Here is a 72,089-nt window from a genome sequence, read left to right on the forward strand (position 1 = left end):
CAATAAACAATTTTCCCATGTAACATGATGGAATGATCTATAGACACAGAGTTCTCTTGAATTTCCTGGTTTATATGTCATCATCATCACAGCAACGAAAACAATAACAATGGGAAGAAAATAGCTTCATCATTGTTCTATTATTGAAATGTGTTTGAATAACTCAAAGGCCAATTGTTGACTTGCCAAGAAGGAATAACAAGTCTTTAAACTGTTTGACAAAGTCTGACAGAGTCTGCTGAGCATGAGTGGCGCAGCAGACTAATGCTACTGTTAAAGGTAGTATTTAGCTTCCAGCTACCTGCAATTACTGCGAGTTCAATCCTCACCAGGCTCAAGGTTGACTCAGCCTTCCATCTTTTCTAAGGTAGGTAAAATGAGGACCCAGTTTGTGGGGGCAATAAGCTGACTTTGTATAAAATATACAAAAGTATGAAGGCTATTGCTTAACGCATTGTAAGCCGCCCTGAGTCTCCGGAGAAGGGCGGCATATAAATCAAAATAAATAAATAAATAAATAAATAAATAAATAAATAAATAAATAAATAATAATAATAATAATAATAATAATAATAATAATAATAATAATAATAATAATAAGTCTTCCTCAATTGCTATTGAGCTCTCACCATTGCTTTGAGGAATTGGAAGAAATGCTTTGCAGAATGGGGAGAGGGGTACAATGATGAAGAACACTTCTATACTATAGGAAAGCCATTATCTCCCAGAGCCTTTTCCCACTTGCATCCAACTTTATAGTAGGGGTACTTTTTTTTTTCCCTGCTGGGTGTCAGTTTTCAATTGCTTTCTTTTAACCCCAGACCATGAGTCAGACAGATTTAAATCATTATTAACTCTAAAACTGTTAATATAGCATTCCCCGCTTTTCCTGACACCACCTAGAACAGCCTTAAGAACTTTTACTCCTATTATATAGGAGAGAACTCAGGTAGCTGAGAACAGAAATGTAGGTAAGAAATCCATAATGGAAACAACAAATTTCATGTCAGCATTCTTTCCTACAGCTCAAGGATAGGTGTTGAATATTTCAACAGTATGAAAAGTGGGAGGAAGCTCTTACTGTTTGGGGGGGAGGGAGAGGGAGAGGAAGAGAGAGAGGGAGAGAGAGACTCTTTCTTCCCATTGTCTCTATGGTGCTCCAGAAACTACCACAGAAGAAGTAAACCTCATTAATATCTACAATGGCAAGGAATTTAACCAGAACTCTTGAGTTTAGTACTGCTGACCAGATGGATCTATATGATGATGTGCTAGCTGACAGCTCACAACCTTGTGAAAGTTGCACTAGCAGCTCTGAGCCACCAGTTGAAAGCTGCCAAGAACAGTCTCCTAAGTCAGGTTCGCCTGATACACCAGTTGCGTCCCTTTCTGGATCGGGACTCCTTATGCACGGTCACTCACACCCTCGTCACCTCTTGCCTGGACTATTGCAATGCTCTCTACATGGGACTCCCCTTGAGGAGCACCCGGAGGCTCCAGCTGGTCCAGAATGTGGCCGCGCGGGTAATTATGGGGGCAACCTGGCACTCCCATGTAACACCTCTCCTGCGCGAGCTGCACTGGCTCCTGGTGGTCTTCCGGGTGCGCTTCAAGGTATTGGTTCTCATCTTTAAAGAGCTCCATGGCTTAGGGCCCGGGTATTTACGAGACCACCTTCTGCCACCGATAACCTCCCACCAGCCAATCTGCTCCCACAGAGAGGGTCTCCTCAGGGTGCCGTCGGTCAAACAATGTTGACTGATGACCCCCAGGGGGAGACCCTTCTCTGTGGGGGCACCTGCCCTCTGGAACAAGCTACCCCCAGGAATACGACTGATCCCGGACCTCTGTACTTTCCGCCAAGCGTTGAAGACCTTCTTATTTCAGCAAGCCGGGCTGGTTTAAAATTTTAATGGGCTATTTTATGGGTAAGGGGGTTTAAAATTTGGAGAAGCCAAACTGATTTAATTCTGTTTTAATTTATTTTAATTTTTATACTGTATGTATTTTAATTTTGGCTGTTCACCGCCCTGAGTCCTTCGGGAGAAGGGCGGTATACAAATTTAATAAATAAAATAAAATAAATAAATAAGTCAATCAGCAAATTGACTGCTATTTTGTATAGCTATAATGGACCTTGCAATAAAAGGGCTGTGGTTTATATTGGCAGCTTTGTTTGGTTGATTCCTGGTCAGCAATTGACCAGAATATGTTCATGATGTTGTGGAGCTGAAATTTGCTGAGAATAGAGCCAGCAGCCAGTCTAAACGATAGGCAGAAATGGCTATTGCTTCTGCAAACTCAGTCTGTACATTTCCAGAGCTGCTACCAGGAAAGATTCTGAATGGGGATAAAAATTGTTATGTCCTTATAAGGACATCCGCCCTGATTGGCTGCCAGCCATCGGGCGGGAAATTTGAATCCCTGTCAAGGGGCGGTGCGTCTGCCGGGAGCAAATATAAGGAGAGCTCCGGCAGCGTGCCAGCAGTCTTGACTCGTTACTTTGTACTTAATAAAAGTTGCTAAATGTATCGAGCTGGTCCAGTCTTCCTTTCCTGCGCCTGATCTAACACTGGCGACGAAGGACTAGAGGAGAGAACCTGAACAAGACTCGTGGCACGATCGCCCACCGAACAGAATCACCACACCACAGCGACCTTCCAGAATGGCTACCCCGCAAGCCCCGATGACCGCGCTGAACCCGTTTGACCCATCCCGGGAGAAGTGGAGGTCATACATGGTCCGATTCCGGCAGTTCCTGCGAGGCAATGGATACCAGAACCTCGACGATGAGAGGAAAAGAGCCCTCTTCCTGGCTCATTGCGGATCGGACGTCCTGGAGATGGCGATTGACCTCGTGGCACCCAGGGACATCGAGGAGATGTCCTGGAACGACCTGCAGGAAGTCCTACAGGAGCACTATGCACCTACAGGCACCCCCATCGCAAACAGGTTCACCTTCCAGCAAAGAAACCAGCGGGAAGGTGAATCCATCAAGGAATTCGTGGCAGCGCTTCGCCAAATCGCTGCCAACTGTGAGTTCGACAATGTGGACAATGCCATCCGGGACCGCATTGTTTTTGGAATGCGAGATGTGGGGCTGCAAAAGAAATTCCTCAGCCGGAAGAGGATCCCGCTTAAAGACGTCCTCGACGAGGCAACAGCGGCTGAAACGTCTGAGCAAGCAGCCGCCGCAATGGTAAAAGCAAGAGGGATCCATAAGATCCACAAGTCGGGCCCGACCTCATCAGACGAGGCAACCACTCAATCCGAGTCTGATGAGGAAATGGCCGTCCACAAGGTGTCCCGCCCCCCCAGGCAGGAAAACCCACAGCATGGCGACCGGGGAGAGCGATGCGGCAGCTGCAGAGGCGACCACCCCAGGGCAAACTGCAGATGGAGGGACGCGACCTGCCGCCGATGCCTGAAGAGGGGCCACATCGCCGAGGCCTGCAGAGCCACAGACCCAGCCCCGGAACCGCCCAGACCACGATTCCGGGAAAATCGCAAAGATAACCAGAGGACATCCAAACGGTCCTCAAACCAGTCCCGGCGCGGGGAGGAGGAATATCCGCGAAACAGAACGGTGCACCAGACCACCACCATTGCTCACACAAGCGACGAGGGGACCACCAAGTTCCACGTGACGCTGCTAGCAGAGGGGTCTCCATGCAAGATGGAGGTAGACTCCGGATCCACCTACTCCATCATGGACTGGCAGCACCTACAACAGCTGAAACCGGCATACAAAAGGACCCAGCTGAAAACCCCGAAAGCGAGACTTGTGGACTTCAACGGAAACCCCATTGAAATCCTAGGCAGAGCCACCATCCACGTGAAGTACAACGACTTCGACGGAAAGCTACCCATCACCATCGTGCAGCACAGCCGACCGAACCTGTTGGGTGTGGAGTGGTTCAAGCCGCTAGGACTTTCACTTCCGGGCATCCACGAGATCCGCAGGGACGAACTCGACTCCATCATCGAAGAGTTCAAAGAAGTCTTCGATGGTAAGCTGGGGAAATTTGTGGGGAGGCCAATCTCCTTTAATCTGGACAAGGGAATCACCCCAATCAGGCTCAAGCCCCGCCGAGTTCCATTTGCCCTGCAGCCTAAAGTAGATGAACAGCTGGATAAGCTGATCGCCCAGGGCGTCCTGGAACCGATCGATCATGCCTCATGGGAGACCCCCATTGTGACCCCACTGAAGCATGATGGGTCTGTGCGCATCTGTGCTGACTACCGTTGTACCATCAACAAGGCGTTGGCACAGAGCGCATACCCAGTCCCAGTGGTGCAACATCTGCTGCATTCCCTGGGATCTGGATCAATTTTCGCGAAACTGGACCTGGCCCAGGCTTACCAGCAACTGCCAGTGGATGACAAAACGGCGGAGGCTCAAACAATTGTCACGCACAGAGGGGCATTTAAATGTAACCGCCTCCAATTTGGAGTCAGCGCTGCCCCTGGTATCTTCCAATCCATGATGGAACGCCTTCTCCAAGGCGTTCCAGGGGTGGTGCCTTACTTCGATGATGTGCTCATCTCCGGTGACTCAAGAGCCCAACTCCTTGAAAGGCTCAGGCTTGTCCTGCAGCGGTTCAAGGCCAAGGGTTTGAGGGTCAGGCGGGACAAGTGCATCATAGGAGTACAGGAAGTCGAGTTCCTGGGCTTCCTCATTGATAGCACAGGCATACACCCCACCAAATCAAAAGTGGAAGCAATCCATGAAGCTCCAAGCCCAAAAAACAAAACGGAGCTTCAGGCTTTCCTTGGGTTGCTCAACTTCTACGCCATTTTCTTAAAACAGAAAGCCACAGTTGCTGAGCCACTCCACCGCCTGCTGGGGAAATTGGCTTCCTGGAAGTGGGGCCAGGAAGAGGAAGCGGCATTCCGGGCCATCAAAGGATATTGACGTCCAAAAGCGTCCTCATCCAATACAGCGAGACGCTCCCCATCAGACTGACCTGCGACACGTCGCCTTATGGGGTGGGGGCAGTTCTCAGCCACGAACTGCCCAATGGCTCGGAAGCCCCAATCGCGTACTTCTCAAAGACTATGTCCGGCGCAGAACGGAACTATAGCCAGCTGGACAAAGAAGCCCTGGCCATCGTGGCTGGAGTGAAGCGCTTCCACGAATACCTCTACGGAAGACGCTTCACCATAGTCACAGACCACAAGCCTCTCCTGGGACTCCTCGCAGGCGACCAACCAACCCCGACCTTCATGTCCCCAAGAATGACGAGATGGGCCATCTTCCTAGCTGGCTACTCCTATAGGCTCGTGCACCAGCCAGGCACAGCCATAGGAAACACTGACGCTCTCAGCAGATGCCCGTCGAAGAAGCCGGTCGAAGACCCAGCCCCCACGCTCCACCTACTTCACATTGATGACGACGCCAGCTGCCCGGTGTCATCCGCAGATGTGGCCGTCCACACCCAAAAGGACCCCACACTCCGCCAAGTGAAGTCCTGGATCCTCAGAGGGTGGCCAGCGGAAAAGCCAGAGGAAAGGTTCAGCCCGTTCGCCAGGAAACAGGAGGAGCTGTCCACCATAAAAGGCTGTCTGCTATGGGGAGACAGGGTGCTGATTCCAAGCACTCTGCAACGGCGGACGTTAGAGACCCTGCACAAGGGGCATCCGGGCATCGTCCGCATGAAGGCCCTGGCACGGAGTTATGTCTGGTGGCCCTCCATGGACAGAGACATTGAACAATGGGTCTCCAGATGTGACCCGTGCCAAGAAGTTCGCCCAGCGCCGCCGCAATCCGAAGTCGCGAAGTGGGAGACCCCCAGCAACCCCTGGTCGAGGATCCACATTGACTTCGCGGGTCCGATGCAAGGGTGACACCTCCTCATCGTGGTAGATGCCTTCTCCAAATGGCTCGAGGTGGTGCCCATGGCATCTACCACAACAGACGCAACGATCCGAGCCCTGCGCCGCCTCTTTGCCACACATGGTCTACCGGATGTGCTGGTCTCAGACAACGGCCCCCAGCTCACATCCCTGGCCATGGAGTCCTTCCTGGCAGGACTGGGCATCCGTCACGCCCTGTCCGCCCCTTACAGGCCGGCCGGAAACGGACAAGCCGAACGCATGGTCCGACTGACCAAAGAGGCCCTCACCAAGATGGGCCCGGGGGACTGGCAAGAGCGCATAGACAATTTCCTCCTCACCCAGCACATCACGCCACACGCCACCACCCACAAGAGCCCGGCCGAACTGTTGATGGGCAGAAGGTTGAGGTCACCCTTGGACCGGCTGCACCCCCAATACAGCCCGGAAGTGACCGCAACCGCCAGCCGCCCGCTTCGCGCCTTCAGCAACGGAGATTCAATTTTCGCGCTGAATTTCAGCGGCTCTCCTAAGTGGCTGAAGGGGAAAATTGCCAGCACAACCGGCCCCAAATCCTACATCGTCGAGTTGGAAGATGGACAGTTCACGAGACGCCACATCGACCAACTCCGAAAAAGGTGGGGGGGAGCACATGAAAACCAGCCTGACGAGGGAGGCCTACAACACCCCGACGAGGTAGGCCTCCAACACCCCGGCGAGGTAGACCTACCACACCCAGACCAGGTAGGCCTACAACACCCCGGCGAGGTAGGCCTGCGACACCCCGACGAGGTAGGCCTACCACACCCCTGCGAGGCAGAGCAGCACCACCCCGACAAGGTCGGCCCAGCCCACTACCAGATGCTGTCATGTCGGCAGCCCAGCGAGGTAGACCGGGGCCAACCGCACGGGGGATGGCAACACCAACCCAGCCAGGTGGGCACCGGGCACGGCAAGGCCAGGGACCACCAACCCAGCCCGCAGGTAGACCGGGACCTGCCCAGAGGAGGAGCAGCGCACCCCACCAGTTACAGCAGCCTATGCCAGCCCAGCCAGGGAGACTGCAGTTCCAGGCGAGTAGACCGGGACCCAGCCAAGACGGGCACCCCACGACCCACGGGCGAGGGTGGCACACGACTCACCGACGTGGGGGACCCCCGCCCATCACAGAAGACAGCCAAGAAACGACACCCCGACCCGGATGGCCCCAGGCACCAACCAACGGTAGACCAGGGACTAGGGGGAAGGGGAAGCCGACAACAACCCGGCCAGGGAGACCTGCACCACCCCGGCAGGGGAGACCTCCGCCGCCCCGCAGAGGTAGCGCCGCAACAACACCCCGACCAGGTCGACCACCGCCGACCAGACGAGGTAGACCAACGCCAGCCCAACCGAGGGGACCAACGCCACCCCTGCGAGGTCGGACGGCACAACGACAACAACGTAAGCCAGCACCACCCGAACCGAGCGGAACCACCAACCGAGCGACAGCAAGCCGGACCGAGACCGAACCACAGCGCCCGGGAGACCAGGGAGGAGCAAGAAATGGACTTACCAAGACTCAGACGCTCTTCCCGGGTCGGAACCGAGCAACCGAGACGAGGCGAGAGATCCACAGGCCAGGAGGAAGACCACCAGGACCAGCCATCCAAGGTCTGCGGTCCGGCCGGAGGCGCTGGGGGTGGCCCCGCTCACTCGACAGCCGAACCGAGCCCGGTTCCGGAGAGGGAACCAGGAGACGAAAGAGCCCCGTCCTTCCAGGTCGGAGACGGAGGAGAAGTGAGACTGTGCAGGTCAGCTAGGGTGCCGAGGCGTCCGGCGTACCTGCGCGATTACGTGACTTTTGTGAACGAGATTGACAGTTCGGACTAAGGGGGGAGGAGTGTTATGTCCTTATAAGGACATCCGCCCTGATTGGCTGCCAGCCATCGGGCGGGAAATTTGAATCCCTGTCAAGGGGCGGTGCGTCTGCCGGGAGCGAATATAAGGAGAGCTCCGGCAGCGCGCCAGCAGTCTTGACTCGTTACTTTGTACTTAATAAAAGTTGCTAAATGTATCGAGCTGGTCCAGTCTTCCTTTCCTGCGCCTGATCTAACAAAAATGAATTTGGCTAACCATCAAAGTTGGGCTTTGCTGAGCAAAGTTTGAAGCACAGGTCCAAAAACAATTATCCCCAAGAGCTCTCTCAAGGCGTTCTTCATACCCCATACCTCTTCATACCACTAGCCCACCACTACCCATTGAGAAACCTGTTTTATCTATCTTCAACCTCCTCCCCTGTAGTTCCTCTCATGGGGCTGCCTCCTCCAACCATAACACCTCTTCTACCATTCATGTCTTCTCCCCGTCCCCGTCCCCAGCTATGCCATCTCCAAGGGCAGTGCCACTGTCCTGCATTTCAATTCAGCTTTCTTTCCACTCCCAAATGTAGGCATGGGTCTTGACCTGATGCCTGCAGCAAGACGTCTGCTTCATTTAATCACAACAGGTGAGAGTTGGGTCCATTACCTCCTCCTGTTGCTGAAGCAGAATTTGATATCCTGATCAAGCAATTTCCACTAATGCCATATCCAAGGCTATATCTGAAATTACAGTGATGCTGTTGAGACCCTGCTTATAGACACTGTTGTGCTTATTCAGTCGCATGCAGCAAATGATAAACAGTATTGGGCCTTTATTTCTTCATTTAAAGATTGCCTTCATGGCATTGAAGGCATGGGCACTGGCAGCAGCAGCAGATCTTCCAGAAAAAGATATAGCTCACATGGTAGGTCATCAAATCAGTCATTTGAGAGCAGTAGGAGGCACTGAAATGTTCTTCATAATGAAGATTGACATAAGGACTATTTCCAGGAAAGAATCCAGGAGCATGACAAGCACAGAGACAAGGTCAGAGAAAGAGATTGGCACACTTGAAAAAAAAAAAAGATGGTGGAAGTATTCAGAGTTCTTATGGACTTATAACCTCTCCCAACTCAAGACATAGTACGGAGAAACCCTCAGTCTCAGCCTTGATTTCTTAAATAAATATTGGGTAAAATACAGAAATATCATTTAAAATTTACTGAAATATATTTAAAATTGGACAGGATGTAAACATCATTTAAAATATGATAATATCTAGCTCCCATTAATAGACCAGAATACAAATGTTATGTAAATTCTTCTCATACTGTATACCTGTCACAAATCATTATCTTAATCCTGTAGTTGAGACAAAAATATTGTAAATGCAAATATTAATAACATACATAAGAAAGTATCTAAACAATATTAGATAAAACATATTCATTAAAATGTGTGTGGGGGGGAGGCAGGTTAAAAAAACCACCTTTTTATATGGAAAAGGCCTGTGGGAAGAGAAGTTCTTCACACTTGTCAGGAAGATAGTATAGTAGGTACCTCCCAAATTTTAGGGAAAAGAACATTCCAGAGTGTTGGTATCACTGTAGAGAAGATCTGTCCACATGTAGCCTTCAGGTGGCAATTTGGTGGCTCTTGGTATGTGGAGAACTATCCATGACACACTAGAGCTCTAAACATGCCAGAATGCCAAAAGCATTCTGACAGATATCCTGGTCCTGAATTGTTTAAACCCTTGTGTATCGTAACCAAATCCTTGAACCTAGCTTGGCAGGTAATTGCAGCTAGCAGAGTGAATGTAAGAAAGGTGTAACATGAGAACAGCCTAGTGCTCAACTGCTACATTTTATGGCACTGTCTCACCTGAACCATGTTTAAGGATGTCCTACAGTGTGCATTACACAATTCTCTGTATTACTATAGGAACAAGTAATTATTACAGGAACACACTTAATTTAATTTAATTTAATTTAATTTAATTTCCAATTTATATACTGCCCTTCTCCCTGAGGACTCAGGGCAGTGTACAGCCAAGATAAAAAACATAGAATACAAATATTAAAAAACATTTAAAAATATATATAAATTTTGGCCCGAAAGTTAAGAAATCACAGACTGATTAAAAAAAAAAAAATCTTCTTAAGCCAACCCGGCTTGCTGGAAAAGATGGGTTTTAAGGGAACGACGGAAGGCATTGAGGTCATGGATTCTCTTTATCTCCAGGGGCAACTGATTCCAGAGGGTGGGAGCCCCCACTGAGAAGGCCCTCCCCCTGGGGATCACCAGTCTACATTGTTTGGCTGATGGCACCCTGAGGAAGCCCTCTCTGTGGGAGCGCACGGGTCGATGGGAGGTCGTCGGTAGCAGCAGGCGGTCTCGCAGATAGCTAGGCCCTATGCCATGGAGCGCTTTAAAGGTGATAACCAACACCTTGAAGCGCACCCGGAAGACCACCGGGAGCCAGTGCAGCTCGCGCAGGAGCGGTGTTACATGGGAGCGCCATGTTGCTCCCATCACTACCCGCGCTGCTGCATTCTGGACCAGCTGGAGCCTCCGGGTGCTCTTCAAGGGGAGCCCCATGTAGAGAGCATTGCAGTAGTCAAGGCGAGAGGTGACGAGGGCGTGAGTGACTGTGCACAAGGAATCCCGATCGAGAAAGGGCCGCAACTGGCGAATCAGGCGAACCTGATAAAAGGTCCCCCTGGTAACAGCCGTCAGATGTTCCTCCAAAGACAGCTGCCTATCCAGGAGGACTCCCAGATTGCGAGCCCTTTCAGTGGGGGCCAAAGACTCACCCCCAATAGTCAGTGATGGAGTCAACTGACTATATCGGGATGCCGGGAGCCACAGCCACTCAGTCTTGGAAGGGTTGAGCTTGAGCCTGTTCCTCCCCATCCAGATCCACACAGCCTCCAGGCACTGGGACATCACTTCAAGGGCATCGTTGGGGTGGCCTGGGGTGGAGATGTACAGCTGGGTGTCATCAGCATACTGATGGTATCTCACCCCAAAGCCACGGATGATCTCACCCAGCGGCTTCACATAAATGTTGAACAGAAGGGGTGAGAGGACCGATCCCTGCAGCACTCCACAGATGAGATGCCTCGAGGTCGACCTCTGCCCCCCTGTCAACACAAACTGCGACCAGTCAGAGAGAAAGGAGGAGAACCACCGCAACACAGTGCCTCCCACCCCCAACTCTTCCAGCCGGTGCAGCATGATACCATGGTCGATGGTATCAAAAGCCGCTGAGAGATCTAATAGGACCAGAACAGAGGAACAACCCCTGTCCCGAGCTCTCCAGAGATCATCCACCAATGTGACCAATGCCGTTTCTGTGCTGTGCCCAGACCTGAAACCTGACTGGAACGGATCTAGATAGGATGTTTCCTCCAGGAATTGCGGAAACTGTTGCGCGACCACACTCTCAACAACCTTCGCAATGAAGCGAAGGTTGGAGACAGGACGATAGTTAGCCAATATTGCCGGATCCAGGGACGGCTTCTTGAGGAGAGGCCTCACCGCCGCCTCTTTCAGGGCAGCAGGGAAGTGACCCTCATTCAACGAAGCATTAATGACACCCTGGAGCCAGCCTCGTGTAACCTCCCGGGAAGCCAGTACCAACCAGGAGGGACACGGGTCCAATAAACATGTGGCCGCACTAAGTCTCCCCAAAATCCTGTCCACATCATCGGGAGTCACAGCATCAAACACTTGGAAAGTGTTTCAAGGAGATACCTGAAATCACATTCCTGTTTCTAAATGCAACCCCATTCAGAAAAAGCAAGCTCCCAGTTCCCAAACATGGGTTCCACCCACCCTCCTAGTTTCCATCTTTCAGAGGATCAGTCTCGATTTAGTTATCTATTTAACACATTCCCCACCCACGATCTTGCCATCTACAGTTGCAATACACAAGGGAAAAGCAGTGGGAAAACTGAGGCTAAAATCAAGCTCTGACAATATTTGCTAAATTACAGCTCTTGTCATGAACATATGAGATGGAAATAGTTCAGGTAGCTGATGGAATACCTGTTGGCTAATTGAGTCTTGGGAGAGTCAGTGGAACTGATCAAGGGCAGAACAGATGAACTAACTTTCCTTCTGTTTTTTCCTTCTATTTCACAGCTTGATTGAATGATTGAAAGTGTTTAGTGGCTTCTTTTTCCAACACATTTTTTGGGACATGTGTAAAGAAGAATCCTTGCATAAAGCTTCTCTTAAAAGCCGGTAAGCCAATGATGGCAAATTTGGTCAGTAGTAAAGTTCCACATACTCTTCTCCAGAGCTTGCATCTGCACTTGAGACCCTCTGGATAATTTTCACTTTTCTGCTTGGCTCTCTCTCCATTTACTAGTTCATATCTGTTCCTTGAGCAATCAATCATATCTCAGAATTGAAATAAGGTTGCTGCTTAAATAGGGGTAAATCCTGGCTACATGTAATTGTGCAGATTCCACAATGTTGGTGACTGATATATGTGAAATAAATATCTCACTTGGGTAGGGTATTAACAATTTCTTAGATACCTTTTTTCATTAGGTAGATTTCATAGAAGGAGCATCAGAGATTGAATATTTTCCAAAAGATGACAAAACCCACACAAGACCCCTTTGCAAATAAAACCTCTTAAAGGGAAAAAAAGATCTGTAAAGAGGATTTTAGGTTTAAAGGACAAATCAGTTTCCTAAAAGAAAAAATATCAGCACATCAGCATGGGCTGCCTCTAAACCAATGCAAGAAAGAAAATCTTCAGCTGCTAAAATCTGCCTACAATTCTAGCAGGAGAGTTTTGGATACCCTAGGAAACAGGAGTGTCCAGATTTAAAACAGGCAGTTTGAATATACCAAAGGGCAAATTGATTCTTTGTTGTTGATACAAAAAGTAACACAAAAAGGCTGAGGTCAGTCTTGTTAACAAAACAACTCATATATTGCAACTATCTTCCTTTCCAGTGGCGTTTGTATCACCCCCAAGGGAAAATAGTACTTGGTGGTTGTTTATCTGTATTCTGTGAGGCCTTGTCCTGCAGGGCATATTAAAGCCCATGAAATAATGATGAAGCCAAGGGGTAATTAAAAGCCACAATGACATTGATCTGCTGAAATTTCAGAGGGAGATCATGGCACACAGGGAGACTATCCATCTTACCTCATGCAGGGCCAGCTTGATTGGCCTACTGAGTATTGAAGATGGCTAAGTTCCTCACCTGTGGCCAAGAGGGCTCCCAGTGCAGCAGGCCTACTGGTTTAAGAGCTTTGCAAAACAGGAGGTTAAGGGAGCTTGTGTGGTCACAGCTGTTGCTCTCTGTCCATGAAATTCTGAGGAAACTATTTAAAGGCACAGAACTCTTTGTATTTCTAGAGAAGTCAGTATAAGCAAATGCCATAATATAGTTAGAGCCACCTGCATATCTACCTTTCTTATGCATTTAGGCATACAACTGGTCGTTGCTCATTGAACGTAAGGTCTGCAGCTAATACTATGACTCCCAAAAGCTAAGGCTGCTAGAACTATGGTTTCCTTAATGGTTAGGAAAATGGGAACATGCTTCATTTGGGTTTAGAAAGAAAGATCAACAACACGAAAAGATAAGTGTGGGGTTACCATGTGAATGTTGCAATAATAGTTTTAACATTTTTAAAAAAGTTTTAAAAAACAGGCTTCCTCTTGCAATTGGGCTCATGTTCATGCCAGCCTTGAGGGTGTGTCACTTCCCATGAAAACAATGGAAGAATGAATAAGAAGCACTGCTAAGTTGATAAAGGAATGTTCTCACAAGGACGTCTTTCTTGTATCACTGTGGTTGAACCAATCTTATTACATACATGAACAGCCCCCTCCAATGGAGATTTTAAAAAACAAAGTTTTATTATAGAAAAAGAAGGGGGAAATTCCTTAAAGATGCTTGCATAATGAAAAAAGTATATCTCAGGTCAACATGAGGATACATTTCTGAATGGAATCATACAAAAGTGCAGACTTTGCTGCGCTTGTTGCAGGCCTCCAGGGATAAGTTGGGAATATAAAACTTTAGTTTCCTGCATGAAGTATTCTGTGATTCCATGTTTATTAGCCAATATACTATGGATACATTTAGAAAAAAGAAAATCACACACTGTGATTAGTTTTATGAAAGAAAGTACATGTACAACATATTATAAAAATTAGTTACAGATCATAAGTACTCATTATAAAGGTGGGAACTGATTGTCCTTTAAATATGTTGCCTTAATTGCAATTTTAAAAAAATACTTTTATATTTATTAATATAGCCACCCTTTTTTCTATTGTGACACTAGGCCAGGGGTGTCAAACTGGCGGCCCATGGACCGGATGTATCACGTGCAGGCCACACTCACCCCAGCTCACAATACGTCGCAATACATCATGTGACGGCAATGTGAAGTTGTGAGTTTGACACCCGTGCTCTAAGCAGTGAACATAGAATTGAAACCAGTAAAAGCAATAATAATAATAGCAGTAATTACACAATTATAGCATAATAACAATATAACTCAATCTATACAACTGTAGTCATGTTGTAAAATATCACATTGCTGGACTCACCCAACTTTAAGATGCCATGTTCAAGAGAATATTCAGATCTTCAATACCAATCCTGCTGATATTATGGAATACCAGCAGGATTGGGGCCAAACAAATCTTGGGGTGTATGTTCCAAAGGGCAGGGGCTGCAAAGCAGAAGTTCTGCTTTGCGAGTCCCACCGAAGGGCAGAAACATTTGGAGAAAGGCAGTTCTGCAAATAACATGACTAATACCACAAAGGACTTTATAGGTGGTAACCATCATCTTGAATTGCATCCAGAAATTTACTGAGAGCCAATACAGTTAATGGATAATTATGTAACATGGACATACTGAGGTGTTCTCATAATTGCACACTTTGCCACATTTTAGACATTTGCAGTTTCTGAGTGGTCTTCAAGGACAAACCCATCTGGGGTGCATTATAGTAATCCATTCAGGAGCGACCATGGCATAAGTGACAGTGACTAATACTAGCCATTCTGGGAAAAATCACAACACAAGATGGAATCATCCAACTTTCCACACCAGTCACCTGTTCCTCAAGCAGCAGCTATGAGTCCAAGAGATTCCAAATTGTGAACCAACTCTGCTTTGGGCTGTGCAACCTCATTAAGAATTAATGATGGATTCTCACTGGAATTGGCAAACCTTCAAACCCCAAACTACTGTCTTTTCTGGGATGGAGACTCAACCTGTTCTTCTCCACTGAGACTTGAATAAAATAATGTTCCTTATCCAACCGGGGATCAAGATATACAATTGGGTATCATCAGCATGCTGACAGATGATCTAGCCCAGCAATTTCACATACCGTAGATGTTGTATAGGAACAAGGAACAGCATGGAGTCCTGTGTTAACTGCTAGTTAAAGGGCCTAGGGCTTAATTTCCCTACCACACTGGAACTATTTCTGAAAGAAGGAGGAGATCACCTAAACCTTGGAGGCAACTCAGCAGAGTGCTATGATTAATTTTATTAAGAGCTTTCAGAAGTTCAAGGAGGGCCCAAAGGATCACATTACACATATCCCAGTCCTGCCAAAGATCATCAAAAGCATAATCAGAGCTGAACCCATGCCTGAAACAAGACTGAATCCAAGCTTGAACCTAATTAAAATTGGTCCAGATAATACATTTCCTCCATACCCTTTGCGTTTGCAGCCTAATACCTTTTTCTACCATGTTCTCCAAAAAGGGATGTTTGGAGAGAGATCAATAATTGTCCAATACTTCAGGATTGACTGAAAGAAGAGAGTAACACATCTCTCTCAAAGAAGCAGTAACCATTGCTCCAACGCAGCTACCTGTCTTTGAAGGCTTTTACCAAAAGGAGGGGAAAGTTTTCAGACCGCAAGTAGCTGAACTGATACTACAGAGTAGCTTGCTTACTTTTTCAGGATCCCAAGATCTAACCCAACCTAAATAACATTGCAATATAGGGCCTCAGCCACCTTGCTCCAAACCAGCCTAGCTTGCATTAAATTCTGAGTGAATTGAGTGGCATTGTCCTCTAGATGTCTATAAAAGTGCCTTTTCTGTGGATACAATAACAGCATAGAAATATTAAACATTTTGCTGCTTACATTGCTTTAGTACCATGATGGTGAACCTGTGGCACACAGAGCCGTCTCTGTGGGCATGTGCTCTGCCGGTTAGGTGGTCTTCACGGGCCCTGGAGCACCAGAAAACACCCTGAAAATGGCCAAAAACCAGGCCATTTTTCAGGCCGTTGCTGGGCCTTTTGGGGGCTGTTTTCAGGCTGTTTTCAGGCTATTTTTAGGCCATTTTTGGCCTGAAAACAACCTGAAAACAACCCAGAAAACAGCCTAAATATGGCCTGGAAAATGGCCTGAAAATGGTCCAGAAAATGACCCCCCAAACGGTCAAAAAACAGGCATGCGAGCGCCAGCCAGCTGGTCTTCAGTTTTCCAATGCTCCAGTGCGCACACATGCACAGACATGCATGCACATACTGATTTGGGCACTCGGTGCCGAAAAGGTTCACCATCACTGCTTTAGTATATGCCTGTTCAATCATGTTTGCTCCTTGATTTATGCCAATAGTGCTCTAGGAATCTCCCCATTTATTTATTTCCCTAGAGCTCCTTAGAACACCAATGAGCCTCCAAGGACAGAAGCCATTCAGCAACAATTTCACCAAGACTGCTTCTGCCTCCCTTTTCAACAGAAGCTCTGGTTAGAGTGTCAGAGAAACTGCCCATCATCATTTCAAGCTGCCTTCTAAAATGAGCAGACTGCTTCTTGGAGTTGTGAGTGCTGCGTCACTGGAGGCTTTCAAACAAAGGTTGGATAGCCCCTTGTCTGAGATGGTTTGACAATTTCTGCCCTGGCAGAGATTGGACTAAAAGACTTCTAAGTTCCCATCCAACCTATGAACCTATGATTTTGTGAACTTGGGAAACTTCTCATCTGCCCTCTGGAAACAGATTCCTGAGATGAACTACTGGTAATTGAATGGCCCACCGATCCACAGAAGGTTGTGGCAACAGCAAACCCCACAGCAATTAAGGAGTGCGCCAACCATCACAAGGGCTAGATGTTAATGAATTGCTTACTTTCTTTCAGTCAATATTAATACAAAACCTTTATTTTTATCCATTCATTTATTCTGGCACATGAGATACATATAAGAAAAACATATCTCTGTAGCCTATTTCATATTTTCATCACCCAGAAAGGGGAAAGAAAGAAAGAGGTAGAATTGTTTTCCTTCTACTCCATCCTACATTACTCCAATGTTTTTGAGCCCTCTCAGGCTTCTGCTTTGTATTTAAATAATGCAAATTTGAAAGAGAAAGAATTTTCCCTTCTGGACTCTTTCCACCCAGCTCCATCGTGATGCCATTGCATAATTATCTGGGCTGGTTGAAAGAATGAAATCCAAAATGTTCAAAATGTATGAGTTCATTTTTATGTTCTACTGAGAAAATTTATTCAGTGTGACTGCTCAGTAGCGAGTGCAGTAAAACACCTTAATCCCTGGTTGAAGAAAGGTAATACCTTGACAGATGTGTGCCTCCTACTTTCCTTGCGGCCATGTTTCAACAACAAACCTTTATTTCTGCTTCTTGGCTGTAGCAGGAAAAAAAAATGAGTGGAGCAATAAAGCAGTCAGACAAATCTCTGGAGCCAGGCAGCAATGCAATAGTAATGACAGATTTTTTAATGTGGCAGGAGAGATTGACAGGAAAATGTCTTCAGAGCAAACGCACGCCAGATGGAATGAAAACGGTTTATTGGAGGATGAAGGTGCTACTGAACCGAATAAGGGGTGGGTTTAAGGTGGGTGTTTTAACTGATTCTAGTAAACAACAACAGCCACCCTATATTTCCTCATTTGGCCACGGAACAGACCCATCTGCTGATAAATAGATAAATAAATAAATAGATAAATAAATAAATACATACATACATACATGCATGCATGCATGCATACATACATACATATATACATACATAATATGGAGGGGGCAATGTAATTTCCACCAACTTGCAAAAACTTTGCATACAGAAACTTTGAAAGCCAAAAATTCTGAATTTACCTGTGCTGGGTAAAATGAACATAGAAAAAAAAAAGCCTAGTTTAAAATATTTTTCCTCTTAAAAATGCAAGTAATAAAATGTCTTGAGTGTTTTCAAAGTGGATCTTTTAGCTATGAGAATTGAGAGATCTTCAGTAAAAAAAAAAAATAGAGTCTGATTAGGTTTCTCTTTGTTTCTCTTTTAACAAGTTCAGTCAGAAATCCAGTCAAATAGAACAATCCTGTTGTGTTTCCTTTAAAGAAAATCAGCATCATGATTTTCTAAAGGCTGGTCCTAACAACTGAAAGTAAAACACGGTAACATTTGGGATGTCACAAAAGCATGAAGCCTCACAGATATGATAGTAAGTAAGAGAAAGGTGGGGGGGAAATCAGGTGATTTTAATGGCTAATTGTTTTAACACTTTCAGGACTGCAACTTATTCTTGGAGAAAGATGTTAAAAAGACCCCCCCCCAAAAAAATCCCAAAAAATATTTTTATGTTTCTAATTTCCTTTTAACAGAAGAATTATTCATATTTTACTGTTTTTTATTTCTTCACCCAGATATTATAGAAGGTGCGTATTTTTAATATGAATTAGTACAATAAATTATGAGGTAAATAATACCTTTATTTTGCACATTCCTGTTCTGATTCCTATGCTTAGCATGATACATTTACCTGGGCAAGAAAAAAAAAGGAAGACAAAAGAAAAAAAAAAGACTGATGTGTGCCCTGGCATTCTTTAACTTGTGATTGCATTAAAAAGTGCTCTTCCATTTTTCATAGATTCCTCTCATTTTTACCTTTTATGCAGAGTAAAAGTTACCATTTTCTTCTTTCACTTCTGCTATATGGACTGCAAAACCCCCAGTTTGTGTCAAGGTAATGAACAGAGGTGACTGCAGGTGGAGGATGGAAGCTCAAGGAAAGCCTACATTTCTTTTTAATGTCATTTCATCTGATATCTACAGCATTAGGATAACAAAGCTTTAGGCAAAATGGTTAACACTGACAGGGAAAGTAATTGGCAAAGCCTGGTGACAGTCACTTTTTATTTTAAAGATTCACTGATTATTTGCTTTAAAAAAAAGGGAGCAGGAGAAAGGGGGGTTCACAATTTCATTATTAGGTGCCTAGTTGCTGTAATATTCTTTTTAGCCCCAATTTTCTATTCAGCCTCATTATGTTTTAGGAAATATAAGTTTGCTTTTTTCTCTCTACCGAGCTTTCAATCTCCTGAAACAAGTACTGCCTAGTGCATGTTTTACTCATATTATTTGCCAAAGCACTAACATGCAAGCTGATAAGTGAGATATGACATTGAGGAAAAGAAATTAAAAAGCGCCTGAAATAACTATAATTCTCCTTCAAACAATACATACATACATACACTTTCTCTCTCTCTCCTCTCTCTCTCTCTCTCTCCCCCCCCCCCCATTAAAGGACAGAATTGCAATTTTTAAGAGAAAAAAAACACATGTGATTGGTGTAACTTGCATTCTTTATTCGTTCAGGGAACGGTTTGCATTCAGAAATCAGAACTCATCTTGGCTTAGATTTGTCCAGATTCTTCTTATAGGGGTGAGTAATTAAAACATTCTAGACTATTGATGACAGGCAGTGCTTGCATGTATGTTATGTTTGGGGGTCAGTCTTTGTTACTTAGAAAGTTATTTTATTTTTTCTTTGATTTTCTAGGGGGGAAAATAAGAATGCATAATATGCATCTAAAATCAAGGTTAACCATTTAATTTAAAAACTGTTAAAGAGAGTATATTAGTTGCCTTAACCCATTTGTCTGTATCTAGCAGGTCATTAGTATGAATCTCTTTTCAGATAGTTGGGCAAGACAGCAGACATTCTGGCAAGTTTCAACGGCTACCTTAATGAAGAAGTCCTTTTGCTTATTTTATACAGTTTTGACAAATCATTCTCTTGCATACTTCACTCTTAAAATGCTGCTAGACAGCAAGCGGAATTTATCATCTAAGTGGTCAATTTAGCTGCTTACACAGATTTTCCCCTTAGATTAACTAGTCTAATAGTTTGTGTTTTCAGTTCAGAAGATGCTAAATACTGACTTTCAACCTCAAAGTGTGTTCATTAGTCATTTACAAATTATTTTTTATTCCTAAAATCACCCAGCATATCAGCATGCTCTCATGCACCCCGCACTGTGGAATTTTGATAATGTATGTCCTAACTGCTTAATTGATTGATTAGCTTACTGCCGCTTTCTGAGACACCAAATTTATCTTTAATAGCCGGAGTCAGGCACGGCAGGCAATCGAGGGGAGGGGGGGGGTCCCTTGGCGTCGATTTGCTCTTAACTGGAAAGTCATTACCACTTAATACATGTAGATTGTGTTGAAAGAAAATTATGTGTAATGAAATGAGGGAAAAATTAGTGGAGTGTTATGGGCGAAAGCAGATGTTACGGAGGAATTATGCTAGCAGAGATAATCACCTTCGCTAGCATTGTGTGTGCTGGGGTGTTAACTCAGGGAGAGAGTTGGTGAATGAACAAAATAAATGTATTGATTTACATGGATTTGCTCCTGCAAGATACAGTCATCAGCGGCACACTAAACCTCAAGGACTGTTTCAAAAACTCAAACTTCTTGTTCTGTTGCCCCCTTCTCTCTCTCTCCCCCCTTCTATTATGTATGGATGTCCCTATCTGAAACATGAGAGAGAGGCTGTTAAATTGCTTAATGTTTTGAAGTCAGGAAGTATCCAAGGACAGTGTACATAAAATCAGACGAAGAACTAGATGCTTGATACTGAGTGCAGGCTGGGCAAAGAGAGAGAGGCTCAGAAAGCTGTACAAATCAGAGAGCATAGACATTTGTAGAGAGAGGTTGCAGAAAAGTTATATAGTGCAGTATTTAGCCAAAGAAAGAGAAAGGTTTCTATTTTATTAAAGGTATTTTGGTTCAGGGAAATGGTGGTTTACAAAAATGTCAAAAATATAGGGGGGTGGATCTCCAAGATGTATAGAGGTTTCTAAAGTGCTATTTATTTTTTGTGAAGCCACATTTGTTCTAATCACTTCAAAATATCTGATCTGTGTAAAAGTGGCATATGTTTATTTTTAGTGTTAGGTGCCCATATTCAGCGGAAGGCTTATTTGCACTAAGAATCTCCTCTTTATTGCTTAATCCCTAATAAAATAAAGTTGCCTCAGGAACACATTACTTTGTAGAGTTGATTATAAAAGCCATGGATAATTGGGCTTTTCTGACACGTTATTGTGTACCTTTGCCTTTTAATGAAGCTTCTGCCACTAGGTTTTGTTGGTTAATTACAATAATACACCCCCCCATCAAGATTATAAGTCTCCTATTCCCAGTATTCATGTAGAGTTAGCAAGAAGGTTGTCAATTCACTTGTCACGATATTAATGAGTTAAAGAGCTGAAGCCAGCCAGCAATGAATCAATTGGAAAACTATGATGAATGTTTCAATAATTAAGGGAATAATTAAACTGCTGAACATAGGATGGCTCTAAATAAAATAGCTTTTGTAACACTGCCATATTCTTGTTTATAAGATACAAAAAGGAGTTGCTATTTCAGCAATGAAGTGGCTTTTCCACCAAAGTGAACATATCTTGCCTTTCTTTCTTGACTATGACTTTATATACAAATCTATAACTCAAAGATTCCATTGTGTGTACTTAGGCACAAGATAATATTTGAATAATATCATCTATGTAGACGTAGCCAAACTTTCTAATGGTTAAATCCACATATCTCAAGTAAAACTCCTTTCTTAAGAAAAGAAATTGGGTGCATTGCTAATAATGCAACTGTTTTCCTGCATCTCAAACATCAGTATAAGCTCACACCTATATGTTCATTGAGAAGTCTTCATGTTCATTTCAGACTTCATATCTGATGCTCTAATTTGATCTACTGGTCAGAACAAATACATTGATGCATCAACCACAAACACTATTCTGGTATATAGAAACTCAAATGTATAGGAAGCTGGCTATCTTGCCACATTGAAATGGTTAAATCACTTGGTAGCCCAGCTTTCATTAAGAGGATAAAGAAGTGGAAAGCTGAACGAGGAGTTAAAACTTAATACCTAGCTTTAGTTTGTTGTAACTGGATGGATGGATGGATGGATGGATGATACTGATATTTGATACAAATATATTTCAGATGCTGAAATGAAAACCACATAGCCTTGTGCAGATTTTTTGTACATATCAGAAGGAGAAACAACATGACACTTGTGTTTCCTTCCACTTGTGTTTCCTTCCAGTTCCACAGTTCTATTATTCTCTTTACACTATCCCATATTAATGGTCACTTTCAAAATTACATTTATATTTAGGGAATATAAATGGCAAAAAATGATATCTTTAAATATGACACAGAATATAAACAATGTAATACAATACAAAACACAACTCAAAGCAAAAAGGTTCTTCCCTTATTGATTACATGTAATCTCATTGATTAATTAACTATGGTAAAAGATACCTGATTAGATAGCTTAATTATCAGGGCCAGAAATATTAATTGGAAACTGATTTGGAGGCAGAACAGTTAACAAGCATATTGTAGTGTGGCTGAAGACTCCAATGCCAGTGGAATTTAAATAACTCTATTCTAGACAATAAAATAAAATAAAGTTTAAAGGCAGAAGCACAGAACATCTGATGAAATGTACCAACAAATATCCCAGGCTGTGAATCTATTTGTTTAGAAGAATCCTAAGAACTTCCAACCCTTTGGCCATATATGATCCATAAAGATTCCCCATCACACCCACCAAATTTCTCATCTTTTAAAAATTTCATTTTAAATTTACCCAATAACAAAAAAAAAAAAAAAATCTTGCCATGACTCATTCCATTTTATTCTGGTTCTTTTTTCCTACTCCAGTTGACAAAGGTTCTCTATCTTAGGTCTGAGAAAAAAAAGAATTTCCAAATGGATAGTTTGCAGATAAATCAATTATACTTTGTCCAGCATTTGGCTAGCATTAGGACATGGAAGGGAAAAAAAAACTATTTTCTATGTGCATGTTGAGGAGTTGAAAGGAAGGGCATCTGCAGCATGGATAAAAAGGTCAGGATGGAGTGAAGTTATTTGCAGGAGTACCTTTCCCCAGTCCCCTCTACTGTCCATTGCATCTGGCAGGAGAGCTGTGCTTATAGGTCTTGTCAATTAAGGAATATCATCATGCATGACCCAGGAACTGAGTCATTTTTGTTGTGACAGCTACCTTTTGGTACATCATTCTCCTAGAGATTAGATTGGCTATGATCCTACAAGCCTTTCACAAGTCCCTCAACCTTGACATGAGGGTTGGGTTGTCAGTTAGAATCATCAGACATTAATGGTTATTGATTAGTTGTACTTTGGATGTTGCAGCTGCACTGTTACCATGATGAGATGGACAGCCATATAAAACAAATAAAGTTATGACCACATAATCACAGTCCCACTATTTTTATGTGCATCACACAACTCATGTTTAAAAAGAAATGAGATGGATGTGAGGATTGGCTTACATAGCTGTAGCTACCATCTTAATTTTTTTTGCCCCTCCAGAGGGAAGCCTCTGGCTAGGAGCAACCATCAAAAAGTGATAGAAGTCATGGCTTCTATCACTTTAAAATGTTAGAATAATTTTCAAAATGTTAGAATAGTATAGGGGTAGTCAATCCATGACTTTTAGTTCTTTCTTCTCTCAGTGAAGAATTTATTACCTGTTGACCTAAGTGGTTATTTCCATTTAAAAAGCAAAGTTTAACATAGAAAATTATTTGCTTGATGATTAATTCATCAACTCATTCAACAAAACAGACTAGATTATTTTATTTCTTTATTAGACTTGTATGCCATATGATATTGTATGATATTCTCCTCCAATTCTTTCCAATAAGGCCATTGAGTTAACCTTTTATCCTGGTACTTCTTAAACTTTGTTATCATGTGTCTCCTAAAATGGAAACAAAATATTACTGTGTTTCCCTGAAAATAAGACCCACCCTGAAAACAAGCCCTAGCCTGATTTTTTGGGGGTGGGCCTAATATAAGCCCTACCCCAAAAATACCCCTGGGGATGGATGTGTCCCACCATCCCCTTGACACAGTGCAAATACCTGTAAATCCAAGCACAGAGCACAGAGGCAGAGGAAAACAGAGGATCCGGACATGCTGCGTGGCTGCCTGGCTTGTGGGAGGCTCATCGGAGGCTCATGTGGTGGCTCTGGCAGCAGGTGGAAGCAGAGGCATAAGGGATGGGGGGAGACAGGTGATCTCTATGTGCTACGCAGCTGCCTGGCTCACGGGAGCCTCATGGCACCACTAGCATCAGGCGGAGGCATAGGCATGGGGGAGCAGGGAAGCAGGCAATACTGATGCCCCATGTGGGCGCCCGCCTAGTGCAGCCATGGGCAAGCCGAGAGATGGTGGGATGAAGTGTGTGGCATGTTGGGATAGCATTCCTCCCCCCCCCGTGTCTCTGCCTCCGCCTGCTCTGCCACACACTTTTCGCCTAGAGGGAGACAAAGCTCTATCTATTTCAAAGCATCCCATTTGCAAGTGGATAAAGCTTCAAGTATCCCTCATTTCTCCATCCGGGCAAAAAGTATTTGGGGTCCTTTAGGTCTCTTGGGAATGGAGTGTTTTGCCTGGCTGTGTCACTCAGTCTCCTGCTCCGGTGCCGTGCTGATGCCGGAAGAAGTGAACCGGTGGGCATATGGGCTCCTGCTGCACATGATTGCTGGTGCTGCTGCCACCAGGCAGTTGTAAGGGTGTGGAACCATGGGGCCCTGAGATAAGCTGGCGTGTGTGTCGGGGGGCTCCACCACTCCTACCACACGGTGGTGGCACTCAAAAAAATTAAGACACCCCCAAAAATAAGCCCAGTGCTTATTTTGGGACCCAAAAGAGAAACACAGTATTTACCTTCAATAACTAAATTTGAATCTATATATCAAATGAAGCAATAATGAAATTTGTTAAATAAACACCTTACTGGAAATGCATTCGTTAATATCTAGTAATAGATTATTTCTAAAAATTATCCATCCTTGTAAACAAGGCAATATATATTAAAACCTTTATAATCTATCCATGTCATTCAAGTGACCAAATCTATCCTATGCAGTTGTTCCCAGGAAGATTGATTCTGGTCCTGAATTTTAAAAATAGTATTGTAAGGAAATGTTTTGGTTCTTGATTTCTAATTGAAGACATTTTTGGCTGGATTAATACATTGTTTTTTTAACCATGACTTGTCAAATAAAATATAAATATCTAGGTTAACTCATTGCATGAAGCCATAATATCTTTCTTTACAAACTGTAAGAGTTGGCTTCATGTGTTCTCTATTAAGTCAGTTTTCTTAAATTTTGCAATACTTGATTCCCTGAATTAATAAATCTATGCAACCCCCCCCCACTGAAGAAAACTAAATAACAAATGAATAATGAATAAGACTGCTGGTTATTTTTGACAGGTTTAGATCTCTCAAAACTCATTATGAATTTTGCTCAGCATTTACTTTGTGAAAGACACTTTGACTGCCCTAACATAATGGAGCAAATTTTAAGATTTTGGGCCAGCCTGATCATCTTTAATGACAATTTCTGACTCCCTTCCCCACTAAAAGAAATGTTTTTCACCAATTTGAGGAGAATGGTTCCAAAATTTGAGAATCCCAGCACAAAGCCATAAGGTAAACCAGTCATTGAATTGCTTCCACTTCTGTAAGACTTGTTTTGATGTTGAGAACTTAAAATTCATTTTAGGAGAAGTAGTTTAAGGAGTATTGATCTTTATTTCTTTGTGGTGTTTTATTGAGAAGTCCGTTTTATTACACTGTCATATCATAAGGAGATAGAAGTCACAAAGAAGATACAAATAATTACATTCTTTCTTCATTTTAAGAGCTGGGTTGGTGGGATAGAAACCTACCCCAGCCAGCTTATTAAAATTATTTTCATGGTATTTGCTTTCAAAGGAAAAGTAAACAGTTGCTGGGAAAGGTGGAGCTAGTTTTTTTTAAAAAAATTATTATTCATATTTCTATGTTGCCCACTCTCCGAGGACTCTGGGCGGCTTACACCAAAGACAGTATACTAAATAGCATATTGCCCCCAACAATCTGGGTCCTCATTTTACCCACCTCAGAAGGATGGAAGGCTGAGTCAACCTTGAGCCGGTGAGATTTGATCCGCTGATCTGCTGAACTAGCAGTCAGCTGAAGTAGCTGCAGTACTGCACTCTAACCACTGCACCACCTCGGCTCCTTTGGCTGAATTTGGGACAGCTTGAAGCTGGTTTCACTCTGACTCACCACCATGAGGTTTTTCCTAAGTGATCATCATCTTCCCTATCCACTCTTTCTAACTGGAACAACAGTTAATACGTTAATATCAAAAATTCACTATTTGCTACCGTAGATAGCATTTGAATCATTGGGCTGGATTATTGTTTTTTAGCTAACTGGTATAAAACACTTCAAGGACTAGGAAAGTGGAAGTGGACTAAATGAGGGGTAACCAAATAGATTCTCAGTCTGGGTTGTGGATTAGCAGGCTGGTGTTCTTCCTAAAATCAAGATAAAGCAGAAAATTCTGATATTCCTGGACATGCAAGCTGGGAGAAGTTCATCCATCAAGCAGCCTGACTAAAGAGTGAATAATCCTGGATCCTATGATGAAGCAATCCTCTTCCAGATCTATAAAAAGTAAAGCTATGACTAATCTTTCCATTAATTCAGTTTGTATCACATCACACTTGCCTTCCACCCCTCTGTCTCATGTGGATATTTCATCCTCTCATCCCAATGTAACACCCCATGGGTGCTGCCTAGAACAAAGTGTACATATTACAGTACTGTATCCTTACAGAGAAATGTTCCAGATCAACTGATAGGCCCAAAAACATCTTGAAAGATCATTGTGAAACATCTTAATTAAGGAGCATTACCAGGTAGATACCAAACCATTCAGGTAGATTAAGCCTCTCAGGCTTAATGACATGGTCAGTGTATCATTTCCATTGTATTTGATCGTGTCTTTTTGTTCCTGTGGCAACAGGGATGTTTTTATTTTTTATTTTTACAAATGAGAAACTTTCCTTTGCAGAAATGAGTGGTACTTCATAAGCATCTATATTGTGTTTCAGTGACTTCTGCAGTGGTCTGTGTGGCACCTTGGAACTTTTCTGACTCACCCTTCTGCTCAATTTTTGTTTTTCCATCATAGACTAAATAAAGGGACATAATGTATGCTCCTATGATCAACAAGTCATAGTTGGCCAAGAGCTGAGTTCTCACTAGCTGAGATATCAAAGAAGAGCTATAACCTTAGTTGGCTCTTGGTCAAGTGCCAACAATTCAATACATCTTTCCCAAAACACATTATCTATGTCCATTTTGTCCATAACACAACACCATTAGATATAGTTAACAACTACCACATATATAATAGCCCAAGGTTATCCTTATGGTTCAGTGATAATAAGAAGGGCCTCATTAATGCCAGTCAAACATTGTAACCTCTATACAAGTCTTCAGAAACCTATCACCTTCCAGATATGTTGGTTGTGTAATTCCTATTCAAAATTGTATTATTGTGTTGTAGGAATTTTGGAAGTTGCAGTCCCAACACATTAGTCCCTCTTGGGTTGGTGAAGCAATATTATACTATACAGTATAGGTTTATAATATTATCAGCCCTGCAGTAGTTTCTTAAAGGAAAATGCCTAGGACTACCCATACAAATGCGGAACTGTTCTATGCTTGGGTTTATTGGTATATGCAAGTGTGTGTGTGTGCGCGTGAGAGAGAGGGGGGGAAGGAGGGAAAGAGGGAGAGAGGGAGAGAGGGAGGGAGAAAGAGAGAGAGGGAGAGAGAGATTTTTAACAGAAAGTTCTACTGAGATCCCAGGTGAAGACTTTCTATTAATAACAGTTCAGTTCACTATAGATCAGTGACAGCGAACCCTGCCAAAATGGGAATGTACACGCGTGCATGTCGGAGCCCAGAAACCTGAAGACCAGCTGGCTGATGCACATATGCACACCAGCGAGCTGGTCTCCCTGTTTCTGGTGCATGAATGCATGCTGGGCAGCTGGTTTTTGGATTTTTGGTGCTCCGGCATGCACGAAGACCAGCTGCATAACGGAAACCAGAAAAGCAGTTGGCGACGGCCCGCATGCCCACAGAGAGGAGTGCATGCCATAGATTCACCATCACATCTGAGGATGATGGATGCAAGCCTAAAAAATCTGTTTCTGATAACAAAAGGCATTATTTGTTCTGAATCCTACCATTTTATAGTTTTATACTCATATTAAGGGATGGTATCACTAGAAATTTTGCAAAAGACATAGCTCTCGCTCTCTCTGTGTATACCATATTTCCTTTTGCTTCTTTTAGAGGTAGAATTTATTGCTACCAAAAAACAACAACAACAACAACAACCCAGCCTAGTCTGCAAATTTATTTTTTGCATAAATGTTTGTGGAACAAAACCATTTTGTCAGATTTTTATCTAATGAAGTAGCTTTATGCTACAATAAAACAATCTTGCATATTTTTATATACAACACATTGTTTGGGAAGCTCAATTTGTGTTGACAATACTAAGGTGCAATATTTTCTGTGATATAGCTCTGGAATTTTTTTTAAGTGGATGTAATCTTATCATAGTAAATCTTTTTATTAATTCTTTAAGAACATCAGGAAAGGGTCATTATTAGAGATGGAACTTATTCTTGGCATTCTGAAAAACTCAGATTCAATGCCCCAACATCTGTATCTCAGATTATAAAGCTATAAAGAAATGATAGAATGGTTTTTATTGCTTACTCTAAGAAGCAATTGCCAATTCATGTTGATGGCTAAGTTATATGGATCATTGTTTTGATTTAGCATGGACCAGTATTTTTGATTCAGTGTTCCAATCCAAGATTGGTTAAAAACAAATTTGATAACCTAAGCCATTTCTATAAGTATATGTTTTTAAACTTGTTATAACTAAAGTTTTTACATCTCTGTGTTTGAAGTACAGTAAATAATCTGTTCCATTTCCTCAGGAAATATTTAGAGACTCAGGATTATTCCAATTTAATGCCATTAATTTATCCATTTTTTTATTACTTTCCAATTTGTAATCCATAGTTTGCACAGCATTTGCCTTCCAAATTAGAAAGAGGACCATTTAACAAATGTAATACTAGTTCCGATTTTGGATGAAAAAGTGCAAGCCATAGAACAGTGATGGCTAACCTTTTTGCCATCGTGTGCCAGGAGGGAGGGTGGGGTGGTTGCATGCACATGTGCCCACACCCATAATTCTATGCGCCCCACTCCTGTGCATACGCATGCACTCCCCCGCTCCTGGCACGCGATGGCCCGGTAGGCCCGTTTTTCTCTCACACCTGGTTCCAGAGCCTCTCTATGAGTCTGGGGAGGCTGTTTTCAGCCTGCCTCCCAGGAGGCCCCCCTCAGAGGCCAGAAACAGCCCATTTCCCAACTTCTGGTTGGACAGGAAGTGACTTTTTTGCTCTTCCCCAGCCTCCAGAGACTCCTAGAGAGGCTCTGGAAGCTGGGAACAGCAAAAAAGTCACGCTGTTACCTTCCCACCAAAGGTTTTTTTCTACTTGCATTTTTTACGTGCTTTTGAACTGCTAGGTTGGCAAAAGCTGGGACAAGTAACGGGAGCTCACCCTGTTACGCGACACTAGGGATTCGAACCGCTGAGCTGCCGACCTTTTGATCGACAAGCTCAGCATCTTAGCCACTGAGCCATCACATCCCTTGGTAATGAGAAGTTAGAATGATGCAAAGAAAACCTTTTTTTAATTTACCTTTGTTTGTTTTTTTTAAGGTAATATAAGTGTTGGATAATTGCCTTGCTAACTTTGAAAGAAAAGTAAACAAAGAGATATATGAATGGGCAGACTCTGCCTCAATATTTTACTTTGCATGGAGGACATGATTCACTCTACCTTGGCACTTTCCTTCACATGGCAGAAGGTTGCCTCACCTACAGAAAGTGAATTGTGCTCATGCATTCCACCTACTCAGAATCCACCTTGGTTTGTTGAAGTGAGCATGGGGATAACACGTCACTGCTTAGAAGAATGTATAGGGGTAGAGGTGCTTTACATAATAGTTTTGCTTCCATGAAGTTTCAGAGAAGGGAGGCACCTCTTTGAAGTTCCAATGATAATAATAAGCCCAAATGATGAAGAGGACACTATGCAGGGGCACTAAATGGACTGGTAGAAAAAGGCAATGCTTATTGTGGCAGTCCTTTTATGAACAATAATGCCTCCCCATGGCAACCATTTTGTCAGACCATCCACAACAAACCTTTAAAATGTGAGATATGCTGACCACACCAGAAAATATTCCATGCTAATGTAGAATATATTCTTAAAGTTCATTGTCAAGGAATCTGGGCTTGCAGAAAAAAAAAATTGAAACAAAAATGTGGCATCATATAAAGTATACTGTAGCTTCCTATTCTTGAAATAAAATATGGTACATATTTACAGCTCTTGGTAAAGAATAAAAAATTCTCTCACAAAATAGTACAATTTAGAATGTTTTTCTACTCATTCAGTGGAACCATATATCTTTCCTTTCTTTCAATTTAATTCACTTTGATGTTTGTTTAGATTTTAGATTTTATTATTTCTTTCTTCAAAGATTCTATGATTTACTACTTTTCTTTTTAAACATTCTTTTCCCCCCTCCCCATCACTGCATCTTTAGATATTAAGAGTAGACAAATAGAAATGTATTATTAGTGTCAGTTTTACATGCTTTCACTTATAAATTCATCCTGTTCACTTTCTTAACTGTAGTTGCATTTAAATATATACATGGAATAACAAAGGAAGGGGGAAAACCTTTTGTAAATGATCAGTGGCAAATGTCACAATTTTCAAAAGGCTTCCAAATAAGCACAGCTATCATAGTTTTAGATAATAGAGATAACACAGAGATAACACAGTTATACATAGAATAGAATAGAATAACAGAGTTGGAAGGGACCTTGGAGGTCTTCTAGTCCAACCCCCTGTCCAGGCAAGAAACCCTACACCACTTCAGACAAATGGTTATCCAACATCTTCTTAAAAACTTCCAGTGTTGGAGCATTCACAACTTCTGCAGGCAAGTTGTACCACTTATTCATTGTTCTAACTGTCAGGAAATTTCTCCTTAGTTCTAAATTGCTTCTCTCCTTGATTAGTGTCCACCCATTGCTTCTTGTTCTACCCTAGGGTGCTTTGAAGAATAGTTTGACTCCCTCTTCTTTGTGGCAATCCTGGAGATACTGGAACACTGCTATCATGTCTCCCCTAGTCCTTCTTTTCATTAAACTAGACATACCCAGTTCCTGCAACCGTTCTTCATATGTTTTAGCCTTCAGTCCCCTAATCATCTTGGTTGCTCTTCTCTGCACTCTTTCTAGAGTCTCAACATCTTTTTTACATCATGGCGACCAAAAATGAATGCAATATTCCAAGTGTGGCCTTACCAAGGCATTATAAATTAACACTTCACATGATCTTGATTCTATCTCTCTGTTTATGCAGCCCAGAACTGTGTTGGCTTTTCTGGCAGCTGCTGCACACATAGTTCTGGTTCTTTCCATTGTATCCTGCCTGCAAGCCTTCTATCCTTCAGAACCTTATAGCCAATCTCCTGCCACGCCCAGACTTGTTATTCTTTGGGACTCATTATCTATTATGAAACTAACTATTGCAGAAATATGGGAATGAGCACCATCCAATGTCTCTGGAGCCAACCAAGCTTGGAAAACTAGCTGGCATCATCAAGAGAATCAATGTTTGAATAGATATACTTTTCATCTACCTAGCAAGATCGTTCTGACAACCTTGGGTCCTTTTGAAAATAGCATGCTTTTAAAATTACCAGTTTGATATCTGCTTCTTTAAATCTTGCAACTCTCAAATGGCCTTTAGAAAAAAGAATGGGTTAAAAAAAATCAGCAAAATATTAGGTTACAAGCTGCTTGGTGTATCTGAAACAGAATCTAACCACTTACCTAAAGCATTGATACATTATAATAGTTGACAATTGTTCACCACTGAATAGTTATAATAATAAACTATTCCCCAGACCTATAATTTTGAATCACAAAATTTACCACAAACATAAAGTGCATATGCTGCAGTGAAACTATTATGCTCTCCTGGAGATAATAATGATTACCTTGGATTGGAATACTGCATATTAATATGAGGGCTGAAATAAAAGATTTGACCCATGCATACTGTATTACAGCACTGTATTCTTGGATGGTCATAATAACAGTTTACCATTGGTGTGGTGCTTGCAGGCCACTGATCAGATAAATGTAGTAATGGGGCTGGAACCTATTGAATATGGTATATTTTTTTACCAGCTAGCCCTATATTCTTTACTCTAACTGACAGGTCTCCAGATATTTCTTGTGACTGTTCTATATGAAGACTGTGATGTCAATGAACACCAACCTCTACGAAAGTTGCATAGGTTGGGCCTATAAACCAGGGGTGAAATGCTTTCAGTTCAGACTGGATCGTCTGATCCGGTAGCGATGGAGGTGGGTGATTTGGAGAACTGGTAGCAAAAATCCCTGCCCACCCCCCATGCCCAGCTGAGCCGCGCAATCATCAGAGGCTTTTTTGAAAAGCATTTTTTCTACAACCACTTCGGCCGAAAAAATGCTTTTAAAAGTAAAAAAAAAAAAAAAAGCCTCTGATGATCATGAGGCTCAGCTGGGACCTTCAGAGGTTGTAGAAAAAATGCTTTCAAAAGGCTCTGACGATCCCAGCTGAGTTGGCTGATCGGCAGAGGCTTTTTTTCTTTTAAAAGCCTGTGATGATCCAAGCTGATTTGCCAGATTGGCAGAGGCTTTTAAAGAAAAAAAAGCCTCTGCCGATCAGCCAACTCAGCTGGGATCATCAGAGCCTTTTGAAAGCATTTTTTTACAACCTCTTTGCCAAACAGGTTGTAGAAAAAGTATTTTTAAAAGTAAAAAAAAAAAATGGCCCACCCAGTCACATTACCCCCCCACACACCAAGCCACGCCCACAGAACCGGTAGTAACAAATTTTAGATTTCACCACTGCTATAAACTTAATACAGTCTGGGTGCAATTTGGGAGGTTTTAGGCAATTGATCTTCTTATCTGGATCTTCCTCTTTGAGGGACCCCTGAGTTGGCCCATCTTACTATGTTGCATTACTGCATTTACTAGGCAGTTGGTGTTTATCCCCAAGGGGAAAACAAATCTCAAAAAGCGAGATAGAGTAATCGGGTGGGGGGGGAGTTGCTAATTCTGGCCAGTTGTCCCTGCTTGGAATGCTAGGTCAGGAAAAAGAAAACAAGAAGAGCCTAGGGCAAACTGTGATCCCTGCAGGATGTGGGACCCTTGGCAACTGCCCAAGAATCCCAGGTGCTGGTTCTGGCAATGACTACATGCAACAGCTGCTTCCAGTAAGTCAGTGATGATGTTGTGAAAGGACCATGGGAACAGCCATGGAATGGAGACTTATTTAGGCATCCCAGAAAGAAACAGGCTACCAATATGCCTGCAGATGCATGCAAGACTCCCTGCACCTGGGTTTTAGAATATTGTTTTACTTAAAAAAAAAAAAAAAGTAGGAACACAGGGCATTGCAAAGCAAAACCCCACCTTCAAAAGTAACCTGGAACCCAGGTGGCAAATTAACACAGATATAAAGTGGTTAGAATGAATTAAAAATTATATAAAGAAACATCACCCATCCCATCAGAATGGAAACTGCTGACAGCTAATTTATTTTTAAGAGCCGGAATTTCTGCTCTCCCACCTGCCAGAGACCCTGCCAGCCACTTTTCATATTTTCCAATTGTGCCAGCTTTCAGTTCCATTGTGTAAGATTCCCTCTCCAAGTAAACATACTGCAAGTTCCTATTGCTGCCTTGTCTGTGCATACAAGCTGTCTTTTACATGCTGAAAGCTAAGGATGGATGGAAACACAGGAAATGACAAAGAATGCAAAGAATTTTGTGGTATCCGAAGACTGGTATATGCATTTATAATTTCTGGATTGCAAACTATTTCATCAAATGCATTATCCAATAGAGCATTTCTACAGGATGCTTCAAGCCAATATTATACTGACTCTTTTTGTATCTCTTCTGAAGAGTCCGGATGCTTCACCTTGGCAAGGGAGACAAAGTTTTAATCTGAAGAGGAGAGGAGAGGTTGCAAAATAGGTATCCCAAACCAGGGTGGAATGGTATGAGTTCATGTTGGGTTGGTTGGTTTGCTTTATGGAATCTGTTGGAAAGTCACTGCTCTAGAAGAGAAGCCTTCCAACTTTCCTGCCAATAACGTAATCTGTATGGCTTCAGGAGGAAAGGCAACAACTTGGACATTGATTGATTGATTGATTGATATTCCACCTTACTTATTTGCAAAAATAATATACAATTGTATAAATAACACAAAATGGCAAACATAGCTATTACTCCTTCCTCCTCCTAGTTTTCCCACAACAACCCTGTGAGGTGAGATGGGCTGAGAGAGAGAGTGACTGCCCAAAGTTATCTAGCTGGCTTTCATCCTAAAGTGGGACTAGAATTCACCATGTCCCAACTTCTAGCCTGGTGCCTTAACCACTAGAACAAACTTGTTCTTATTGTTTTTTTCTATCTATCTATCTATCTATCTATCTATCTATCTATCTATCTATCTATCTATCTACCTACCTACCTACCTACCTACCTACCTACCTACCTACCTATATCTATTAAATTATTTTAAATTATAATTATATAATTTATATGTATATATGATATATAAGTTAGATTTAAATTAAATTTTAATTTATATTAATATAAATAAAAAATAAAACCATAATAAAAAGTAACAATAAACAAAAACAAATGAGAAACATGACATCTATATCAATGTTCATGTAAACATTTTGAGAGAATTAAGATATAATAAAAATATTGATATTAGATGTTCTGATTTTTTTTTTGCTACATTCCTTTCCCTTGCTTCTTTTATGAATGCATTCCATAAATAAGGGCTTGTCAGTTGGTGAGAGTTTTTACTCATTCTAATTGTATAAGCATGTTGCCCATTGTATGATATCTCTTGCCTTCAATATCTATAATCAATATTGTTTGAAATATTAAAAATATTATGTATGGTAGACCTGTAGGAAAATGGGTGGAGTTGGGTTAGTTTACTGATTGTTTAGTTTAGGAAAAGGGATGTTATGTTATATTAATATACGTAAAAGACCTGAATTAAGAGATATATGTATGGGGGAGGAGGATATGGGTGGATTATGAGTTGAAATTGCCAAATTAGGATTTATTATATAATTTTACAGCTGAATGCTGCTCTGAAATGTATAGTATGGGGGGGATAATAATATTGTTAGAAAGAAATGTTTAGCATATGGGGGATGGTGTAAAAGGATGGTAAAGTATTATATAATCTGTTATTAATCTGGGTTTTATTTTGGAGAAGCCACCGGGGGAGGGGAGGGGGAGGGGGGTTAGGGAGGAGGGGGGAAGAAAAGTGGGGAAAAATTTGTATTTGAAAAACTTTTTCAATAAAAAATATTGTTTGAATTAGATGTTTCCAAAGTATTGTTGTATAATTTGGTAATCTGTGAAGTAAGGGGTCAACTGTAGAGACAAAGGGATGCAGATCAGGGGTGGGTTCCACTTAACTTTACTACCGGTTTGCAGCAGAAGCGCACACATGCACATACTTATGTGCATGCGCAGATCACCCATCATGACGTGGTGGGTGGGCGGAGCCTCCTGCCGGCTTCATTACCGGTTCTATAGAACCGGACCAAACCGGGAGCAACCCACCACTGATGCAGGTTAAAAGTTGAGAAATCCCTTACCTTTTGTGGGTTTGTCGTTTTTAAAAAAATGTGCATCTTCCCCTTTTCACCATTGTTATCCTTCTTCCCATTGCTCCCATTGTCTCCCATTTTTTGGGTTTTCCTTCTTTACTTCCTTCCTTCCTTCCTTCCTTCCTTCCTTCCTTCCTTCCTTCCTTCCTTCCTTCCTTTTCTTCACAACCTGCATTAGACTATTAAGTGGTTTATGATACAAATCTCTAAATCTTGAAAGTGTTCAGATGATCTTTGTGGTTAAAAAAAAAGTAAACCTCTCTGCCTGTCTGAGAAATGGGCTTTTACTGAAACAGTGAAACAGTTGCAGGCTGGAGGTAGTGATTTTCTTCTGTATGTGTGCAGATGAGATTTCCCCAGCCCTCTATGTACTCGAGCCTGAATTATTGACTTTGTTTCCTCTCTGGAAAAAAGTTGCTATTGGAAGAGAAAGATGCTCCTTTAAGGAAGGGCTTCTAGGAATGGAATTAATTCCCTCTGCATCTTCTCTCAATGCTCAGATCTTGAAACTAATTGTTACTTGACATTATTTCACCTCCTGAGATCTGCCTTAATTGACTGTTGTAAAACCACTGGCTATTAGCTCAGTGGTGAAATCCAAATTTTTATACTACTGGTTCTGTGGGCGTGGCTTGGTGGGGCGTGACTTGGTGGGCGTGGCAGGGGAAGGATACTGCAAAATCTCCATTCCCACTCCAAGGGAAGGATACTGCAAAATCCCCATTCCCTCCCCACTCTGGGGCCAGTCAGTGGTAGTATTTGCCGGTTCTCCAAACTGCTCAAAATTTCTGCTACCGGTTCTGGAGAACCTGCTGGATTTCATCCCTGTATTAGCTCCATCTGCAGTTAATGGTTCTGAGTTTTATCCTGCTGGTCCTGGATGGTCACTAGTGCCATTTGCCATTGAGGTTTATTTTTTTTTAAAAAAAGATAGCAATAGTGGCATGATAGGAAAGCTATGCTACATATGATATTAACTTCTCTGTTCATGTCTATGGGACCAGGAAAAAAAAAAAAGCATGTTTACTTTCTCTGGGGAAAGCATTTGAATAAACACTATCCTTGATTTACTACAGATTCAGGAATTGCTTCTATATATTATCAAAGTGCTTGTCTTTATGATTGATACCTGGCTTTGCAAAAAACAAAAAACAAAAAACGGATGAGTATATATCTGTTCATCACATTTGGGAGGCACCTATGGTTGGTAGAATGGGAGTACACAGGCATGGAAAAACCTGTGCGAACCGGGTAAGCTAAGACTGCATGTGAAATTTATGTTATTGGGAATGACATAGCTGGCCCATCTTCTTGAGTTTATCCACTCTACCCGTTAGGGCTTTAGCAGTTCCTGGGTAAAAGAACTAGCATCACTCCTGGGTAACATCAGCAGAGACAGTTACCAGGAGGACCACCAATATTATTACTAGCTGCAATAAAAAAGCACTTCTTAAAATGTTTTTCCCACCTAATTGTCAAAACTGAATAATATTATCAGCTTTTTTATCCTTTGAGTATTTCTCTAATAAGAAAGCAGAGAGATGCACAGCAAATAAAAGCAGAAGATTTGAGGATGCAAAGCAATCATGCAAAATGACTTTCATATCAGTTCGATAAGCAGCTGAAATTTAATAACTACATCTCTCCTATGGTGCCAGATGAAAGTTTAATACTTTATGCTTCAGCTTCTTTTTTCTTTTTTTCTTTTTTCTTGCACGACGCTCATTCAGAACTGTAACTTTTCCTTTTATAGTCTATGAAGTGTTGGGAGGGAGGTTAGTGCAGTAGATTAATCAAAGCTCTGGAGAACACACCAAAATTGAGCTTAGTATGGAGAATGATGTGCTTTCCCTCTTGACAAAGCCATCCCCCCCCCTACACACACACAAAAAAAAGCCCTGGCAATCATAAAGAAAATGAACAGACATCCTCAACAAAAGTTAGACATCTTTGAGAATGTCTAATCCGGTTCAAAGGTCTTTTTCTTACGTCCCCTACACCCTTGTTTCCATTCCGTAAATGTATAATTGACAATCTTGTTGAAATTTTAGATAACAATGACAGTTTGGGAAAGTGCACATAAAGTAGATGCTTGTTTAACAAACAATGGTTTAGTGACTTTAGCAAAAGCCCATATGTAGGAATTGAAAGCCACATTTTCTGCTCTGGAAAGAATATTATCTGATTAATTTTTCTCATTTCTTAAAAGCATTTGTAATTTTTGATTACAACTTTTATAATTGTCAATTTCCTATAGTGTATTTTTTGCTGTTTTTTAAATACATCTCATACATGCTAATATCCCCCAATAAATATTTTGAATCAAATCAAGCCACCAGTTTCTTTATATTTCATTGGATGAAAATGGAAAAAAACTCTTGCTTATTTGTAATTTTGGATGATTTTTGCCAACCAAGACCTTTTTGTTCCTAATATAATGAAAAAATACAGCAAATATATTAGAGGGACAATGCATCTTTTTGTAAGAACTTCTAAAAACTTTCTTTAACCCAAATGATGAGTATAACATACAAGGTCATTAAGGAACTGGATAAAATATTTTTAAAAAATAAATTAAGAAATATGATTTAGGTTTAAGATAGATAAAAACCTATGGATGGATGGCATAAAAGAATATTATTGTCTATGCATCAGTCAAAATTAATAACAAATTCAAAAATAGATTTAAAAAGCTTTTTTAAAAAACTGGAATTGGTAATCTAAATGTTATAAGATAAATCAGACAAGCAAATAAAAAATCTTTATAGATATTAAACACAATAACCTAAATTACAGCCACTAATTATACTGTATGTTTTTGCAATACATTTAGAATAGAATAGAGCTGGGAGGGATTTATTGTTTACTTTCTTTGGAAATTAGTGCAATCCTTCTTTTTTTTTTGGCCTGACTGAGTACTGTTTTTATTTAGAGAAAGTGTTCTTCCTATTTCAAATATTTAGGCCAGGAAATAATAATAATATATCAGCCTTTTAAGGTTAAAACTGGTGTCACTATTCATAAAATAATTGAGTTTACATAAAAATGTGATTTCTATAATAGCCTCTCCCTTCTCTACCCAACTCTCCTTTTTACAGTATGTACATTTTATTTAAAATTACTGACTCAAAAGGTAAGCTGTGGAAGGTGGGGAGAGAATCACCTCCAACAACTTCCTGTAATTGTGAATTATTGTGAGGGAAACAGAAGGAAAAGATTTTGAAATTATGAGCCATTATGCGAGGGAGGGAGGGAGAGAGAGAGAGAGAGAGAGAGAGAGAGAGGCAGAGAGAAAATGAGAGGCAATGGGGGAAAAAAGACATCTCGGCTTCATGAAACACAGCTGACAAGCTCGACTAAATTACCCCCGGACCATTACAAAAATCACTTAATTGCCAACCATTTTGTTAGGTCAATTGACTCTAATTGAAAAAATAACAAAAAGCTTATTATGCTGCAAATGCGGCCGTGGAAAATGAGTCTTCTGTTACGAGGAAACAATAATTCTAAATTTCAGCTGCTGCTAACACTACAAAGTTCAATGTTTTCTTCTGATAGAAATCTACTGTGTGGCAGAAGTGCTTGTACAGATTGATATTTCTTTTAATTCCAGGTCCCCCTACCTTTCATGTTAGCTCCCCTTTCCCCATTATAAATACACCATTTTCTTTCTCTCACCTAAATTTTCACATTTCTTCCTCTTTGTATGCCAATATTCATGCTCCTTTATTTCCGAGGAATTGTTATGGGTTGATGAATGGTATAGCCACTCTATAGTTTTTTTCTCACACTATGAATTTGCTTCTGGCATTCTGGAAATCACTGCTCGCCCCCCCCCCCCACACACACACACATACACACATATGCACCCTCAAAATGCTGGAATGAAAGTGTTGACAGACTGATGTTTTACTTTTTGTTTCTTTTTAATCTGTATATATTTATATCCTTTTAGGTACAGACAACGGTGCCCTGAAGAAACGCCTGAGATTTAATAGAATACCTGCAATGAAGAGAGACAAAATTGTAACTAGCACTTGAATGGTGCATAGCTGCTATAATTAAAACTCCGGCTGGTGACTATAGGTGAAAGATTATTTCATATGGATACCTTTTCTTCTGCAGGATGGTTGAGGGAGGGTGAAGCGTTCCGTTGAAATAAGTGGCTCGGAGCTTTCTTATTGTCCGATGTACAGAACTGAATGGTGGAGATTTATGATGGGCCGGAGTTGAGAATTACTTAGCAAAGTAATTATTTTTTTTGTCCATAGCAGCAGCTAGAGATGGCTGGAGCCTTTTGTTCTGTTGCCTCGCTGTGAGGAGATAGGGAAATGACATGAAGTTCTAAGGGGCTCTGATGCACGATTAGATAGTTGCTTAAAGCTCAAATTTGCATGAAAACATTTGCCTGATGAATTGTCCTCCTAACATCCACCTGTTTCATTTTTCTATAACAAATGGCTGCCTTACTGGGATGGGAGTGTGCAAAGGCCTTCCCCATGAAACCCTGAAGCAAATGACAGGCCCCCTTCCCACATTAAACAGGTTGAGGGTAGGATAACTAGGGATTCAGAAACTGCCATTCCAATCCCTGCATTGTTCCATGCTGTTCTGCATCACGGATTTAAACACTGCCAGCAGTTTGGTGGCTCACTATGTCTGATTTTTATATAATGTATCCATTTAATATACATATCCATTCTTTTCAATTTTTGTAATATAATCCTTTCTGTAGCTTACTCTATACAGGTATTATTTAGACTCCCATTTTTTTTCCTCCAGAGGTGTATAATCAATACAATGTTCCTTTAGCATGTACTTCTAAAATGTACTTTACATTTTAAAATGTTCTTTTAGCAGGTTAGCAAAGACTTCAATACCCTGCTGCATTTGTATGTAATTGTCTTCTTTGAAATGAGCATCATCGTGATTTCTACAGGTGCCAGGAAGGGGAGGAAAATGATGGCAGCAAGAGAATAAAGAGTACCCTAAACAAAATTTGGATTAAAAAAAAAAGATATGCAAGACATTATAGGCTCTTTGTATGCCATCAGGCTCTCCAAATAGATGTTCAAAAGGAATATGAAACAAGAGCAAACAAACAAACAAAAATATGGATTTGTGTGTATCATCCAATCCTGCAGTGTTAACAGATCAGGTTTGCAAGGTAGCAATTCTGTTTTCAGTATTTAAGAGAAGTCTGTAATTTTCACTCAAATCAATGAATACAGAAAGTAGGCAGAGGATGGGAGGAAGAGGGAATTAAGCAAAAACATTCTTTGGTCATTAAAAAAAAAAGAAGATAATGAACTGTTTCAGCCAAAGACAAAAGGTTAAGCTGATAACATGTTGAAAGGCAAAAGCAAAATTCAAACCTATTTGCGAAAGAAAAAGTGTTTCCCCATTCCAGAATAGAACCAATTTCTCGATGAGGAGGAAAGCCCAACCGAGAGAAATAAAAGTGAGGAATGGTGAATTCTGTAACACTTGCCAGACCAATGAGCTTCATCAATTAATCACAGCAAAATAATCACCACCTACATTAAAGAATAATACATGAAAAGGACAGGGCAGAGCTTTAACTTATTCAGAAAGGGCTGACTCCTGAATCCCTCTGAGTCTTGACATGTTAACTGGGTAGCGACTAATTAGATGTCAAAAATTCATAAGCACTCTTTAATATTGCATATATCTGCAGCAGACATTTCAATATGAGAGCTGTATACACAGCGAAGTCACTATAGCATTAAAACACAGCAGGAGGGGAGGAATAAAAGGAAAACAATAAAAACAATGGCCCTTAAAAACTCCAGAGAATGCCTCTTTGGGAACAGTGTGCTTTCTTATTCAGAAAAGGTATCACCTAATAAGAATTATAGGCAAAAAGGAAAAAAAAAAAACCTGTTCCATGCTGCGTGGACAGAAAGAGGAAAGAAAGACTGACTTATCAAAGAAACTGCCAGGTAAATAGGAATTTACTATGCATGCACAATGAGTATTACACAGTGCCTTGACACAGGGCGATAATGAAAGACATGCTATTGTAGTATCCATCCAGGGACTTTTCCCCCCTTCATTTTTCTTCCCTTGTCTCTCTTGAGCAAAGAAGAAGTGATGTTCCTTGGCAGCTGCCTCCTGTTTCAAGCCATTTCACATAAGACAGGAAGAACCTGAAGTTTAGTGTATTAAATAAGTGAGTTAGTTTTCTCTCGGTTTGGCAATCTATACATTGCTTGCACATATGCAATGTATCTGAGACAGACAATATTCTATTCGGTATTGGGGTGGATGGGGGTGGAAATTAAGCCTGTCTAGGGAAAAATAAAGAACAGGATTTAGATCAGAAAACTGTTAAATTGTAAATAGCAATTATATAAAGCAATATATTATTACTCAAATCCTTTAATGGATGCTCTTAGGAATGGCAGTTGGTTTTTCTGAGTTACATTTCTTTCTACATTAAAATTTTATTTTATATTTTGACCCTAAACAGTGTTCTTATCTCAGAATCTCTGTTTCAAGTTCCTGTTCTGCATTCCTCAGAAATAAAAACAACATGGGAGCATTGCTCTGTACTCCATGCATCCTAATTCTAAAAATTTTTAACTCGGAAGCATGATATGTCTTACTCCTCTAGAACTATTATAATTATATAAATATAGCGCTGTAATTTCAGATCCAACATGTCCCTTTGAAAATGTTGCATCTTTAAGACAATATCTTTCAAATGACCTTCCGTATGAAATTGGTGTTTGTTATGTTTCTCTGGAGGGGCATCTTGTAGAGACAATAGAGCGCTAATTGTATAGCATTGGTGGGTGGGTGTAATAATAAATTATATGCACAACTGATTAGAGCCTTCATATTCAGACTTCCTCCGTGTGATGTCAAATCATTAAATCATATTAAATCATAGGAAGGAGAATGAGATCTGATTTAATGATCTCCCAACTAGGTAAAGTCAATGGTCAATCTTTAGCTGGATACTTGAGGCCACTGATATGAATACTACATTTTCTTCCCCTACAAGACCTCCTCATGACTGATATTAAAGTCAGAATGTATTCTGCTTATTTTTACTGATTCGTGTCTCCTTTGCATGTAAATAAATATGCTTGGGATATTATTGCCTTCTCCAACTTTGCAGTTCAGTCCTAAATATTTGGGGTTGTTGGGGTTGGTTTTTTTTTTTTTTTTTTTTTGTGTGTGTGTGTGTGTGAATCTCTTTCAGAATGAATGATTAGAGTTTCCAGCATTTCTTCCTTGCATCTTGCAAACATTTTTAACTGCACATTTTTATGACTTCTTAATAGAAATGCAAGCATTAATGTGACATCATTAAACTGCTCCCACAAGTCTCGCCTTGCAAATTAGAAAGCATTTATGAAGACAATGCAAACATCCTGTTTCTGTTACACAATAGAGGTGGGATCAGAATAATTCCGATCTGTTTAACAGGTTCTACGAATGCATGTTCTGTATTTCTTTCTACCTTTACCCCTTGAGCATGGGATCGATTTTGCGTGTCCATGTGAGGCTTTTCATAAGACTAGTTCTTTTCCACATGGACAAACATTGGCTTTTGAATTAAAAAAAAAAAACCCAGTACATTGCAAATTCCTTTAAAATAATTTCTTAAATACTTTGGGGCTATAGTAACCTGACCCCCCCTTTTTTTCCCCCTTTTACAATGACTCTATATTTGTGGGGAAGCAAGGTGGAGTTCCTTTAATACAGGTGATGATCACTGAACATACAACAGTCTTTAATTAATGAAATACTTTTATTTATTGTGTTAACAATTAATTTATATGATTTCCTTTTGTCCACACCTGATATTTTTAGAATCTTCTACTATCATTGAAATTCCATTGGAATGAAAGACTAAATCATAAGATGACTGAAGTACATTTTCCTTTCCTCATAGTAAATATTCCAGGAATATTGTTGGGATAAAAGCATGGAGATTTTTTTTTCTCATAGTGTTTCCTAAGTTCCAAAAAGAACTTCTCTTTTGCATCTGATTTTCAGGTAGATTTCAGATATATCTCAGCCCTGGAATGAGTGAATTCCATCAAATGCCAATCCCAAATCAATATTGCACATCTGAACTGAGAACTAGGCCTTCCAGTTCAGCATGCCAAGTTTCTGTGTTAAGATCATCCTTGTTTTTCTTACTTTTCTTTTTAGCTATATTTCAGAGCTTGTAGCAGATTTTTCTGAGTGACAGTTTGTCCATCAAAATATACCCATTATATGTTGTAATTTAACTCACACATTGTTTTTTCATCCTAAAGTTGCTCCCCCCACCACAGATTCACAGATCTATTCTTTTTGATAACTGTCTGATTTTCTCCTGATTTTTGAGAGGAAGAAAGAAGGAATTCATCAACATTTTAATGAGGAGCAAGATATTTATCTTATTAAATCTTACAGGTTTTGCCATGTATTATGTGACATTGTCTCCAGAATAAAAATGGAACTCCAAGTATAGATTTCTTGCTGGTTACATTTAGTCAAATACTCTGGAACTGATACCCTTCCCTCCCTCTTTCATTCTCTCTCTCCCTCCTTCTCTCTGTCTCAAATTCATCTTCTACATTTTGTCTTGTTAGTTCTTTTAAGAAACTTGATTCCTTTATGGCTTCATTACTTTACCTAGTTTCTACTCTGACCTAACAAAAGCTGAGAGAGGTTGACAAAGAGTATATGGCAACTTGGGAATTTTTTAGGGACAGAGAAGGGAGGGAGGGATGGAGAGAGAGGAGAAGAAAGAAAAGGAAGGGAGGGAGGGAGGGAGGAGGGATGGAGGAGAAGGAGGTGGAGCAGGGAGGAAGGGAAGAAGAAAGAAGAAAAGGGAGGGAGGGAGAAGCAGGGGGAGGGAGGGAGGAAGGGAAGAAGAAAAAAAAGAAAGAAAGAACAAAAGAAAGGAAGGAAGGAAGGGAGAGGGAGGGAGGGAGGAGGAGGGTGAGGGAGGGAGAAAGGAAAGAAGAAAAAAAGGAAAGGAGGAAGGAAGGAAGGAAGGAAGGAAGGAAGGAAGGAAGGAAGGAAGGAAGGAAGGAAGGCAGGCAGGCAGGCAGGCATCTATCAAATTACAGTAAAGGTGCCATCAGAATTACCTGTGGGATCATGGGAAAAGTTGAAAAGAGTTGAAATCAATTCATTTCTAGATGGTATGGTTTAAATAATAGATGTTAATACAGTAATATCAAAATAATTATTTGTGCTAGCTAGTAATAGGGAAAGTACTTGTAGGTCCAAATCAAAGATGCCCTTTATAAGCATGCCATGCGCGATGGTAAGAAATTTTTATTTGATTTAATGTAAATTAAATGTAAATTTACTGAAATTAATTCAAACAATGTGATTATTTCCCATGTACCTAATCCAGTTTCTCTTCCATCATGAAAAAAAGTTTCAGTTCAATGATAATATTTGGATGGGTTCTTAGATTTAGAAGTTTGAATGCAGCACTGAACTCTGAATTTTTGCATTCACGCTTAATTGCAGTTGTTTCTAAATGGCCAACTATGTCACCAATATTATACAAATGTCTATTTCCTTTTTCTTTATTCTTTGAATGATCTGCTGGCCTTGCTGATCCTCATTCTTGTCTATTCATCCGAGCTTCTATTTTGTCAGCAGTTACAAGGTCAAAGAAAGGGAAAGTATTTTCTACCTGCTTTTCACACCCCTGGTAAGTTATCCAAATGGACTCTGAAGTATGAAATTATAAAGGACAGTAAAAATGTATGGGGAAGGCACTTTGAAAGCAATGATAACATTCACCCCACTCCAAATCTGAACGCAATATTATAGGATGCATTAATTCTTCATGTAATCTTTAAATTGGTTGGATCATTATCAAAAATTGTGTTTCTGATATTCCACTTGAAAAATCTCTGTGACTATGTTCTGTACTCTGGTGCAAACTTGTTGTAATCCTCACATGTGGGGTCCCCACTATAAAGTAACAAAGTTGGAGATGGGGGAAAAGACATATGGAACATTTAAAAAGGATCTTAAATAATTTGCTTTCCAAGACACTTGAATAATTATTTCTTGTAAAATTAGTTCTCTATAAAAAGGTTGTATCTAAATGGGGAATAAATTTTCTCTGCTATTTTAAAATAGACTTCGTGTAAAGCATTTAAGCAGTAACTATTTGCAGACTACCTTGCAGTTCCTATGGTTTATATTATCTTACAATCTATGGGAAGGAAGTATTTTATCTTCAAACTTCATATACTGGTAGAATCTACCAATATCTGATTTTCTACTTCCATGCATGAATTGAATTATATTTGAATTGTTTCAATATATATTACAAAAAAAAGTTTACTTTAGTGTAAAATAGTTTACTATTAGTGTAATTATTGTAACTTGGGATAATAGAAAATATAACTGAAAATGCTGAGCAAAAACCAAGAGGAAGATACGAAATGGGCAGAATGCACCATGAAAAGGACAAATAACAGATGGACAAGCATAATTCAAAAGCAAATGCCAAATATTAGAAGGAACAACAGAGTTGGCTAACATATTGGCACAATAGTAAAATAGATTCAAAAGACCAGTACAATTATATAAAGTCTTTCCAAAGGGAAGAAAAGATTGGCATTTGTATTTAACCTTAAATAAGTCTGAATGAATTAATTATTCTTTTTTGATTAAACTACATATTTGATTGTTTAGTAGTGTCCCAAACTTATTTGTATACATGGGCTTGGGCTGCATTGATGGTCAAAGCATCTGCTTAGAAAGGACATTTAAATGGTAACATATTTAAATCTACAATCCACATAAAGTTATCATTTTTTATTATTTCATCTGAAGCACATAGAAAAGAGACACAGAGAAATTTCTGTTGTCCACAACAAATGACAAATCATTATGTCAAAATGATGACATGTGCACAATAATGAGCCAAGGTGGCACAATGGTTAGAGTGCAGCGCTGCAGGCTACTTCAGTGCTAGCTGCAGTTCGACAATTCAAATCTCACCAACTCAACTTTCCATCCTTCTGAGATCGGTAAAATAAGGACCCAGATTGTTGGGGGCAATATGCTGACTCTATAAAACTGCTTAGAAAGAGCTGTAAAAGTACTATGAAGCGGTATATAAATCTTAAGTGCTATTGCTATTGCTATATCATCCATATGCTTCAATTGCATATTTATGTCACAACATCTGATACAAGAATGCAAGGAGTAGCATTTGTATGATATTTTCATCATGTATATGTTATCTCATCCCTCCTCCCAGCATCTCTTGCTCCTCCTATGGGTACCCTTGTGAGATAGGTGAACTTATATTGATGACATTCATTTCAAAATTTTAGGACAAAGTTGATGAGATCCTTAGAAAGAGAATACTGAGAATTAGGGAGAAAGAAATGTAATGTAGTATATGGGCATGGGGGAAATAAAGATGGATTGCAAAGTTTGAAAAATATAGAGCATTACAATGAATAATATTTATGCCAACTAGATTTTTCTATGTTTCCCCTTTCTCCCCTCCTTCTATACTATATACATCAGGGTTCATACCTGAGATTACAATGCAGATATGGCTAAATTTTACACTGTGCAGATGTGCTTACATTTTATCCAAGTCTTTTTAGAAACAATAACATGTAGGTTCCTCTCTTCTTCCACTTCATTCTTGAAGATATATGAATACTATTAGAATGTCAGTAAATGCAGCAAGTGAGTAATAATATTCAGTACCTAAGAGATCAGATTTTTTTTTACTGTTGTTAAAATGTAGCAGATTTCCCGCTGACCCTGTCAACAAGTATGAGAAGCTAATTTGCTAGCTCAATGACTCATCATCAGTTCAGCTTACATGAAACTGACAAAGGTCAACCATTTAAAGAAAGTATTTGGTTTCAATACTTAGATCCAAGAGTTTTGATAGTTTCTGTGATTCTATGATTGATTTCATGCAAATTTGCCTAATTACATCGCTAAACTCAACACTTTATTTGCTTTCAAGTGCACCAGAAAATTATTATGATTTAATAAAAGCAACAGTGATTCTTTTGAACTACCAGTACTTCCAGTCTCAACACAATTCAGGACAAGTCACTCTATAACTTACATAACATTTGGAATTTTTTGGGTCAGGGTTAAGAGATGCTCTTTCTAGAGAATTATTGATGTTTGCTATGTGTTTTTTGGTTTGGCTGCCAGGTTTTTTTCCATTTTGGTGAACAAATTATGTTTCAAGAGACAGCAATCTTGAAGGCAGAGGGGGAAGGAATCTCACAATAATTCCAGACCTTCCTGACAATTTTAAAGAAAATTTAAGAAACAAAAAGGAGTAGGGAAAAAAAAAACTATGTTTATTGATGGAAGTGCTAAGCACTTAAATTTGGACCTGACTATTCAAAGAATATAACACTGGTCTCCATAGAAGACAGTTATGAAAATAGTAGGAACAGAAGCGTAATCCAGACCTGCTCAATCAACATGAGCCTAACCCAGTGAAGCATCTTGCAGCCTGTGGACTCAGAGTAGATATTCAAATTAAGTATTAAAACACCAACATGTCACTAGAATTAAGGTGCTTTCCCCCCTCATTAGCTTGTAATTTCACATCCAGACAACTCTAATGTAGACTGAGATGAATTAAAGTTAACCCTCAATAATCTCAGTATATCCAGTTGAGGAAACCTAAGTCTAACAGACTGATAGAGGAGATTATCACTATTAACCTGTAGTCTTAAGGTCCAGGAACAAATTGCATGAAATAAGTAAAAAAATAAACCTCGTGAGAAAGTTAGTCCACTAGAAGAAGAAAATGTCCCCATTTAGGAATATGATCATTATAAGTCTTTATATTAAATTAAGGTGGGAATGATAATGCAGGTTAATATCTATCTTGGCTTTGTCTTCTTCTCCTATTTGGGTGGACCATAGGTCATTTCTACTGTTTTTTGCCTGTGGGAAAATCAATCTCGTTCTTAAGCAACAGCAAGCCCACTATGTGGATCATGGATCCAAAAACAAACAAACAAAACATCATGCCAGTAGAATCAGCAGTCAGCAAGGGCAGATAGTGAAGACCTGAGGCCTACTGCTAGGGACTCTGAGTTCTCTGCTCCTTCAGAGACCTTCAGGCATTCTGTTGTTTCTTCAAAGAAACAAGATGTCAGGGTTCCAAGTAACACCCCTAGTGAAAGAAAACTCCGAGGCTTGAGTTTCCTCAAAGTTATATATCTGGGAAAACTCTAATCTGAAAGCTTCCAGGTTTTCCCCACCCAAAGGAAAGTTCAAGATCCTGCCCAACACCCACAAGTCCATCACATGGTCCAATCCAAACACCGAGCTTACTGGAGATGCCTCCCAGTTTCAACCCTCCAGGTGAAAGTCAAGATGTCCTTGACTTTCTAAGAAAAGAATATTATTATGACTATATATCACCCATGCTCCATACAATCCCTCCTCCCAGTTTCCCACAATAATAAATGTGGTAGACCTGAAGTTGCAACAAAAAAGATGCAGGCCTGACACAAGAATGGACTCAGCTATCTACATAACAGTCCAGGATGGTGCCTTGTCTCTTTGTACAAGAGACAGGGCACAAAATCCAGGGTCTCTGTGCCCCTGCCTCCCCCCACCCCCCACCAAAGATTATGCCTATGACAACACATGTTCTTGTTTTAGACAAGTGCCTTTTGGGACAACACAACAATTTAAATTTCCTAAGGGGAACAAGACTCTCCACTAGTAAATATGGATGAAGGCAATGAATTATTGTTCTATAGTATAGAACGGCCAGGAAAAGTTCTGGGCAAAGTAGCTGGGCCGTGTAGGAAGGGGAACTTATATAGGCTGGGGGTGGGGTGGGTGAGCTGGAAGGAAGTGCCGAGTGGCTGGAAAAGCAACTGGTGGAAGCGGAAGTGCTGAGTGGCAGGAAAAGTGAGCGAGCGAGTGACAAATGTGCAAGCGGGCAAGCCAGTGACCGGGGGATTGGGTAGGCATGAGCGGGGGGGCAGGGATTTTTGCTACCAGTTCTCCAAACTGTCCGCCACCATCGCTATCGGATCGCCCGATCTGGTCCGAACTGAGAGCATTTCACCCCTGTTCTATACTATTGATAAACCTATACACACTTTCTGATTACATGATGCATTCTGACTTTTTACTCACATGGTGCAAAGATATACAATGAAAATGTACATGGCTACCATATTGGTAGGTGGGAGACCAGCAGCTACAAGAAATATCCAGAGTAATCACACATTACATAGAACTCTGATACTAAAACCTCTTAACAAATAAGAGCAAATAGAAGGCCATGTGTGTTTCCTCAAAGCATTTCATAAATCTTCAAAAAAACATTTTCTTCAGAAGTTCCCTCCCTGCCACCCCCAACTATGGGGGTGCATTTAACAATGAATAGATGATACCGCCTTTTATTTATGAATTCCCACCCCATAGAGTTCATGCTAATTCCTTGGATCTTCAACTTCTCTCCCCTTCCCCCACTTCACTTGTATTTGGCAACAAACTGTAGTTTTCAGGGGGGAAAGTGGGGAGGGGAGGTTTTTATTGGCTAGAGAAGTAAATCTCTTTTTGTTGCCAAAAAGGGGTGGGGGGGCGTGAAAAAAAATCTTAATAAAGATCAGTCAAATAGCTGTATGTTTTTAATATATGTGGCGTTCAGCCTTGCTGAGAATGCCAAACATACCTATATTCACTTCTTTTTAAATAAAGTGACAAATTCCCATTCTTAGTCACTGGAGCACAAAATTAGCACAGTGCTGTAGGGAAAGGTCAACACGGAAAGAAATAAACAAGAGGTGAGAGATCATGACCTGTGCATGAAATGGCTGCATACACACACACACACTCACTCACTCACTCACACACACGAAAAAACAAAAAATCCACATACTAATTTTGCTCCATTTTCTGGCATCCATATTAGATACTTATATAGTACAACAAATGCTTGCTTCCATGAGTTTCTAGAAAGAGACGAAGCTCCAAACCTCATTTACATGAGTGCTACAAATTCAATATGAAATTGGATCAGGTTTCTTGAAATTTGGCCAAATTCATGTTTTGGGTTGGATGTTGCTATAGAGTGGTATTTATGCAGAGTTCTACCTGCACAACATAGCTCTCTTCCTATCATAATACTGCAACATTAACTTAGTTCAGCGGGCATGAGTTGAACCAAAGAGCCTTCTGGCTTGTTATTTCTTAAATAAAACAAAAAAACACTTCATTTTCTTTCATGATTTCTTTCTGTTTTGTTTACTACATTTATTATATATATATGCATATTCTTTCTAGCCAGGTTTTACCTACGTAAACTTAATTGTTCTACAGCCCTAGGTTCTGTGAAATCTCATTCACAAGTTTCTGGGCCTTTTTTCTGCTGACAAACTGCAACTCTGTGTTGCTCTCTGGGAGACTCAGATAGCTATTTCTGCCTCTTAAGGCATCTTCAGTGAGCCACACCCACTTCTCAGATATCCTTCCTGTAAATGTACAATGTATCTACAATGTATATGTATATGTATGTATAGGTATGCATATAAATTTTGTGTAACAAATGCATTTTTTGTTACACAAATGCATAGAAACAATTGCTCTTATACTAGATGCAAAGAGAAAAAACACATTGGCCTTTAACATTAAGTGACATTGCCTTCATTGAACACCAGGTCTGTACAATGGCTATTATCATAGGGCTATTTATTTATAACTCTAAACAAATATAGTCCCTGATAATAAATAAGACAGATTAAACCAAGAGCTCTTGATTATACTTCTGTTCCCAACCCCCAATAGAATACCTTTATTCAGTGGTGAAATCCAAATTATTTTACTACCAGTTCTGTGGGCATGGTGGGCATGGTGTGGCTTGGTGGGTGTGGCTTGGTGGGCATGGCAGGGGAAAGATACTACAAAATCTCCATTTCCACCCCACTCCAGGGGAAGGATACTGCAAAATCTCTAATCTTCACTAATATTAATGCTTGGTTTTAATATAATATAGAAATACATTTAGTATAGAAATAAATTTTAAATTGTAACATCATGCTATAAACCTTGTCCTTTTGTATCTGTGTTATAGTAATGCGTGCACAGCACTGCAGAATTTGTGTCATGATATTGTAATGCATATTTTGTCACCTGTGAGGTGGATACCTAGGGGCCCAAGAAAAATTCCTTAGACTAAAATTAATTCTTAACATCTGTTAAAAAAAATGCTTTCCTATGCTACTGTATTAATATATGATTAAAAATGATGAATGTGAATTATTTTAAAAAGTGAGATCATTGCTTTATGAGACATAAACTTGACATAAGCCTTTGGTAAGCAAGTTTTGCAGATTTTTGCATTGTTCAGATACCTGCTTAACCAGCTTGGCCAGAATTAACAGGTATATGCAAAATCAGCGTGGACATCCTTGAATGCAACACTGCTTTCCTTTCCTTTTTTTTAATTTTTATTGGTTTTATCACAACAACACAACAGAACACTACATACAAAACACAAACACATGATCTGAGTTTCTTTTTACATATCAGTTTCGTTCCTCTTACTTTCTACTATATACATTCCCCAAAAATCAAAATGAGCCCATTTTGAGATCTTCGAATCTCGCTGTTTGAGAAAGTTGCATAACATTCTCAGAGACCCTTCCCATCCTGCTTACAATTTTTTTAGACTGTTGCCTTCTGGCAGAAGATACAGAACAAGTAAAACTCGGACCACATATTTTCTGAATAGTTTTTTTTCCCAGAGCTATAATTGCACTCAACAATGAACTAAAGGACCACCATCAGTGAGCTGTTGGACACTGTTACTTGGTCTGTTGTGTGGATGTTTGGATGGTTTAGGGGTGGGGAATTGTGGTGGGTGGGAGTGTGTTTGGGGATTGTTATATGTGTTGGTCCTGGTTTTTGGGTGTTAAGTGAATTTTGTTATATGGGTATACTGTGTATACATGTACAAAGACAATAAAGTTATTATTATTATTTGGTTCTTGGCAAATTTTCCAGAATAATCATGTCTCTTTTTTGAGACTTACAGAAGCAGGCTGGAGCTTGGAGAAGAGAAGTCAGAAGTGCCCTAAAAATTGGGTGGAGATAGTTCAGCACAATTCTATAACAAGAGTGGTCAACATTGTTAGGGACTTCATGAGATTCTACATCCCCAAATATGAGCCAGCAGTGTGCAGCGGCAGCTAAAAAAAACCAACACAATCCTAAATGGCATTAACCGAGGAATACAATCAAGATCAAGTGAGGTACCACTCTATAAAGCCCTAGTAAGACCATTCCTAGAGTACTGCATCCAGTTTTGGTCACCATACTATAATATGATATTGAGACTCTAGAAAAAGTGCAGAGGAGAGCAACCAGGATGGTTAGGGGCAGTGGTGGGTTGCTACCGGTTCTCCCTGGTTCTTGCGAATCAGTAGTGGAAATTTTGAGTAGTATGGAGAACTGGGAAATACCACCTCTGCCTGGCCCCACCCCCAATCTATTTGCTGCCTTCCGACTTCCAGCTGATCAGCTAGAAGGAAAAAATCAGGGCTCAATTGACAAAGAAGAGAAAAAAAAATCAAGACACCGCTTTAAATTGAGAAGCCAAGAAGCCTCCCAACTGATCTGCTAGAACAGTGGTTTTCAACCTTCCTAATGCCGTGACCCTTTAATACAGTTTCTCATGTGGTGATCCCAACCATAAAATTATTCCTAAAACCATTGAAAATATGTGTTTTCCGATGGTCTTAGGCGACCCCTTGTGCTTTGGAAAATACATTGCCCCCCACTTTTTTTCTGGCAGCCCCTTAAAAGCCTGTTGCCTATCACGTACTTGGGCAAAGCATGTGAGCCATTTCCTCCTTTCAGTGGTCCATGAAAGTACATCTATAGTATGTAGATAATAAAGTTGAAAAAAGGTGAACAACATTTTTACAGAACTATAGATATGTTGAGGCTGGGTGTGACAAGGAATGGCTGGGAGGGGAAACACCAGGCGAGGCACCCCTTGACGTGAGTGACATTGAGTTGGCCACACTTACACAGTCACATGACCGTCAAGCCATGCCCACTGTCACATGGCCCTCAAGCCATGTCCACTGTCACATGACCATCAAGCCATGCCCACAAAATAAGCCACGCCCACAGAACCGGTAGTAAAAAAATTTAGAACCCACCCCTGATTAGGGGACTGGAGACTAAAACATATGAAGAATGGTTACATGAATTGGGCACGACTGGTCTAGTGAAGAGAAGGACCAGAGAAGACATGATAGCGGTCTTCCAATACTTGAGGGGCTGCCACAGAGAGGAGGGGGTCAAGCTGTTTTCCAAAGCACCTGAAGGCCAGACAAGGAATAATAGATGGAAACTGACCAAGGAGAGATTCAACCTAGAAATGAGGAGGAACTTTCTGACAGTGAGAACAATCAACCAATGGAACAGCTTGCCTTCAGAAGTTGTGGGAGCTTCATTGCTTGAGACTTTCAAGAAGAGATTGGACTGCCATTTGTCAGAAATGGTGTAGGGTCTCCTGTTTGAGCGGGGGGTTGGACTAGATGACCTATAAGGTCCCTTCCAACTCTGTTAATCTATTATAAATATGGTCCTCCACAAGAGAACTTTATTATTACACAATTATCCGATGCTTATTTCTTGAACTTTTCAGATGGAGTGAACAAGTGATAACTGCCTACTTTTTGGCTAGCCCTCTTCAAATTAAAATGGCTGTAGCAATAATGAAAAGTTGGAGTAGCATCTGAGAGCAATACCAGTGTATAAATTGATTAAAGTTGATTAGATTCCCACTGTATTGTTTTCTGGGTAGCTGTAAGAAGCAGTTTGACATAATCTTCTCCCAGGATTCTGCTTTTACTTTCAAGTGTAGTTCTAAGCCTGGAAATCTCTAGAGATTTCCTATCCAACTATTAACCAAGCCCTTGTGTGTGTGTGTGCGTGTGTGTGTGCGTGTGTGTAATTCAACTGGTATCCCGAAAGGACTATGGTGAATGACGTCAAAATGCTAGGAATTTTGCAATATGGGTTTAATCTTTATTTGTGAGAGATCTGTTGGACTCCAATGAGAATGGAGCATTTGATTGAACAATAAATAATATCCACAAAGTAAACAAAATATAAATGTGATCTTGCAAAATTATTTTATTGTTGTTATTAATTGTATGCATAATCTACTTTAATTGTAAACAGAATTCATTGACACAAACAAGCTGGAAGTAGTGGTATACCTAAAAGCTACTTTAATAAAGATAAAGGAATCAATTAGCAAATTAGCAAACTGCTACTAATAAATATGAGGAATGGGAAGACAGTCCCTTCTGAATAAATAGCTGACACTTTTATAGTGTTCATATTTTGGATAATTTTGAAGAATGTCTTGCTATCTATATTGTTTTCATTTGTACAGAATATGTATGCTTAATAAAAGTAATTTATGGAACATAATTACCAAATACATTACAGATAGGTTGCTGATCATTTAATCATTTGCCGAAGTAATATTATATTTTAAAATGTCTGCAAATAACATGTAAATCTATCTGACACTTCAGTTGTCCTGTTAATATGATAGCTAACTTTTCTTTTGGCACACATGGAGTAACAAAGGAAGAAGATATAGAGGGCATGGGGAATTTTGCCTTGAAGATCAGGAGGAAGAACAGCTACGAACGTAATGGCAATGGTGAAATGTAAATTTGTTACTACCGGTTCTGTGGGTGTGGCTTGGTGGGGTGGGTAATATGACTGAATGGGCATGGCCAACTTTTTTTCTTTTTACTTTTAAAACCATTTTTTTTTTACAACCTCTTCGGCTGAAGAGGTTGTAAAAAAAATGCTTTTAAAGCCTCTGACGATCCCAGCCGACTTGCCTAATCGGCAGAGGCTTTCTTTTTTTTTTTTTAAAGCGTCTGACGATCCCAGCTGACTTGCCTGATCGGCAGAAGCTTTTTTTCCTTTTAAAAACATTTTTTCTATAACCTCTTCTGCCGAAGAGGTTGTAGAAAAAATGCTTTTAAAAGTCTCTGATGATCCCAGCTGAGCCGCGCGATCATCAGAGGCTTTTTTTTTTTAACTTTTAAAAGAATTTTTTCAGCCAAAGAGGTTGTAGAAAAAATGCTTTTAAAAATTAAAAAAAAAGTCTCTGATGATTGGACGACTCAGCTGGGCAATGGGGGGGGGGCAGGGATTTTTGCTCCCAGTTCTCCGAACCAGCCTCCTCCATCACTACCGGATCAAGCGATCCAGTCCGAACCGGGAGCATTTCACCCCTGACCTGTAATGGTCAGGTAAGTGGAGCTTGAACCCTGATCAAGAAACTATTCTGAGTAGTTAATATCATCCTGAGGTTTGTGGCAGATCTCTGCATGGCCGTAATCTGGGGACGTGAAACGAGCCTGAAACTGATGGATTTGAATTATCCATTTTGGAATTTCTTTTTGTGTTGATAAACATATTATATTATCTTGAATCACAAGGCAAGAGAATTATGCTGGGGCATGCAGAAGATCGGGTTGTTACCCACTACGATGATGGGAATTAATAATCCTGATGAAACCCACAATTATTACTATATGGAATATAATTATAATGTCACTCGGGTGGTTGTTTTTACTTTTATACATATAAGAAGATATTTACTACTGATGGGGGCAGATATGATTGAAGATCCTGAATAAACTGTTGCACCAGTAAGCTATGTTACCCGATTATGGATGTTGGTTCTACCAATCCAGTGGAAAGACCTCGAAGAAGATACTATATGGATTATAAATTTAAAGTCATTGTCTTTTCTTTTTTTTTATTTAGATATAATGGAAAATATAGACATATATTTTTAAGAAGTGTGGGCAGTGAATCAAAGATGTTAAGAAATGTTGTCTATGGCAATTTTGTATGATAGTGGGTGAATAAGCTATTTAGTAGATTGATTAGTCTAAGAAAAGGGATTTTTAAGTGTTATATTTAGGGGAGTGGAGGAAATGGATAGAGTGGAATAAATGCTAAACTAGATTTTATGGGGAAGGCCGCTTTGGAATGTTATAGTAATATATATAGAAGATTAAATGTTAAAGTAGGACTTATCGTATAGTTTTAAAGTGGAGAAGTTATTTTATAATGTCATAGTATAATGTCTTTTTTTTTTTCCTTTCTTTTCTCTTTTTTGATATGTATGGATAAAGGGGGATGTTATAATATTAATAATATTTTTAGTAAGTAAAGGTCAATATCTAGAGGAGGGAGTAAGTAATCTGTTATGAATTAGGTTTTTTTTTGTTATGAAGAAGTCACAGGGGGGGATGGGTGGGGAGGGGGGGTTAGGGAGGGGGAGGGAGAGGGGAAAAAAAGGGGGAAAAATTTGTATTTGAAAACTTTTTCAATAATAAAAAAAAGAAACTATTCTGAGTAAATGTTACATGAAAATAAAGGGAAGGAAGGGAGAAAGCACGCTCAGACTTGCACAATTTATTGCTGTCACAATAAAAATAATCCTGACCTATATGACATTCGTTTCTCAGGCTGGTCTACCTCATACGGCTGACATAAGGGGACACCTGCTAGCCAGCCAGACCAGTCAAATCAAGCCCAGGATCAGGGGTGAAATGCTCCCGGTTCAGACCGGTTCAGCTGAACTGGTAGCGATGGTGGCGGGCCCTTCGGAGAACCGGTAGCGATGGCAGCTCGAGGATCCGCCCACCTGCCCAGTCGTTGTTACTTCCTGGTTTTACCCAGGAAGTAACCTGATTTTTACCCTCTGTGCATGCACAGAAGGATTTGCACATGCGCAGAAGGTCCGCGTGCGCATGTGATGCATGCACTTCCGAACCGGTAGGAAAGTGCACACATCACATGCCCAGGATAACAGATGTCACAGTGAGATAATCCTCATATCTGTTCTAAACTCTTTGTTCTGTTAACACAGACCCATCCCTCAGATTAGAAAAGAGATAACCAAAAGGGTAGCCTCCTTATTTTTAACGTGCTAATGTGGGGTTGGTTTTTTTTCTTTTTTCTTTTTGGGACCAAGTAACTGCCCAATTGCACAAAGTGGCTTTTTCCTCCATTCAACTGAACACAGAAACTTCAGGGACCACGCCTGCATCAGGACTATTGTTCAGTATCAGAGGCACACGCCCTGCTATCATATTTACCGAATATTTCTTCTGGGGGAAAACAAATAAGAGAAAACCCCTCTCATAGATTTCTATTAAGAAAGCTCATTTTAAAATTGAAGGACTACAATCAACTGTGTGGTATAGAAAAAAATAATTTAAAATAGGAGATATATATATACACACACATATCCATACTGATTGTATGTCCATGAACAAAAATATCATCTAGTTAATTATAGCATACTAACTAGATGAAGGCAAGATTTCTATCAATATATACCTGTGAATGCAATTTCTCCTCCCTCACATTTCTCCAGTAATGCAAAACAATGTGATAAAAATAGCATGAATTACAATTAATTTGTATGATTCAGTAACCACAAATAAGCCATTATTGCAAGAGAAATGAATCAGCCAGCCCCTGGCAAAAAAAAAAAAAAAAAAATCAGCAGAAGGTAAAATTCATCCTGGCTAAAATTATTACATATTTTTTTTCTGGGTAATGAAGCACATTTGACATTAAACTAAAATCAACACCAAATTTAACCTATCTAAACTGAATGAATGAATGAACAGGTAATTATTTAATTGGTAGCTAAATTTTAGACTGGAAGGCAATAGTATTGAATGGGAAGTAGCACAACAAATATCTCTGGTTAGAGTTAGTTTTTAACATCCACCTCCCCCAGAACCACTCCAACCATCAGGTTCCTTGTTTCTTGTCCTTGTGTTGATTGGTCTTTGGCAGAATGTTGAACCTTAAGAATGTTAAGACTTGTGTACTTCAGTTCCCAGAATCCTCCAGCCAGCATGCTGGGCATTGAACTTCACAAGTCTTAATGTTGCCGAAGTTGGACACCCCTATCTAGCATCAGGGGTGGTATTCATTTACCTTCGCTACCGGTTTGCAAATGTGAGTGTGTGCATGCTTCGCACACACGCACCACCTCTGCGCATGCACAGGGCCTTCTACGCATGCGCAGAGTGTCAAAAATAGGACGTGATGATATCTGGGCCTTCCACGGCCACCGCTACCAGTTTGCCTGAACCGGATAGAACAGGCTGAATACTACCACTGTCTAGGATGTGTGCCTGAAAGACTCCAGGACAAGTGTTGGTAATGTGATCTAGAGCTGCTCATTTCTGCATATCTAAAAAGTTTCTATTAAAATATATATATATATATAGGATGTGCTCCTTAACTTTACCAGATAAAGGGAAAACATGAGGGGTGAAATCTAAAATTTGTTACTACCGGTTCTGTGGGCGTGGCCATTTTTTTTTTTTTACTTTTAAAACCATTTTTTCTACAACCTCTTCGGCTAAGAGGTTGTAAAAAAATGCTTTCAAAAATGCTCTGGCGATCCAAGCTGTGTTCCCTGATCGGCAGGGGCTTTTTTAAAAAGCCTCTGCCAATCGGGGAACTCAGCTTGGATCGTCAGAGCATTTAAAAGAAAAAAATCCTTTTTTTCTTTTAAATGCTCTGACGATCTGCTGATCAACTCAGCTGGGATCGTCAGAGCATTTAAAAGAAAAAAAGAGTTTTTTTCTTTTAAATGCTCTGACGATCCCAGCTGAGTTCCCTGAAAGCCTCTGCCGATCAGGGAACTCAGCTGGGATCATCAGAGCATTTAAAAGAAAGAAACCCTTTTTTTCTTTTAAATGCCTTTGACAAGCCACACGATCATCAGAGTCTTTTTTTTTTTACTTTTAAAAGCATTTTTTCGGCCGAAGTTGTAGAAAAAATGCTTTTAAAAGTAAAAAAAAAAAAAGCCTCTGATGATTGTATGGCTCAGCTGAGCATGGGGGGGGGTGGGGATTTTTGCTACCAGTTCTCTGAACCACCCGCCTCCATTGTTACCAGATCGGGCGATCCAGTCCAAACCGGGAGCATTTCACCCCTGGAAAACATTTAACAAAGACTGAGTACTAGGTTTTCATTGTAATACTAAGCTTTCTTGGTATCCTGCAGTTAACTGGGTGTATGTAGCCATTACTTAAGACTGAGCCTAATGATAGCACTGTTGGCTTAATTGGATTTTGGCAATAGATGTGGAGATACTTGGCTGGAAGTTTGGTCTCAATCAAACTGAAACATCCCTGTGGCAAGAATGTTTTAACTATTTTGTTAGATGTTTCTTACCCACAAGTCCCCTTCACAGATTAGCTGTACAAAGAAATTCCACACAATTAACAATGGGTTCCTCCCTAGCCTCCATGAATATATATATTTTTAAAAAAATTCAAGATGTAAGCCTAGCTATGCACATTTAATACTTGACATCTTTGTCTGTATGAATGGAATCTTTGATAAATATAGAAATTTCATGCTTTTTGGTTGCTGACTGGATGTCACAGATGCCTTGTAATAATGGCTCTAAATTTATATTTCCACAGAGAGGGACTCCTCAGGGTGCCGTCGGTCAAACAATGTTGACTGGTGACCCCCAGGGGGGTCTTCTCTGTGGGGGCACCTGCCCTCTGGAATGAATTGCCCCTGGAGATACAGATGATCCCTGACCTACGCACCTTTTGCTGTGCCTTCAAGACCTTATTGTTCCAACAAGCTGGGCTGGCCGAAACATGAATTTTAATGGTGGTTTTAGTTTTTTAATAAGATTGGGGCCAAATTATTTAATATATTTTTAAATTGCTTTAAAGTTTTTTGAATATGTGTGCTTTAGTGTTGGCTGTGCACTGCCATGAGTCCTTCGGGAGAAGGGCGGTATAAAAATTTAAATAATAAATAAATAATAAATAAAATATTGTACTGCATACTATTTCTTTTGGGAGCAACAACAGCAGAAGATAAGAAGATATTGATTTTAATACTCATCTCAATTCAGAAACATATACAAAAGAACAATAACTTCAGTACATCAGAACTGGAAATGATGGTTGTTGACAGTATCATCAACAACCCACCACCACCATCATCATCATGTAATATTTATAGCGTAAGTAAATATTTTCTATATCTGAAATATAGTTTCTCACAATGGCCACCCTATAAATCTTATTAAACCATAGAGTTCTGTCAATTTTAATTTCTTTTTTGATGGACCAGTTTGTCCCCAACCTGATGACCTCTAGTTATACTGAAGTAAAACCTCTATGCTTGCTAAGAATATGCTCTTTAAAGTGATCAAAACCTGGAAATTTATGGGTTTTCTTCTCTCTTGAAAAACTTTTCTTTTTTTTTTTTTTTTTGGTCATTCACAGAGCTGACATTCTTGGCTCTCATAATGTTAAATAAATCTAATTATGACACTTTAATAAAATATGTTAAAGGAGATTATTTGCGGCCAAAGTCTGGAAGTAATACAGAACATGTTCCAACAGCACATTGTTTGCACCTGGATATTAACCTCTTCAATGCCCTCTGGACATATGGCAGAAATCCAGACTCACAGCACCTGTAGTTCTCAATGGATGAATGCCATAAACAGTCATCTCATAGAGAAGTTTAATGTGACATATTCACTGTAGTTGGATAAATTGTGACCCAAAGTTTTCCAGTGTTTGAAGAGCCAGTAGGACAAGCAAAAACCTGTTCATTTCCCAGTTTGCTTCAGAGAAGATAAGTGCCAATTTTGCCTTTCCATATCCCAACTAGCTTCTGTTCACAAAACATTCAGATCACTGAATTCCATATTTGTACAAGCATTCACAGCAATTAATTGGGTCAGAGCCAGGATGAGATTAATCACAAAACCAAATGTGTTTCCTGATGAAATGAAAATCTTTCTGTGAAGAAAACCAAGTGGTTTATGAAAGAACATAAGTAGATCTCAATAATACATGTACCTACCGACTGACCTACAATCACATACAAAAACATTCTGACATAACCACAACCACTGACTTGGATTTACACTACAAGGTTATACTGGTTTACCTCAAAAAAAAAAATGGCATTTTACTATGCCTTATTCCATTTTTTTTAAAAATACCTAGGTCTTCCAATTAGTGAAAAACTCAAAACAGAATATCTAGATGTTTAAAGAAAAGGCAATTTCCAACATGTTCCTGTTACTTGGCCATTAGGAAATCATATGCTATCAAACATGTCAAATTATACTGACATAATTTCTGATCCATAACTAGATGTCAGAGCACATGTTTCACATAAAAGACCTAGCTAAAGACAGAACAAAGGAAGGCCTGTGCTGGAGGGTATTCAGGGAAGATCATCAACAGGCCCCTGTGGAGGTCTTAAGTCTTAGAATCTGATTCTTTACCTACTATTGCTGCTATTTACAGAATAACAGAGTTGGAGGTCTTGTAGTCTAGGACTCCCTAATCCCCGGTACAAGGCCTGGTTCCAGACCACTGCCCATTGGGAACCAGGCTGTGCAAGCAGCAGGCGAATGTGTGAGCATGCAAAGCTACATTTGTGTGTTGTGGCCCGCCAGTGGCTTGCGTGGATCGTGGCTGATCCCGACAACGAGGAAGCTAGTGTGGGGTCGTGCCAGCAGCCTGCGCAGCCGGCGCTCTCGTTGGACAGTGAGGAGGCTGAGAGGATGTGGTGCCATAGGCAGAGACTCAGCCAGGGCCTTCAGAACCTCCAGAGGCTCCTTCAAGTGAAGAGAGCGAAGTGGAGGAGCCTCTCCTCAATGCTCAAGCACCAGGACTGCCAAAAGGCAGGAGTGGCTATTCAGGAGGAGGAGGTCTACTCAAGAGTAGGGCTTGAGGATAATTGGCCACTCCCTTAGCCTATTTAACATGCAGCTAGTGTGTTCTTGCTGGAAACAACTCATATTATTATCAGAGTATTTTGGTTTATCATATCTTGTTTTCTGGGCTGGTTGGCAACCTTTGCCGGTCTTGTTTATTCTTGCTACTTAATAAATTTGATAAGGACCATTGATGTGTGTCAATATCTTTGGAAATCTGAAGCTGGGGCAGAACATTGTTCCAGTGGTGCACACAGATGCAAAACCATCCACTCCCTCCTCCCCACCAGTCCACAGAACCAGAAAGGCTGGGGATAGCTGTTCTAGTCCAACCCCCTGCTCAAGGAGGAGATCCTATACTCAAGTTGGCCAATTAATTTTCCCAAGGAGACACATGAGAAATTGGGATTGTTATGGAGGATTGAACCAATAGGTCCATGCAGGTGTGTAGGCATGCACTCACACATGCACATATATAAATTAAATAAAAAATAATAGCAGTTACCTTCAAAATAAAAGAAGTGTGGTTGTATTGCGTGCATAGTATACACTTATTTACATTTGATTGCTACTTTCCAATTGACCTCATGTGGGTCAAAGCCAGATCTGACCCGGGCGGGCTGTAAAATGCCGAGGTCTGCCCTTTACCATTCCAGACAAATGGATGTCCAATCTCTTCTTAAAAACTTCAACAATTTCTGCAGGGCTTTTTTTAATTTGTTTTTTTAGTTTTCTGCTACTAAGCTCTATGGCTGAGCATAATGCTTGCATAGTATCTACTATAGTTTTTCTTCCCATTTAATTTCCTATGAATGAAACTGATACGTTTAAATGAGGTATGGAAAAGTGGTATATAGCCAGCATAGAGTAGTTCTGGATGTAGATTCTGAAGCTTTTCTTCAGAAGTATTGCTACTCAAAGCAAACACTCTTGTGTTTATATAGTTGAATATTGTCAACTATATTCAAGAGTCACATTCACAAATATAGTAGATGGGCAACAATGATTCTCTATGAAAATGAGAACTGAATCAACTATAGCACTGAAGTAATCCAAGAAGACATCTGGCTAGTATGAAGTGAAATTCAATTGCCTGCTTGAGTTGTCTTAGTGTCATTACCCACAAGATCTATTCTGAATCATGGAAATGTGTCCTTTCTTTAAACCTATAGATTCTCAAGAGTTGCCCATGGATGACTCAGAGTCATACTAATGGTCCCATTTAATTTAATATGATTTTGGTATTTCATATATGGTTTGCCACAAAATTTGCTTAACAACTGTAGTTTGTATGTATTCCATCTTTTTTTCAAGCTTTCGTTTGATTGAAATCCAATTTGAGTACCTATACATGTTTGCAGTGCTAGAGATTGACTAAAGATTCCGCGAGTGAATCAATCACATTTTCACACAACGATCTTTCTGGTTAACTGATGAAAGCAATTTCATGTGTTCACTTGTTCCTCTTATTCAGTATTTCTCAAAATGAGCAAGCTCTTAGTTTTCTTGTGAAGCAATTTCTCAATTTTTAAAAATGTAATAGAAACATGCCCTATTGGATCACCATGTATTTTTGAGCTTCATGCCTTAGAAATTCTGTTCTAAAATATAGTTTTAGAATATAAATAATGTTCTACCATGTCATATCACATCTAACATCACACCAATTAAAAACCAGGATCCATGTACACCAGCTGGCAGTCAAACGCCACAATTCCAAATCCTTAGTCTCTACCCATCCCAACACCAAACAACAACAGTTTGATTGGAGCAACACAAAAATCTTCAGCCATGCTAACACCCACCACACTTGTGAGTTCATCAAAGCCTGTCAGTCCACAAGCAATTCTATCAACAGACACATTGACCTACAACCAGCCTACGAACCTCTCAGAATCAAATCAACCACATAGTCAACCAGAGACAGCACCCACCAGCAGTTCACCTCCCAATGACCCTGACCTGATGTAACCTCTTTATCACAAGATCCTTCACAAGACTTACTGATGATTCACACCTGACCCATCACAAGACCTATCACAAGACCCTCACTTGACACACCCACTTGAAGCCCTTATAAACAGAAGAACACTGACACTGACATCCCCTAAACTCTGCTCAAGATGTTATCTACCCTGGTAAAGAAATGTTTGGAAACCAACCCACAAGCTCAAAGAATGAACCTTCACCCGAGCTACAGATATTTGCCACTATTACAAATGTTCTACCATTCAATTATTTTCCTTGCTTTCACTTTCAATTTGATATTGTTGGATTTTTTTTTATTATTATTATTTTAATTTGATTAGACTCCGAAGACTCAGGGCGGCTTACAATGTGCTCAGCAATAGCCTTCATCCTTTTTGTATATTTATACAAAGTCAGCTTATTGCCCCCACAACTGGGTCCTCAATTTACCTACCTTAGAAAGGATGGAAGGCTGAGTCAACCTTGAGCCTTTGCGAGATTCGAACCCAGCAGTAATTGCAGGCAGCTGGTCTTAATAACCAGCTTAATAACAGGGTGCCTTAAACTCCTGTACTACCAAGGCTCTTCCCTCATGTTTCTTGATTGCTATAAATTCAGTAGAACTATATGGATGTCACTAAGTTAGAATGATGTGATGGTTCCATTCCACATGTTTGACAAAATGCATCAGACACGGTAGTAATCATTAGTTTCAGTACTCTGAAACTATGGTTAAAGTGAAATTGGTCACTTCTTTTATCATTTCCATTTAGTTTCAAGTTACAACTCTTGTCATCTTTTGTTAGCTGTCAATGTTTCTTCAACCAAGTAAAAGTCAAAGCATCTGAAAGGTTTTAGCAAACAGTTATTTGTAAGTCTAGAGTCAGAGGGGAAGGCATTCATGTCTGTACAATTCTGGAAATATTTTGAGCTCTATCAGAATTTCCTATGGTTTTTTTTTTTGGTCAAAATACGGGTGATTTAAATGAACGATGGAGCCATTAAGCCACTGCTCAGCCACATAATCCGGGCATGTCAGGAATTTGTTCAAGCTGCATATGAAAACATACACTCAGCCATTGAGATCAACTTCAGTTGTAGAGATAGTTGCCATATTAATTTAGCGGGTTGAATAGCAGTGGTTGTGCCATAGTTTCATAAAATACAGCGTTCAGGCCAAAACCTTTCCATTTTTATTTAGAAGTAATTGAAAAGCAATGGGTCTAGTTTCCTAGAAAAGTTCTCAGGGATTGACCTTTATGAACAGAAAAATGATGCGTGTTTTGGGAAAGCTGTAGGGCAGAATCTAGGGCAAACTGTTATCTTTTGTAAAGTATAATTATGTGTCTTAAGCATAATTCATGTGGGAAGAATCGTCAACATGATTACAAATAACAAAATGAACACCAAATATAATTTTCGTAGCACATGACAAACTGAGTTCTGCCTGAAACTGGACCTGTCTGTTTCTTTAAGTGCAAATAGCTATATTAATATTCTCTCTCTCCCTCTCTCTCTTTTAAAGCGAAGCCTAGTTTGCAATCAATGCATATTCTCCCTTTGTGTAAGAATAACAGATGTTGATAGAAATAGCCATTGGGTTTGCAAAGAACCCATTTCATGTGTCAGAATAGTTGTGCCGCTCTTAGATGAAATGTCAAAAGCAGGCAGATATCTCAGTGTGAAATGACCTTAAGAAAAACCCGACCTCGCTAAAAGTGACCTTTTTCCAGCAAAAAACATTAAAATTACAACCATATTCATGCTTCAACTTCAAAAACAATATGTATTTTTTTTTTCTTTACTTTTTCATCTTGGCATCTTGCGTATTTTAAATAAAGATGTACACATTGACTGACTATATACTGTGTTTGGCTTAGCTTATTTATTTCATTGTATGGACAAATCAGTGTGTGAGGATAGTCCATGAATATATGTATGTGTATGTGTATGATGTGTGTGTGTATACGCACAAACACAGATACACAAAAATATACAGACATACGTGCATTAATAAAATGTATTAATTTTCTGAAGATGCCTTACCTTCTGCAAATAAAATGTACAACCTAAAATGAATCAAAGTGTCCAGAATGACTTAAGACAATAATGTAACATTTGAGAAGAACCCAAATAAAATAATATCAATAACCATTGGTGCATTATGGAAAGCTTCCTGCTGGCTAGGAATTCTGGGAGTTGAAGTTTAACAACTTAGTGGAGGGGGGGCGAAATCAGAAAAAAAGGTAAATATTTCAGTGCAGTGAGTGAAGAGAGAGAGATTGCTGTTATCATATTGAGTCCTATTATGTTTTAGGCAAGGAAAATCATAACTAGATCAGTGCTGATTGTATAGAATCATGTGAGATCGTTCCAAATGTTATTTTAGTTTATCATTAGTATTTTTATTCCAGAACTAGGAGTTGTCTAAACCACAAACAATCTTTGAAGCCCTTACAAAAATAAGTTTCCCTAACACCAAAAATAATGATTCTCAGTAAAATGGAAAGGGGAGATCTGGTTGAATCCAGACTATATACTGGATAGGAGCCATCTGATATATGAACAGAATTTCACTCAAACGTTACTAAGAAAGGAGTATTTTTTCCTCTATTCTTTGTTATCCTCGAAGCCCTTTGAAAACTTCTCTGGAGAATTGAAACATTTCTGAAACAGCATGAATCTGTAAATCTGTAGGGAAAAACAGGAAAGGATAAAGTTCCCTGGATAACATCAATTCAGTACATTTCATGTCATCTACTGATGTGATAAGCACTATTTCCACTTCCACCTAGATTATTTATTATTAAAATGTTGAATCCAGAGTCCAGATCTGAAATGTGCCACTTGATATTGCTGATCAAGAAATGATAAGGCTTTTGGGGTAATAATTTCAAGTCAGCCCTTACATTAACTTGTCATCCAGTCTTGAACTTAATTAGCAAATAATAATTTCATGTTATTTGCTTTGGGGTTATTTGCTTTCATGTTTTGGGGTAGGTACGACCTACCCCAAAAATAAGTCCTAGCTTGATTTTTATATGTGCACAATATAAACCCTACTGTCAAAAAAAGCCTTATTTAAGACCCCATCCACTCTGGGGTGCACAGGTATAAATTAAGCTAAGGTGGGGATGGGGTGGTGGAGCTGCCCTACTACTTACCTTTGAACAGTTGCAGCCAGGCCTCGCACACCCTGACACCTGCCTTGCTGGCCATTTCTTCTGTAGCTGGCAAGGACAGCAAGGCCTTCCTGGAGGCCTCTGCAGCCAATAACAGAACTCCAGATCGATCTGGAGCTGTTATCAGATATAGAGATCTTCAGGAAAGTCTTGCTGGCCTTGCGGGCTGCAGAAGAAGTTTCTGAAGGCCTCTGACAGCAAAAAGGAGGCTGGGGGCAATGCGCACAAGTGAGATGAGTCAGTGGACAACACTGTTTATATGCATTTGAACTGTCTGGATCTCCTGATTTTCCAGCTTGACATAAACAGGTGTACTTCTATCATATCCTGCCAATTCAGCATGTTCTTCACTGTATGTTAATGGAACTTACCTTTTTTTTTTTTTTTTTTTTTGAGAATATTGATTTCCCCATAAAACAAAAAAAGTGTTTTGTTCTGGAGATGAGTGTCTTGGCTACAGAGTTGATCTGTGCTGGGTGGTGGTGTGAGAGTGCATGCAGATAGCGGTTTGTGTGTGTTTTCTTCTGGTAGATGGTGTGTCCTAGGGAGCCATTGGATTTCTTGTAGACTAAGACATCCAGGAAGGGAAGTTGATTGTATGTATGTATGTATGTATGTATGTATGTATGTATGTATGTATGTATGTATTTCTCTTTAGCCAGGTTCTTCCTACGTAAACCAAGATTTTTCTGCAGTCCTAATTCAGTGAAATCCCAATCCACTAGGTTCTAGGCTTTTTTTTCTCCAGCAGCCAGCAAGCTCCCTGCTGCCCATTGGGAGAGGCCCATTAGTCTCCCAATGGGCAGCAGGGAGCTTGCTGGCTTCTGGAGAAAAAAAGCCTAGAAACTAGTGGATTGGGATTTCACTGAACTAGAGCTGCTCTTTTCAGAATTTGCTCTATTATTTTAATCAGACAACTTGGCGTCCCTTATCACTCCTTATCTCCTTTGAAGAGGGTGAGGTGAGATGATTCATAGGTTTCACGTCACCCTTTGGAACAGATTCCACCTGCAGTAAAATGTGAGGTTCCTTATATCTCTATGAGGTTAAGTTTAACAATATGATGTTGATCAACTGTTATCCCCCACTTTGTCAACTCCCTTTTCAATTTGCTGACTTACCTTGAGCCAATACAAACCCACATTAAGGCAGACTGTCAACTTAATCTCAAATTAATTTAAAGGGGGTAGGTTTGATTTTGTTGGGTTTTGTTTAGTTTAAAACAGGATATAAAAATATCTGAATTCAAATAGAATTGTATTGCTGGTAGCAGCTGTGTTTAACTTGAAGGAGGCTTTCTTTATTTTTTTACCATTTCAAGGCCTATCGGTAGTAGGTATTTTTGTGCAGATAGATTATGTTCAATGATATCCACTGACTGAAGATGCTTTAATTCAGTTGAAACTTCCTTTGGCAAATTTGAAAATTAGCATTTTTTGCCAATCCTTTTTTAATGAATTCCCTTCCAGTACAACTTTAGAGTGCTATGGGACTCTTAAAACTATAGACATATTGGAATAAAAACAAATGCTGAAGGGGAAATAGCGAAAATTCCCTTTCTGATGGTTCTACTCTTCAAAGCCTCCCAAGTATGAAGTAATCTTTTATCAAAAGAAGTCTTTCAGTTAAATTATGTGTTAATGGTTGCTGCTTTGAACATTCTGAAACTATTTGGGCTGCTATCCCATTGTGAGTCTGAAACTGATATTGAATTTCTTTTTCCCCCAGAAAGATTTTAAGAGCTCAGGTGATAAAGCACCTTGTTATGTTCTATGAAGAATGAGTGTTCCATTGCTAAGGTTATAAACTTATCCACACTTTCTCTAAGTGTAGATCTACTTCCAGGCACAAATATACAGGTTCACCATGTATTATTTTTTATGTATATATTTTCCCAGCTAATATCTGTAAATCTAATGCACAACTGTGATTAGACATGCTGGTGAGATAGCTTATATGATCAAAGCCTTTGTAGGTTGTTAAGTGAAGTGTGAATATCTCCAGAAAGTGCCAGAAAAGTGCATTATTCATTAGATTAGAGGCACATTGTATCATGTTAATATTTATTTGCTTTACTTTGCTGCTTGTGAACATTGCTGACTGCCTAAAGCAGGCAGAAGCCATGATGTGACTGCTTAGGAGTGACATCACTTGTAAGCTTCCTAATAATCAAATTAATGAAAGATCACAGCACCAGGTAAATAGCTGACATAGAAAGAATGAATTCTGCAGTGGACTCTGCAGAAGATCAGAGACAACTCAGTTTAACAAACTAGATGAGCAATTGCATTCCATAATTTTAGATTCGGTGTATAGGTGAAAAACATGGTTTCAAAAGACAGAGAACCAGCATGCCATTAGATTTTGACACAATATGTGCCAAAGAGAGGAGTCATTAGCTACCTTTAATTGCCATTTACATTTAGTCTTTCTCCTTAGTTCTAGGTCGGTTCTCTCCTTGATTAGTTTCCATCCATTGGACAAAGATAGTGGATCAGGTCCTTGTTTCTCATTCTCTCTCTCTCTGTTTCTTGCTTTTTAAATTACCGTTGTGGTTTTATTAGTATAGTGAGCCACAATATTTTACAAGATGGGCCATAAAACAAATAAAATAAAATAGTAAAATAAAATAGCATTCCTCTGATTATTTAAATGTTCCTCCCTCCTGATTTTTAGGCAGCTCATTAAAACATGGTTATTTCTTCAGGTTTCAGAGGATGGAACAATATGATCTGTTTCCTCTAGCAATAGAAGTTACTTTTATTTGGTGACTATTAAATGGACAAGATTCCTAAAATTTTACACATTTTCTATAAATTGTTATCAGGGGTGGGTTCTACTTACCTTTACTACCGGTTCGTAACAGGGCCGCATGCACACAGAAGCATTTTCATGACATCAGGATCAATAGGTGGAGCCTCCCACCAGTTTTACTACTGGTTCTATAGAACTGGTGCGAATCGGAGACAACCCACCACTGATTGTTATTGTTATGAATTGGGACCATGACACTTTATTCTAATGCATACTGGGCTGTAGTTGGGATATATATTTAGAGTCAACTTTGATTAGAATAACCCAGCAAAATAAACAAGCAAATAAACAGACAGATATACACATCCCAATGAGGCTTAATTTAATGTAATAGAATCAGAATTAACTCTAGGTGGAAGACCAGATTTGCTTGGTTTTCTTTGTAAAATTTCCTTAAAATATCTTTGTAAAACTTCTTCAATATCTTCATAAATGAGTTAAATGAAGGAATAGAAGGGGAACTCATCAAATTTGCAGATGACACTAAGCTGGCAGGAACAGCTTAGGATCCAAAAAAAATCTTGACAGACTTGAACAATGGGCCCTAGCCAACAATATGAAATTTAATGGGGAGAAAAGCAAGGTTTTACACCTAGGCAGGAAAAACTAAAGGCACAAGTACAAAGTAGGTGAAACCTGGCTCAAAAACAGTAACTGTGAGAGGGACCTTGGAGTGGACCAGGGATGAAATCCAGCAGGTTCTAGAGAACCGGTAGCAGAAATTTTGAGTAGTTCGGAGAACAGGCAAATACCACCTCTGGCTGGCCCCAGAGTGAAGTGGGAATGGAGATTTTGCAATATCCTTCCCCCAGGCCTGGGGAGGGAATGGGGATTTTGGAGTCTCCTTCCCCTGGAGTGAGGTGGGAATTGAGATTTTGCAGTATCCTTCCCCTGCAATCCACGCCCACCAATCCACATCCACCAATCCACGCCCACAGAACCAGTACTAAAAAAAATTGGATTTCACCACTGGAGTGGACGATCACTTAAACATGAGCCAGCAGTGTGCAGCAGGAGCCAAAAAGCCAATAGAATCCTTGGTTGTATAAACAGAGGCATAGAATCAAAATCATGTGAAGTATTAGTACCGGTTTATAAAACCTTAGTAAGGTCACACCTGGAATACTGCATCCAGTTTTGGCCACCACATTACAAAAAAGTTGTTGAGAATTTGGAAAAAATGCAAAAAAGAACAACTATGATGATAAAAGATCTGGAGACAAAAACATATGAAGAATGGTTGCAGGAACTCGGTATGGCCACTCTAGAGAAAAGAAGGACTGCGGGTGATATAATGGCAGTAGTCCAGTATTTGAGGGGCTGCCACAAAGAAGAGGGGGTCAATTTTTCCCCCAAAGCATCAGAAGGCAAGACAAGAAACAATGGATGGAACTAATCAAGGAGAAAAGCAGCCTAGAATTAAGGAGAAATTTAACAGTGAGAACAATTAACCAGTGAAATAGCTTGCCTTCAAAAGTTGTGGGTGCTTCATCACTAGAGGTTTTTAAGAAAAGATTGGACAACCACCTATATGAAATTATTATTATTATTCATATTTCTATTATTATTATTC

The 72,089-nt window shown here is 40.2% G+C and overlaps 1 long non-coding RNA gene and 1 pseudogene across 3 annotated transcripts; both read left to right on the forward strand.

Moving 5' to 3' along the window:
• The first annotated feature begins 8,197 nt into the window (after positions 1–8,197).
• On the forward strand, positions 8,198–8,751 carry LOC117665143 (cleavage and polyadenylation specificity factor subunit 7 pseudogene; annotated as a pseudogene).
• Positions 8,752–18,078: 9,327 nt separating this feature from the next.
• LOC117665968 (uncharacterized) lies at positions 18,079–55,217 on the forward strand. Of its 3 annotated transcripts, XR_015728554.1 has the most exons (6): positions 18,122–18,158; positions 18,613–18,680; positions 19,313–19,379; positions 39,687–39,817; positions 45,374–45,428; positions 52,783–55,217. It is a non-coding gene; the product is annotated as an uncharacterized LOC117665968 (long non-coding RNA). The 3 variants fall into 3 exon arrangements; XR_009621358.2 differs by having other exon boundaries at positions 18,127–18,158; positions 45,374–55,217; XR_015728553.1 differs by lacking the exon at positions 18,613–18,680 and having other exon boundaries at positions 18,079–18,158; positions 45,374–55,217.
• Positions 55,218–72,089: the final 16,872 nt, after the last annotated feature.

The sequence above is a fragment of the Pantherophis guttatus genome, chromosome 1 (genome assembly GCF_059756535.1).
Source record: "Pantherophis guttatus breed Tessera chromosome 1, ASM5975653v1, whole genome shotgun sequence".
NCBI lineage: Eukaryota > Metazoa > Chordata > Lepidosauria > Squamata > Colubridae > Pantherophis > Pantherophis guttatus.